This window comes from Eschrichtius robustus, chromosome 8 (assembly GCF_028021215.1).
Source record: "Eschrichtius robustus isolate mEscRob2 chromosome 8, mEscRob2.pri, whole genome shotgun sequence".
Classification (NCBI taxonomy): Eukaryota; Metazoa; Chordata; class Mammalia; order Artiodactyla; family Eschrichtiidae; genus Eschrichtius; species Eschrichtius robustus.
In genome coordinates this window covers 123,414,929-123,475,876 of record NC_090831.1, presented here as the reverse complement: position 1 = coordinate 123,475,876, position 60,948 = coordinate 123,414,929, and the positions used below count along the sequence as shown (strand labels likewise).

At 47.6% G+C, this 60,948-nt stretch overlaps 1 protein-coding gene and 5 non-coding genes across 6 annotated transcripts in view; 4 read left to right on the top strand and 2 right to left on the bottom strand.

The window, feature by feature from the left end:
* Positions 1 to 963: 963 nt before the first annotated feature.
* Positions 964 to 1,035, top strand: TRNAC-GCA (transfer RNA cysteine (anticodon GCA)). Its single transcript has one exon. It is a non-coding gene; the product is annotated as a tRNA-Cys (tRNA).
* Positions 1,036 to 11,750: 10,715 nt separating this feature from the next.
* Positions 11,751 to 11,822, top strand: TRNAC-GCA (transfer RNA cysteine (anticodon GCA)). Its single transcript has one exon. It is a non-coding gene; the product is annotated as a tRNA-Cys (tRNA).
* An 8,872-nt stretch (positions 11,823 to 20,694) lies between these two features.
* TRNAY-AUA (transfer RNA tyrosine (anticodon AUA)) lies at positions 20,695 to 20,766 on the top strand. Its single transcript has one exon. It is a non-coding gene; the product is annotated as a tRNA-Tyr (tRNA).
* A 1,679-nt stretch (positions 20,767 to 22,445) lies between these two features.
* On the top strand, positions 22,446 to 22,517 carry TRNAC-GCA (transfer RNA cysteine (anticodon GCA)). The gene has a single exon. It is a non-coding gene; the product is annotated as a tRNA-Cys (tRNA).
* Positions 22,518 to 40,799: 18,282 nt separating this feature from the next.
* TRNAC-GCA (transfer RNA cysteine (anticodon GCA)) lies at positions 40,800 to 40,871 on the bottom strand. The gene has a single exon. It is a non-coding gene; the product is annotated as a tRNA-Cys (tRNA).
* A 12,819-nt stretch (positions 40,872 to 53,690) lies between these two features.
* Positions 53,691 to 60,948, bottom strand: part of ZNF783 (zinc finger protein 783) — a 15,363-nt gene continuing 8,105 nt past the window's right edge. The window contains exons 5-7 of the mRNA XM_068549628.1: positions 59,852 to 59,980; positions 58,662 to 58,772; positions 53,691 to 56,892 (exon numbers count right to left, since the gene is read on the bottom strand). Of these exons, the coding sequence (XP_068405729.1) occupies positions 56,051 to 56,892; positions 58,662 to 58,772; positions 59,852 to 59,980 (1,082 nt within the window). The 3' untranslated portion in view covers positions 53,691 to 56,050. The remainder of the gene's footprint in view (positions 56,893 to 58,661; positions 58,773 to 59,851; positions 59,981 to 60,948) is intronic.

Genomic DNA, 60,948 nt, shown 5'->3' with positions numbered 1-60,948 from the left:
TGCTACTTTAATTATTTTTCCCAAATGGCCAATTAAACTCTCCTAGCTTGATTTATGTAAATAACTTTTCCTTTCCCGTCTGAATTTGTGACTGCTCTACCTCGGGGCAGTAAAACGCCGTGGTTAAGTGTGTGGTTAAGAAAGCCCCGACAGCTCATTTCGCATCCTGCCCCCTCGGGTTCCTCCGCTGTGCCCCTGGGGTAGCAATCACAGCCCGCTCTCAGAGGTCTGTGCACGTCCTCACTGCTCAGGAGGCACTCGTGATGATCTTTTATTATGTGGGTACATTTACTATGGTGTTTTCCCGGGTCTGGCTGCCTTGCGCTGCTTTAGTAGATGTTCTAATATTTACAATGGAAAAGTCCTCCAGTGTCGCTTCTGTTACTTTCGCAGTTTTCTTAGCTACCGTCACCTATTTCATTTTTGGAAATAAATGGTTCACCTTTTATTTACTAGGCCTGGTCTTCCGTTTACCTCTCAAGGAAGGAGTTTGAAAAGGACACTGCTTGATGTAGCTGGCGGACTAGCCGAGGCCTGGGCGGTTAGGGGAGCAGAGCCCCGAGAGGCATCAGAGCGGTGGGAAGAGGAGAGAGGGGCGGCGAAGATGAGGAGAAGGAGGACGAGACCAAAGGCCAGAAAAGGGCAGAGAGAGCAGACGCAACGAGGCGGCCCGGGCTCAGACCGGAGCTTGGCACGCTGAGAGGTCTCCGGGCCGCCTGGGTTTTCTCCAGGCAACAAGAGGGGCCCTGAACCTCTGCCACCTCCGGCTGTGGGCAGAAGACTGTGACCAAATCAATCGTCCCACCGAACCTGGGGAGGAAAACCGGTTGGAGTTCTGAGCAGGAAGGCCCGTCTGGAGCGACCAGAGGCAGCAAAACCCAAGGCAGAGACTATGAGGCCGGCAGGGCCTGGGTGTGGCTGCATGGCTATAAAGGTGTGAGTTGAGAAGAGTCAGATGTGTCAGGGGGTATAGCTCAGGGGTAGAGCATTTGACTGCAGATCAAGAGGTCCCCGGTTCGAATCCGGGTGCCCCCTGTCCATGTAACATTTTGGAATTTCCAGCCTGAGGCCCACAGTCTTCCTTCCTTGGGTCCCTGTAGTTCCAGCACCCCTCCACACTGAGAACAACACCCGCTGACTCTTTCCCATCTGGAGAGAGATTCCTTCCTGTCTTGGCATTGTTATTTCATCCTCATAGGAGGCCTGCAAGATCAGGATTTTCATTGATTGTCCCCACTCTGGGGACACAGGCAACCCCTCTGCCCCACCAGCCAGGTTGGCCTTGCTAAGGTCAAGGCCTACACCAGCACTGCCCCCAGAAACAGAATGCAAGCTACATGTCTGAATTTACACGTGCTAGTAGCCACATTAAATATTTAAAGTAAAAAGGGGGAGATGGGTGAAGGGGGTCAAAAGGTACAAACTTCCAGGTATAAGATAAATAAGTCCTGGGATGTGGTGTACAGCACGGTGACTCTAGTTAACATTATTTTATTGTATATTTGAAAGTTGCTGAGAGAGTAGAGCTTAAAAGGGGGGAAAGGTAACTATGTGAGGCGATGGATGTTCACTAGCCTTACTGTCGCGATCATTCCTCCACACATACATGTATCAAATCATTATGTTGCACACCTGTGATACAAGATTACATGTCAATTATATCTCATTAAAACTGGAAAAATGTTTTAGTAAAAAGATATCAGTGAAACTAATTTCCATATTTTTAAACCCAGTGTATACAAAACATTTTCATTTCAACATGTGATCAGTATAAAAATTTATAAATGAGATATTTACATTTTGTGGGGTTCGGGGGCTAAGCCTTTGCAATCTGGCTGCAGTTTCCTCTTAAGGCACCTGCCCATCCGGAACAGCCACCTGTGGATCGTGGCGAGGTCCGCAGTGTGGGAAGCCTCACTGGCTTCTTGCAGTTTTCAAGGCAATGGGGGGAGCGGGATGCTGTCAGGGCCCCAGGAGGCTCCTGCCGCTCCCCAGAGCGTGGTAGATGCGAGGAGCCCCAGGGAGGAGTAAGAAGTCGGGGCTCTGGCCCCAGCACCGCCATCACCCCACCTTTCTCATCAGCACAAGGGGTGTCAGCCAGGAGCAATGAGGGCTGCTCCGCATAGGACAGAAGCAAGACTGGGGTTCGCGGACGGCTCTGGGGAGGCGTAGGAGACCCACAGATTCCCAGGTCCCTGGACAACCACTTTCAAGTGACTTTTTCCTGTAGACCAAAATATGCTTAATGAAAATACCTCTGAGCCAGGTGCTAAAGTAACTGGTAAGCTTAAAGTATGCTAATTGAAAGGCATCCTGCGGGACTTCCCTGGTGGTCTAGTGGTTGGGACACTGTAGTTCCCCTGCAGGGGGCGTGGGTTCGATTCCTGATGAAGGGACTAAGATCCTGCATGTTGTGTGGTGTGGCCAGGAAACAAAAGAAAAGGTTTTTTTAAACAACCAAAAAGCATTTTAAAAAAGTATTCTCAGTTGTAATTTTTTTGTATTGCAATATGTAAACATTTTAGCCACAAAATTTTCACATTCTCTTTTTGCTTCCAAAGTACGTTTCTTCCACAAAAATATTTATAAGACAAAGCTCTTGAAATGAGTATGATTCTTTTGAATATTTCACCAAATTTAGATGCTGCAAAATCATAAGCTTTGAAAATTTCATTCCCTTCAGGTACAGAATGTAAATTATCCAATTTAAATGAGGAGCTTCAGCCAAAGACTCCTTAGAGATATTGCAAATGCAATTTTAGAAATTCAGAATTAAATCTTGTACACCACGTGAAATTTCATTGTTTAATTTGTTCAGTTTCTCTCTTGCTTTTGCAAGAATACATTTCAATATCTTCCTGTTTGCAAATTTTGTTTTCATTTATTGCAACTCTCTAAAGTTTTCAAAAGCTGAAGTTTTGGGGCACACCATTTGTTGAAAACTTTGATTAAAGATTTCCAACAGGTTTGTGCAAAACACAGCAAAAATTTTTGGTGCACATTTTTACAAAAAAAAAAGTTTAATACCAATGCCATTGCAGGACACTTAGGTTAATTCACAAAGTAGTTCTTCAAAGGTTCAAACATTTCTAAAATCTTACTGGTATTGGGGACAGATGTGTTTAAGAGACTGATTATATTGGTGGACCTACAAAATAATTCTATTCAGTAGCTATTTGTACTTTCTTATACATACTGCCATCATGAAATATTTTCTTGTATTAAATCAGCTGTGTCACAAAAGTAATTCAGTTTTTTAAAAACTTAAAAAAAAAACCAATTCAACTTTTATATGAATTGGTAGAATAGCACAGCCTGTTTGGATGCACTTGTGAATTATGTGTTCACCACAGTGCCAGCGACATTTCTCCTTAATTTGCTTAGAACTTACTGATGGCTTCCTTGCTAAGAACATTGTTTATATTACAATGCTGTGCTCCAAAAATTGCATTCTTGTATTATTACTGCAAAAACAAAGAGTTCTATCTTCTATTGAAGTCTTAAATGGAGTTTTTAACAGCCTTCGCAATAAGTCAGGTGTTTTCGCCTTGGACAAAATGAACTTCCAAAGCTTCACTTTGATACCATGAACTGGATGCCGGGACAACAGACCTGAAAGCAAGACCATCCCCAGGGACAGACTTATGTGATCCTACCTAACAAGACTTTGTAGCTCCTCAGCTTACCAACAACATGTGTTCCCCGGGATGGGGGTGCTCCTCAGAAAGGCTCCTCTCGCTGGCTGGTGGAGAGGTTGGACAGAGGGGAGGAGAAAATGAAGGGAGGGCGGCTGTGCTCCTGGGGAGGCCTGAGGTTTAGATTCTGGAGCAGAAATCAAAACCTTTGAGGCCTGGTCCTGACCCTTGTGGGCAGCCCGAATGTGCCCAGGCATGAAGGGGACAGCAGATCAGTGCTTCTCAGTGGTTCTTGAGTTTGCCTAGGAATCTATTCATACTTTAATAACAATCTTAAACGTTTAGATCTAGGCACACTGTGGCTGGCTTGCAGGGCCATCTTATAATCCAGAGCCAGTGCTGGCGTGTGCCCGGGTTTATGACCACATTGTCACCACACCGTGCTGTAACACTGTGATGACAGAAGAACAGAGGCAGACTTTGAAAGCAGCTCTTTTGCCCCTTTCCTGTTTGTCCATTTCTGTGCCCCTCCAACCTTGAAAGAACCTAATTATAGGAACGAGATGTCTAGGCAATTTAACCTAACTCCTGACTTGTGCTCTCCTGAGTGCACACCATGCGTTGTGTAGCCTGTTGAGTCTTCTTCTAGATTAAAAGAAGTAAGAAGGAAGTATTAAGTAGTTAAGGAATGACCAGCTCTCTACCCGCAACAGCCCCCTTAGCAATCCTGCAGGCAGATCACACGGGCAAGATAACGTCTGGAGAGAGAGGCAGCCAGCCTGCAAGCAATGGAGAAGGATGCAGAACCTGACCTCCTGCCTCGATGGTTCACTGAAATTCTTCCCCGTTTTTCCCTTTAAAAACTGTCATGGCTGAGCAGAATCTTTAGAGTGGGTCTTGGGCCATGGGTCCACCTTCTCCCCAGAATGCTGGCCTTTCTGATTAAAGCGTTTTTCCTTTCTACTGACACTTGCCTCTTGATTACTGGCTTTTGAGCAGCGAGCAGCCAACCCTGATTTTGGTGACAATTTCAGCCTATGAGAGATGGATCTGGGCCGAGAGAGGCCGTCACTGGGTGTGTTAGCAGAGACGGTTAGCAGAGGAGTTGGGGGACAGCTGGGTCTCCAGGCATGAGCAGCTTCACAAGCACATTGCAAAGAGCCTCTTCCAGCAAAACGATTTCATCTGAATTTCTATTAACTTGAATGTTATTGGGTATGTGATTTTGTTTGCATTGATTTCTAAAATTGCTTTGTCTTAATAGTGTATAAAACTGTAAGTATGAAGCATTTACATCTAGTTTTGTGTACACATTTGTATACAGATATAAGCAGTACAATAAACTAAAATAAAGTTAACCCTGGGGCACTAAGAAAAAAATGTTCCCTTTCAAAGGTGTACACACAACAAGAAGCCAGTAAAATCGTTATGTGGTGGCTGAGAGACCTAGATGGAATGGAGCCTTGCTTTTTCTCCAGTTGCTGTTTCGTACATTTTCAATTCTGTGCCATATGAAAGCGTTACTCGTAAAAAACCTAATTCGTTCAGAAATTTAGGAAACTTCAGTTCAAGCAATCTGACTCCCAGAAGCCTCTGGTGGGTCCTCTCAAGGCACTGGGGTAGGTCCCCTCCCTAACAAACCCATTAGAAAAGGGGGAGAGTTTGCAGGGAGGTTGGGGAGAGGGACTGCTGGGGTCACAGCGTGGGGTGAAGGCTTGGCCCTGAGGCAGCAAGGCCCTGAGACCCACCCTCAAGGGCAGCTGAGTCGAGGCAAGATAAAGTGGTGGTCCTTTAACTCTTGATTCTGTCACTTCGGCTCTGTGATTTAGGGCAATTGGCTTCAATCCCCTGTGTCACTGTCACCCATGATGAGGGTGGTGGTGGACATAGCACTACCACAATAATTTTTAAAATTATATACAGTATATGAAAGTCTTAGAACAGTTTATCTAGCACATTAAAAGTGCTCAATAAACATTAGGTCTTAAAATTATCACAGGTGTCTTTGGTGTGACTACCGAAGTGAGAAGTTCTGAGGAGACATGATATTCCAGTAGGGGGTGTAGCTCAGGGCTAGAGCATTTGACTGCAGACCAAGAGGTTGCTGGTTCAAATCTGGGTGCCCCCTGTAACTATCCCAAGCTTCCCCTTACTGGGAATTATCCCATATTTCCCTTTGCTGGGCCTCCTGGTATTGCAGCCCCTTCTGTGTAACCAGCAAGGATGAGGATGTGGAAACTTTCCCTCGTTATTGCCAGGGAATTATCTAACCGCCTTACTTTTGGGGCTGCATTCCTCATAGGACTGAGGGCTGGTTTAAATCCTATAAAGAGAAATGCTTCCAGGTAAGCAATGCCATTATTTATACAAAATTAAATTAGATGAAAAAAGCAACGTGAAGTAGCATAGGTATGTTATGTTACCATTTGTGTTTATAAATAAAGTCAGGGAGAGATTGTGCATTCCTTACTGACATGTGCAAACTATCTGTGGAAGAGAACATGAGAAACTGGTAACACGGGTTCCCCAGGGATACTAACAGAGAGTCTTGTTAGATGAGAGAGGGAGAATTTTCACTGCGTATTTTTTTCTTCATTTTATTCTGTAAATTTATGTATTTATTCTTAAGATTTTATTTTTTTAGAGTTTCAGGTTCTCAGCAAAATTGAGAGGAAGGTACAGAGATTTCCCATATACCCCCTGCCCCACCTATGCATAACCTCCCCCACCAGAGTGGTACACTGGCTACAATGGATGAACATACAGTGACACATCATAATCACCAAAGTCCGCTGTTTACATTAGGGTTCACTCTTGGTGTTCTACATTCTATGGGTTTGGACAAATGTATCCATCATTATAGTATCATACAGAGTATTTTCACTGCCCTAAAAATCCTCTGTGCTCTGCCTATATATCTCCCTCTGTCCCCCAAACCCCTGGCAACCGCTGATCTTTTTACTCTCTCCATGGTTTTGCCTTTTCCAGAATGTCATACAGTATGTGGCCTTTCACATTGGCGTCTTTTACTTAGTCGTATGCATTTAAGGTTCCTCCATGTCTTTTCTTGGCTTGATAGTTCATTTCTTTTTAGTGTTGAATAATATTCCATTGTCTGATGTACCACGATTCATTTATCCATTCACCTTCTGAAGGACTTCTTGGTTGCTTCCAACTGCATACTTTTTTGTACCTTTTGAACATTGTATCATCTGACTTCTGTGGGTTCTGTATTTATCTTTTTAAAATGCAATTTAAAATTTTAAAAGAATCAGATTAAATGAGGTCTCACCCACCAACACTGGTGGGGAATCCAGCATGGGTAGTTTGAACGTCCTCCCCCTTCTGCTGTGTTTTGCCAACATCCAGCGTCTCGGCAGTCTGCTGCTGGGCACGGAGGCCCACTCCTAGCCAAGGTCTGCTCAGGCCATTTTGAGCAAGCAGCTCCCCCAGGGCCCCACTCCTTCAGGGCCGAGCCCAGAACCTTCACCAGGGCCCTTCCTGGTTCTGCAGGAGTCCTCCCCAAAGACTCTGTGTGCTGTTGCGGGTCAGCCTCCTCCGACTGTCCCTCCCCATCCTGGGAGGCTCCAACCAACCATCCTCCGGCAAGGCCCACCTCCCTGCACTATGTATCAAGTCTTTGACCCCTTCCACCCTGCACGCAATTACAAGTCACTCTCCACAACTGGACTTGACGTCTATTTAAAGGCATCTCCTGGGCAGCCCATTCAGCCTAGCAATTTCATTTTGCTTGTGTGTGCACACACACACACACACACAGGTTCATACCACACCATAAAGAAAACGAGGAAATTCTCAAAGACTACTGGAGCCTGCACTGTCAAATTTAGAGGTTGCTAAGGCATCAATTTATTATTCTGAAAACTTGTAAATAAAAGGAAAGAATCAAGCATTTGTTCTACGTCTTCTATATGAATTATATTCCAAACAGAACCAAATAGTTGAGAAAGAGAAGTCTTCCTTATAAAAGAAGCTCAAGCTAATAAAGGTGGAGAATTTGAATAAAACCATTTGCAACTCCTAACGAGGAAATGGGCATAAGCAAGTATCACCAATGCCTGCCAAGACGATGAGATGAATGAATGTTTGACAGGGGCATTTATAATGAGGTTAATAACACCTCAACACACCAGTTAACCTTAATTTCACAAAAAGAGAGCCAAGCAGACGTGATGAGCAAGCATCCTTATATACAAGGGAGGAACACAGTACTTCTGGTGATGTCTTCTTGCCAAAAAAACAGAACGTGAATCTGATCAAGCCTCTAGATCTAACAAGATCGGGCATGTTGAAAAGTGTTAAATGTGATGGTTAACTTCACATGTCAACTTGACTGGGTCATAGGACGTACAGATACTTCGTTAAACATGATTTTGGGGTGTGTTTGTGAGGGTATTTCCAGATGAGATTAGCATTTGAATCAGTAAAAATCTAAGTAAAGCAGATCCTCCTCCCCAGTGCAGGTGGGCATCATACAACCCACTGAGGGCTGAAGAGAGCAAAAAGCAGAGGGAGGGAAGATTGGCTTTGCCCCACCGCTGAGCTGGAACATTGGTCTTCTCCTGCCTCAGGCTAGAACTTGTACCATCAGCTCTCCACTTTCAGGACTGGACCTACAGCACCAGCTTTCCTGGGTCTGCAGCTTGCAGGTGGCAGATCATGGGACTTCTCAGCCTCCATAATTATGGGAACCAATGCCTTAAAATAAATCTCTCTCTCTTTCTCTCTTTCTATAGGTATAGATATATTATAGATATAATTATATATGTTATATATAATATATATGTGTGTGTGTATATATATATATATATATATATATATATATATATATATATATATATATATTTGGTTCTGTTTCTCTGGAGAACCCTGACCAATACACTGGATGATAAATTGAAAAATACCACTACTATTGTATATGTTTGAGATTTACCATAATAAAAGTTTTTAAAAATTCCTTTTTCATAGGCACATTTTAAAATCTACAACAGAAGGAAACTATGCCCCCCCAAATAAAAAGCACTGTTTTCATTTTCTGGTTCTGATTTGGTTGTGTATTTTACATTAATAAACGGTGTATTGGTGTGTGCAGGGGAAAACTTCCTTTCCTCTTTCCTCTTAGCACCATGGAGATAGGCTGACACTTTTAAAAGGAACTTTGCTAAAAAGCAAGGTGAAATGAAGAAGCACCCTCCCAGAACCGGTCACTATGGTTTCTGGCTCCTTAGCGGCCTCAACGGCATCACCAGCAGCACAGATGAGGTGACAGATGTATGACACCTGGGAGAGCATCCAGCTCTTCTGCTGTTAGGCCAGGTGGGCCCCTGCCTCAGGGGTTGGCTTCATGGCTCATCTTGCCCAGAGATTAGTGGGGGAAATGCTTACCTCCAGCTTCTAGAACGCCCCACTTTTATTTATATTCAGGATGGTGATACCCCTGAAACTTGAAGATAATATCACCCCAGGAAGGGGAAACTAGAGTCAGCAGGCAGTGCGTGGGACCGGCGGTCAGCAGGACTGCCCATGAGAGGCGTGTCTATGAGAAGGGGGTCCAGAGTGACTTCTTCAGACTGGGGTATCACTAAAAGTGAGCTCTGACCTAATCAGTGGGTATCACAACCTAACAGCCCAAAGCAGTGGGTGATGAGCTCCTACCTCCCAAATAGTCTAGAGGGAAATCAAACAGTAAGGAATGACTGATGTTTTATCTAGCACTGCCAGGCAGAGACCCAATTCAATCTGTGTTTTAGAAAGAACTCTTGCAATATGGTCACTGTTTTAGTTCTGGAGTTAGACTATCTGGGTTACTGAATTTCTCTAAGCTTTCGTTTCTGTATTTGTAAATCGGGGATAATAATTATACCTATCCCATAGGGTTAATGTGAAGATGAAACGCAATGATTCATGGAAAGCGTTTAGTACCTTGTCCTAGGAGGAGCCCTGCAAGAGCCATCTTGGAAGGATGGAGAGTAATGGGGTCATTGAGGGGAGACGGAGAGACCAGTTAGGAAGCTGGGTCTTAACACAGCTGGTAACCAAGCTTTCCTGCCCTCGAAGGATGCTCTCCCCCCTCCGCCATCCAGCCGGGGAGGTTTTGTGCCTTTAACAACACAGGGAAGGGATGACCCTGTAGAACGCATATTGTCAGTACTCAGCTTTCCAATTCCAACAGTGTGGGTGCTGGGGGATTCGGGGAGTAAAGATCGGCACCCACTCTGTGCCAGCAGTGGGGTGCGGCATGGGCGTGGCCGGGAGAGCCAGGGAACCCGGGAGGAGACAGAGTGGGCACCAGCGTGGGATCGGAAGGTCACAGTGTGGTCAAGACGACATGGAGCACCAGGTGCCCACCCCACCCCCTAGCACTGTGGTACTCGGAAAGCCCTTTCAGGACTTAGGTGTGACACAGGGTGCGGGGGCGCTGGGGGAGTCCTGAGGTTGACTCATTAAATTTCTGCCACTCAGTAGGATGGGACACAAAATAGAGATCCAGTTGTTTTGTAGAGTTATCTTCTATCCCTCAATCTGTGGATTAAGATCTATCCACACTGAGCAGATCGCAGGGCTGAGAGGCTAGATGGAGGAGAGTTTCGGGCATGTTCAGGAGGCGGGATGACAGGGTGCAGTGATCTAGGAAGGATGCCTGAGGACACACTGCGCCTCCCAGTTCGGTGACTGTGAGTATTCTGGCCTCTAAGGAAGGAACGGGACTTTGCAACAGGAATAATGCATAATAATTTTCCGTGGCCTGAGAAACCCTCGAGAGCATTCAGTTCCCCTTTGCTCTGATTGCAGCCTCGGGAAGCAACCTTCTGATAGCTAATTTGGTTTCCCAGGTAACCTCGAGGGCATTCTGGCTTATTATGCATCCATCTCTCAGAGCCTGATTAGGGAGGTCCTGAGAGCCAGGTCGAACCAGGTTGCATCACAAAGTCAGGGGTCTGGTGCTGCAGGGCTGGGAGCCAGGCTCATACCTGATGGCCTCACTGAGGTGCTGCCAGGTTAGGACTCCAGCGAAGGGCAGGACCATGGGGGTTGGGAAGTGAAGGGCAGAGCGCAGGACCCCGGGGGACCGGTGACTGCTGATGGCGACTGTGAGCCGCAGCACCCAGCCAGCCCCTCGGAGCCTTACATCTTCACTCTTGGGAATCAATCCTAGGGAAATCGTCAGAGAAGTGGGCCAAGATGTATATTCGTGTTCATCCAGGGTTGTTCTATAATCCTGGAAAAAATCGTCCACTTGCCAACACTCTTAACTCTTTTTTTCCCAAGAAAGGCAGACTGTCACATTCAGCGCCTCATTGGATGTGCCTGGAGTCTTGAAAGCTTGATGGGCCTACGTTCTCCTACAAATGCAGAGCTTGTTTGGAGGGTCTAGCAGGGGCACAGCTATTCCCATACCCTTGACCAAAGAACCACCCTCCTCTATCGGGGAAGGGCAATCTCACTTCAGAATAATCTGAATGAAATAGTAGAAAATCGTATCCAATTGTATGGTACTACATAACCAAGAAAGACTCAGACAGAAATGCAATGATGGCTCAATACTACAAAATGTATGACTGTACAGCAGGGGCTGCTTGAGTTCCAGAAGAAGTAAGCCCAAGTCCCATGCCAGGCCCTGTGGCTATGCCGACTTCTGGGCTCACCCCTGCCCACTCTTCCCCTGGAAAGCTGGGGCTGCAGCTTTCTTGGCCAGGCGCCTCTCCTGGGGTAAGCCAAGATGCTGACAGCCTCCCATAGGTCCCAGGCCTTGGTCCCCAGGAAAGGAAACCAAAACAGAGAGTGGGAGATGGAGAAAAAGAAAAAAGAAATGAAGCATCTTAGATATTAAGGGGCTGGGTAGAGTTCCTCCTGTACTCAGTAATAATAATAATAATAATGAGGGAAGGGGGTGAGACGTGCTCTGGGAAGAGGGATGTTCGGGTGGGCATAGGTACGCAGACTCTGAGGGAGGGGAGCAGTTCTGACAGGTGTGCAGGTAGGTGCCCAGAGAAGCAGCTCAGGAAACTCCCCAGGGAGACACAGGATGGTGAGAGCACAGCTTAGGAAAGACTGCAACTATGGAAGTGTCTTGTGAAAAAGACATAGGCAGCTGGGGGTATAGCTCAGGGGAAGAGCATTTGACTGCAGATCAAGAGGTCCCTGGTTCAAATCCAGGTGCCCCCTTTGTCATGATTGTTTTTTCACTCCAGTGGAAGTTATTTATACCTCCTTCTTCTGTGGAGGCCCAGCCTCATGGAATCTAAATTTCCAACAAGGGGTAAAGACTTCAGTACTCCTCCTGTGACATTTCTCATGAGCTACATTTTCACCTCCTCAGCCATATTCATTTCCTGGAGGGGTAGAGGAAGTCTGCCCTAAGCTTTCTCTGTGTTTCCCTTGTGCCTAATTATTACCATCCTTATTTTATTTGTTTATACCAAGCTAGCTTCAAAAAAATAGGATCTGAGGCAGCTTGCAATAAAAGATGCAATAAAATCCACCAATGGAGCAAGTATTAAAAGGTAAGGGCTGGGCTTCCCTGGTAGTGCAGAGGTTCAGAATCCGCCTGCCAACGCAGGGGACATGGGATCGAGCCCTGGTCTGGGAAGATCCCACATGCCGTGAAGCAACTAAGCCTGTGCGCCACAACTACTGAGCCTGCACTCTAGAGCCTGTGAGCCACAACTACTGAAGCCCACGCGCCTAGAGCCCGCTCGCTGCAACTGGAGAGAGCCCGCGTGCAGCAACAAAGACCCAACGCAGCCAAAAATAAATAAATTTATTTTTTAAAAAAAGGCAAGGGCTGACTTACATGAGGTAGTCAAAATCATAGAGACAGAAAGAAGAGTTTCAGTTTGGCAAATGAAAAAGTTCTGGAGATGGATAGTGGTGATCATTGTACAACGCTATGAATGTGCTTAATACCACTGAACCGTATACTTAAACATGGATAAGATGATAAGTTTTATGCTATGTGTATTTCACCACAATTTTAAAATTCAAGGGAAAGAATAAGGCAAGAACTGAACATTTGGGAGAGGATGTAAATTTATTATTCCCGAGAGCCCAGGTTAGGAGAAGCTACTGCTGCTGAATACAAAACATATCTCTGAGTTTCCTGGTAATCAAACAGAAGTGAAAACATACCAATTCATCAACAGAGCAAAATATTGTATTAGCTCTGAAAAACAGCAGGCATTCATATGATAGGTCTTTATAGATGGAAGGTTGGGAAGATGATGATTATTGCCAGGGCAGCCAAGTACAGTCACACAGGTTGTATATTACACAACTCCACCAATCACATAGTCCCTGGAGTTATGCAACATACAGACCCTAGATATTGCCCATATTTTATCCCCTTTACAAAAATAAGCATAAACTGTGCTCCACACACATATGTGTATAAATATATGTGTGTGTGTGTGTGTAGGGGGCAGAGCTCACTAGTTAACTACCCAAAATACATTCTTCCCTCTTGCTTAGTAATAGAACCCTGATTTTATACTGAGCATTTATGTTCCCAACTAAAAGACCACATTTCCTGACCTCTCGTTGGCTAGGGGAGGTAAATGAGTGATAAGAAGCAGTCATCAGAAAAGATTTCTGGGAAAACTTAAAAGAAGGACAAACATGACATGTCCCCTTTTTGGCCTAACTCATGCTTCCTACTTGGAGCATAGATGTGATGGCTGGAGTGCCAGCTGCCAACTTGGACCATGAGTCAACCTTGAGAATGGGACCCACATTTAAGGGAAGGCTGATCAGAGAGATAAAAAGAGCCTGTGTCCCTAAAGACACCCTGGAGTGACCATGCCAGCCCTGGTCTGCTCACCTCCACATACTCTTTTTCAAAAGAAAGATAGACATTTCTAGCTTGTTTATACCTCAGAGAAGACGCAAATCCAGATGATTCTGAGACTCATGCCCTTTCCCCATCAACAACTTTTCAAGCACCTAGCTCAGTAGATCTGAGTTACTCATTTAAAAAAGGCTTCTCTAACAAGGCCATTTCCTACACCAGGAACCTCCCATTGTTACAGTCAATGGGAGGTCCTCTCAGCTCCCCTGTAACAAGGTAAAGCAGTGCAGGAGAAAAGTCTTTCTATGGATGCTAGTTCCATGGTGCGCCCAGCTCTGCCTGGTTCAAGCTCACCTCTCTGCAGGTTAAAGAGAGCCCAGGGGACCGTGTGCATTTCGATTCTTCCTTGCCTGGAAGTTCCCCCAAGAATTTCCTTTCTTTCGCATCAGAAATGCATGGTACACGACAACATATAGACTGGGAGAAAATATTTGCAAGTGATGCAACCAACAAGGGCTTAATTCCCAAAATATACAAACAGCTCATACAATTCAATTAAAAAAAAAACAGTCCAATCAAAAAATGAGCAGAAGACCTAAATAGCCATTTCTCCAAAGAAAATATACAGATGGCCAATAGGCACACGGAAAGATGCTCATCCTTGCCAATTATTAGAGAAATGCAAATCAACACTGCAATGAGGTACCACCTCACACCATCATTAAAAAGTCTACAAATAATGAATGCTGAGAGGGTGTGGGGAAAAGGGAACCCTCAACACTGTTGGTGGGAATGTAAATTGGTGCAGCCACTATGGAAAACAGTATGGCCCTTTCTCAAAAAACTAAAAATAAAGTTGCCATTTGATCCAGCAATCCCACTCCTGGGCATATACCCAGACAAAACTATAATTTGAAAAGATACATGCACCCCTATGTTCATAGCAGCACTGTTCACAATAGCCGAGACATGGAAACAACTTAAATGTCCATCGATAGGTAAATGGATAAAGAAGATGTGGCATATATATATATATATATATATATATATATATATATATATATAATGGACTATTACTCAGCCATTAAAAAGAATGAAATAATGCCATTTGCAGCAACATGGATGGACCTAGAGATTATCATACTAAGCAGAGTAAGTCAGAAAGAGAAAGACAAATACCATATGATATCATTTATAAGTGGAATCTAAAATATGACACAAATGAACATATCTATGAAACAGGACAGGCTCACAGACATAGAGAACAGACTGGCGGTTGCCCGGGGGTGGGGGGAGGGAGGTAGGGAATGATTGAGAGTTTGGGATTAGCAGATGCAAACTATTACATACAGGATGGATAAAACAACGAGATCTTACTGTATAGCACAGGGAACTATATTCAATATCCTCTGATAAACCATAATGGAAAAGAATATATATATATGTATAACTGAGTCACTTTTCTGTACAGCAGAAATTAACACAACATTGCAAATCAACTATACTTCAATAAAATTTAAAAATAAATTAAAAAAAAGAAATGCATGGTACTACGGTGAATGAGTCTGTACCGAGGAGCACAATAGCCACTCTCATTTCTAATTGGTTACCAGCAGCCGAATGCAGTTCCTAACTGGTGGAGTATGATTCTTCTAGCAGCTGGAAAAGGCAGTTCTACAGAGGTCTTGCATAACTAACTTGGCAGAGTGATAAAGTCATCCTTAGATTCCAGAGGAATTTGTAGTCATCATGACCCTTAGACTGGTGCTGCTCAAAGTGTGGTCCAGGAACCAGCCCAAGACCTCTTTGTCGATGCTTAGAAATTCTACAGTCTGACCCTGGCCAGCTCTGGTTGTGGTGGGTCTCAAAGTCCGCAAGTCTGATGTACTAGTATTGAGCTGTGACAGCTTTTTAAGAAACTAAAAATAAAGCTAGTCTTTGACCAAAGATAGTTGGAAACTCACTGCTTGAATTCATGCCCTTGCAGGTATGTTTCTCAGCATCCTTGGGCTGGAGCAGTAAAGCACTTTAGGCTTTAGTCTGCTGTGGCCATCAGGGCCCTTGGGTGCCTGCCACAGAAGGTAGACTAAGCTGTAAACATTTATTAAAAATATATATCTCAAAAAATATATATACATATATATATATATATATATATATATATATATATATATATATATATATATATATATATATATATATACACATATATCACTAGGTAGGAGTAGTGGAAAAAGAGTCTGCAGACTAGTCTTCCAGGAACAATGCCCCAAGCTAAGCTGCAGAACTGGCCTGACGAAGAACCACCACCACTGCACTGGTGCCGCCCAGCTGGAGGTGCCAGTTTCCTTCCCAGAAACCAGCACGTGCACTACATCTGTACCAAACACTCAAGCCCTGAACACTGGACAATGACACCATCCTTGCGAGCAAAACAGACTCTACACCTCCCTCTTCTCTCTTCAAACCTTACACGAGTACCTCTCATTATTGGAGCCTGGACCTATTCCAGAAACTCAAAGGAGCCTGGAGAACAGAGTTTTCTAGCTTCTCTTTTGAGGGTCTTGCAAGGAGAGAAATTCCCCATACACAACAAGGGCATTTGAAATGTTCTGCACAGTCAGAAAACATGAAAGCATCCTTTGCAATCACAGCAGATTTTTGAATACTTAGTACCAAAAATAAGAATGCAAATAATTTCATTATTAATTTTGTGTGTTAATTACATGTTGCAGTGATAATATTTTAGATATTTTGGGTTAAATAAATAGATCTTTAAAATTAACTTTAATAATTATTTTTGCTTTTTAATGTGGCTACTAGAAAATATATAATTACATTTGGGGCTTGCATTATATTTATATTGGAGAGTGTTGCTCTGGATGAAGCATGACCTCAGAATATAAGACCTAGACAATGTTACCAATGTGGAAAGGGTGGACTATATAATAAATGGTGCTGGGATAATTGACTCCTAAAAAAAATCACATAAGATCCCTACTTCACTCCATTACAAACAAATTCCAGATGGATTAAAGACCTAAATATAAACTCAAACTTTTAGAAGAATATACAAAATAAAATTGTCTTAGTCCATTGGGGTGCTATAACCAAATACCATAGACCCAGTGGCTTATAAACAATAGAAATTTATTTCTCACAGTTCTGGAGGCTGGGAAATCCAAGATCAAGGTGCTGGTGCATTTGTGTTCTGTTTCATAGATGGCTGTCTTCTTGCTGTGCCCTCATGTGACAGAAGGGACAAGAGAGCTCTCTTGGATCTCTTTCATAAGGGCAAAATCCCATTCATGAGGGCTCCACCCTCATGACCTGATCACCCCCCAAAGGCCCCACCTCCAAATATCATGACATTAGGGATTAGGTTTCAGTGTATGAATTTGGGTGGGGACACAAACATTGTTTATAAAATATGTATAACTCAGGGAAGGCTTTCTTAAACACAACTCCAAAATCACAAACTATAAAAGATAAATTTGATTATATCAAAATTTAAAGTTTTATATGACAAAAATTCCTTAGCAAGAGACCCTGAATTTTGCAACACATATGGTGGAGAATAGATTTGCACCAGAATATAAGCAAGATGAAAAGTTTCTGCAGATTTGCTGCAAAACATCATGAATATACTTAACACTATTGAACTTTCCACTTAAAAATGGCTAAGATGGTAAATTTTATGTTATGTGCTTTTTACCACAATTAAAATTTTTAATTATTTAAAAATATAAGGGGACTTCCCTGGTGGCACAGTGGTTAAGAATCTGCCTGCCAATGCAGGGGACACGGGTTCGAGCCCTGGTCCGGGAAGATCCCACATGCCGCGGAGCAACTAAGCCCGTGCGCCACAACTACTGAGCCTGCGCTCTAGAGTCCGCGAGCCACAACTACTGAAGCCCGCGCGCCTAGAGCCGGTGCTCCGCAACAAGAGAAGCCACCGCAATGAGAAGCCCACGCGCCGCAACGAAGGCCACAATAGAGAAAGCCCGTGCGCGGCAACGAAGAGCCAACGCAGCCAAAAATAAATAAATAATTTTTTAAAATAAAAAAAACTAAAATATAAGAATTCCTATAGAGCAATCAGAAAAAAAAAAAGTTAACCCAACAGAAAAAATGGACAAAGACAGAATAAGCAATTTACAGAAGAGGTTCTTTTTATGACAAATAAACATATGAAAAGATGCTCAGTTTTGCTAGAAATCAAATAAATGAAAATTAATTAAAACAATAAAGAGGCACTATTTTCACCCCCCTGTCAAAAGTTAAGTTGACATTTAACTAGAAAGTCGGTGAGGGAGAAAATAGTATTTTCATTTGCTAACAATGAGAGTATAATTGGTACACTCACTGTGGAGAAAATCTTGGCAATCAAAATAGTAAAATAAATATTAAAATTATTTAAAACTGTAATTTTAAAATTAAAAGTGCGCATACAATCCAGATATTTCATTTCTGGGTATATTCCCTTGAGAAATCCTAGCATAAATGCATCAGGAGATGTTCGTCACAGCACTACTGTTAATTTGCAAAAAACAGGAAACATTTTTAGTATGTCCATTAATAGTGGAATAGATAAGTAAAACTTCCTGGAGTCTTATAATGTATAAAATAAAGCAATTAAAAGGAAGTTTTAACTGAGTGTCCAAGATAAAATAGGTATCAGGTACCAAAGGCAGGAGTGACATTTGAAAGTCAGGTCTGATAACCAGATGAGTCACCCACCTCGAGGGTATAAGAGGGTCAGGTTGTTGGAGATCAGAGTATGGGTGAGGAATACTTTTCTGGAGAGATGTGTTGTGAGTATCACCCTTAAGTCTAGCAAAGGGGTTTCACGGAGTCCACCGAAAGCCTTGGTCCACGTGCCCTGGAGTTGGGGTTTGCAGTGAGGTGTGTCCAGCACAAAACTCTGCAGGTGGAGAGGAGCCGGCCGCTCTTTGGAACTGGCCTGTGCTACCAGAGTGGGTGGGAATAAAGGGCACATGAGTATTTCCCGCAGGCCACACAGCCATTTTGGAGCAAATCAAACTCTGCGCAAGAGGATGGGTCGTGAACCCCAACAGAGAGAGTTTGTGTGACACAGATCCCGGAAAGCCAGGAGAAAAATGCTTTGCCAGGTCATGGGAGCAGTCGAATGTTCCCGATGGAGACCTCGGAGGAAACCCGAGGAAATGCCTGAGGAGTAATTTCCAACACTTGCCAGGCCCAGGGAAAGCAAACCTACCTTACGACAGTACTGATCAAGGAGGAGCTTTCTTATTCTCCTCATCCTCTCCTCCCTCCCTTCCTCCTCCCCACCCTAAGTGCTGGGAATGAGTGCCCGTGGAGGAGAGAAAGGAAGGACCATGTCCCAACTCTCCAACTTCTAGGGGTGGAGAGAAGTTGAAGTCGATTTCACAGGACTTCCCTGGTGGTCCAGTGGTTAGGGCTCTGCGCTTTCACTGCTGAAGGCCTAGGTCCGATCCCTGGTCGGGGAACTAAGGTCCAGTGCGGTGTGGCCCCCCCCAAAAAAAAGTGAAGTCAATTTCAGAGTATTGATTATTACATGAGACTGGACATTTTAATTACGAATTCAGACTGTTACCTAAGTGTTATTATTAAAGTCACTTGGGCAAGAGAAATATCTCACTGAGAAAATTTAAAGGGACAGTGAAAGGCAAAAATGAAGTTGCTTTTATTATTATCTCTTGGGTCCCACAAGTTCAATGTACCAGATACAAGAACAACATAGATAACTCTCAAAAATATGATGTCATGTGCAAAAGAATTTAAGATGCAAAACTATACATTTGCATTATGCCGTTTGGGTTTTTAAAAGATACACAGAACAATACTAAATACTGTTACTGAATGCGAAAGTATTAAAAATGGGACTTGTATCTAAAATACATAAAGTTGCCAAAATTCAACCAAAAAAACCAATTAGAAAATGGGCACAAAATATGAACAGACATCTCACAGAAAAGGATATACAGATGGTAAATAAGCACTTGAAAAGATGTCAAAATCATTAACCATTAGGGAAATGCACATTAAAACCACAATGGAATGTCACCACACACCTATCAGCACGACTGAAATGAAAAAGGTGATAACACCAGATGCTGGTGAGGATACAGGAAAAATGGATCACTTGTATATTGCAGCTAGGAATGTAAAATGGTACAACCACTCTGCAAAACAGTTTGGTAAGATCTTACAAAACTAATTATATGCTTATACATGTGGTGGTTAATTTTGTGTGTCAACTCGACTGGGCCATGGGGTGCCCAGATACTTGGTCAAACAATACTCTGGGTGGGTCTGTGAGGGTGTTTTGGGATGAGATTGACACTGGGGGAAGCCAGTTGCCATGTCATGAGGATACGTCAAGCAGGGGATAGAGGCCTCCTGCCAACATCTGTGTGAGTGAGCCAGCTTGGAGTGGCTCCTCCCACCCCAGTGGAACCTTTAGATGATGCAGCCCCCGCTGACATCTTATCCACAACCTCATGAGAGATCCTGAACCAGAGCCACCCAGCTAAGCCACCCCCAGATTCCAGAATCTCTGGAACTGCACGATATGATAAAGACTTACTGTTCTAAGCTGCTGAGTTTGGGGGTATGTTGTTATGCACCAACATCTAACTAATGCCGAGTCCTTCTGCCATCAACCTGACACCTGCCCTAGAATCAACCAAGCCTCTGGACCACTTTGGGGAATGACACAAAAGACAGTGATTGGGCGATGAGAGAGAAATCCAAAGAAACAAAAAATTTAGAAAATCGATGTCGTCGTGGATGGCAGGGGATGGCCAAAGGAAAGACAGGAAGAAGTGAGCAGTGTGGGGAAGGATACACGTGAGGCAGAAGGCTAAAGTAACAATGTGAAAGTTCAAGTGCCTTAAACAGATGGGGAATTTGGAGGTGAGCTGGGAGAGATGCTTATCTCCGTCCCACTTTATAGGTTATTTGAAAGTGGTCTCAACTGAAAAGCTGCCGATGAGTCTCTGAGCTTCATCTTCTGCCTGTATATCAAGCCAGGTGCAGACTTTGTTGTCCCAAACAGAACCTTCAGTGACCTTCCAAGCTGGTGCCAAGAAATGATGGTGTTTTTTGGAAACGGAGGATAGTTGTGGCATAAAGGGGTACAGGTACAATTGAGTGGGACTAACAGCTCTCTGCTGAGTCAGAATGGGCAGGCTGTGTGTGAGTGGAAGTGTAAAGAAGTTTGTTAATTACAGACTTCCATTGCAAGCTGGGGGTATAGCTCAGTGGTAGAGCATTTGACTATAGCTCAAGAGGTCCTTGGTTCAAGTTCAGGTGCCCCCTTTGAAAGCTCCTTTTTCCTCCTTGGGCTGAATTGACAATATTGTGTCTTATAGAGACCACCCTCAAAAGGAGAGCCTGGCTGGAGCTTACAGCACGTTAGATGGCCACCCCTTATGATTCAGGGTCCTGTCAGACACTCGGCCCTGCCTTGAAAATGAAGAACAAGACCAAATGCATCCCCAGTACCCTCTTTGAGGGTCTGTTTCCTGGGATCCCAATGGTACCAATTTCTGTATTATTCAGGGTCCAGTCCAGAGACAAAAATTGCACTGGTCATTTTAACAGAAAGCACTTAATATAAATAATTGTTAATCTGTGTGTCAGTTTCTTAGGGCTGCTGTGATAAAGTGCCACAAAATAGATGGCTTAAAGCAACAGACATTTATTGTCTCACAGTTCTGGAGGCTAGAAGTCTGAAATCCGGGTATGGGCAGGGCCAGGCTCCCTCTGAAGGCTCTTGGGGAGGGTCCTTCCTGGCCTCTCCCTAGCTTCTGGTGGTTGCTGGCAATCCTCAGCATCCCTTGGCTTGTAGATGCATCACTCCAATCTCTGCCTCCAAGTTCACAGGGCTGCATTCTCCCTGTGTGTCTCCTCTTCTTATAAGGACTCCATCATATTGGATTAAGGGTCCACCTGACTCCATTGTGATCTCATCTTAACTAATTACATCTTTGATGCCCCTCTCCAAGTAAGGTCACATTCCGAGGCACTGGGGGCCAGGATTCAACACATCTTTTTTGGGGGGTGGGGACACAATTTAACCCACAACAATTGGAAATCACAGGACTGAAAGGGTGAAAGGGAAGATTAAGTATCATGGAGGGAGTACCTGCAAGAAACCGCTCTGACTCCCGGGCTGTGGACACAACTGGAGGAGGATGAACTTATTCAATCTTACAAACCTGGGGAGGGTCTCTGTGGATCCGGGACCCCAACCCCTAAGGAGGTGCTAGTGTCCCTGAGGTGACATGACAAAGCTGGCCCTATGAGCACCAAACTGCAGGTGGCAATCCCCTGGGATGGACTGTCACAGCCAGGTGACACAGCCAGGAACCCAGTAGGCAGGAAGGACAGTGCTTCTTCCTGCTCCTGCCCAACAGTGTCCCCCCAGAGCCCTGCTGGCAGGACCAACCAGGAAGCCACCTGGCAAAGGACAAGAGAGGTTTACAGAGTCCCAGACCCAGCAGCACAGAGCAGAGCACAGAAAGGCGAACTGGGAGCTTAGAGACAATCATTTCTTCAGACAGTTCATCTCACCCAACAGTGAAAGGGTTGACTATATGGAGACTTGGGGCAACGGGAGAGGGGCCAGCCTGCATCCTAGGGTGTGGCATTGTATGCTCTGACCCATATCCGGTCCATGTGTGTCCTATCTTCGAGGTGTTGCATGCTTGGCCAGGCCAGTGGGGACTTTGAGTCTCAGGTGCTCAGCACAAAAACCACAATGGAGATGTCACTATAGACCCTTCCAGCTTTCGGGGAATGCTCCCCAGGTTATACCTCCTCCAGCACTGACAGTAGAGAGGCTGTGAGCTGTGGGAGAAATGAGCTCGTTGCTTCTACTAAGGCAGGGAGATGAGTTAGCAGTAAAGCAGGTCTGGCAACTCAGCCAACCCATTCTGAAGGGGCAACTGGGGCAGCACATGGAATGGTGTTAATTGGACCTTACTGACGTGGCAGGGGGTATAGCTCAGGGGTAGAGCATTTGACTGCAGATCAAGTGGTCCCCAATTCAAATCTGGGTGCCCCCTACCCTTTTAGTCACTAAACGTGGTAAGGGAGTTCCAATTTCCTCTCCTCTTGCTGAATCTGGCTCCTGCAGCAGGTAAAGAGTCAGAGAAGACCCTTCGGACCCAAGCAAGGCAGCTCTGCTCAGATGATGTGTTTGTCCCACTCCTCTGATCTTCCCACTCTCCCCTCCCCTGGTCTACCACGCAATCCAGCGTGTACGTTGATCTCCCGGCTGGGGATGAGGACTTTGTCCTTCGAAGATAGCCAGAGAGAAATCTGAGATCACCTACAGAAGAAGAATAGTTGAACTGCTGGCTGACTTCTCAACAGTTGCAAAGGAAGCCAGAAGCTATTGCAGTAACACAAGCAATATGTTGAGAGGAGATATCAGCCAACTTAGAATTCTACTCCCAGCCAAACCATTCTTCGAGAACAGACACAAGCTGTCGGAGCGTTTATGGCCAATAGATGCTCACTAAAGAAAATTCTAAAATATATACTTCAGAGAAAAGTAAAATGATTCCATATAGGAGGTCTGAGATGCAAGAAGGAATGTTGAACAAAGAAATTGGTAGATACGCAAGTAGATCTAAAAGTCGTTGTCCATATAACACAGTGCTAATGTCTAATTTATAAGGTTTTTTTTATAAAAAGATAGAACTGGGCTTCCCTAGTGGCGCAGTGGTTGAGAATCTGCCTGCCAATGCAGGGGACACGGGTTCGAGCCCTGGTCTGGGAGGATCCCACATGCCGCGGAGCAACTGGGCCCGTGAGCCACACCTACTGAGCCTGAGCGTCTGGAGCCTGTGCTCTGCAACAAGAGAGGCCGCGATATTGAGAGGCCCGCGCACCGCGATGGAGAGTGGCCCCCGTCGCCGCAACTAGAGAAAGCCCTCGCACAGAAACGAATACCCAACATAGCCATTAAAAAAAAAAAAAAAAAAAAAAAGATAGAACTAAAATACTAGCTAACAATAATATTTTAGGAAAGGGCGCAAAAGAATTAAAATGTCTTTATGTAGTTGGGAAAGAAGATGAAGATACTGATTAACTTTAGAGTTTTAAAATTTGCATGCAGAAATTTCTAGTGTATCATTTTAAAAGTTGTAGTTTTGCCGAGAAAAAGGAGGTACGGGAATGGAGGGTACATGCTGATAGTCTTGCTAAACACTCATTAATTCTGATAATTTATTTGTTGATTCTTTTAGATTCCCTACATAGATGACCATGTCATCTAAGAAATTTGAAATTTTTATTTCTTCTTTCTAATCCTTATTTTATCTCTTTTTCTTACCTTATCGTAATGGCTAGAACCACCAGGATCATGTTGAAAAAAGGTGTTGATGGTAGATATCTTGTTTTATTCTGATTTCAAATGAAAAGCTTTCAACATTTCACCATTAAGAACATGCTGTGTGGACTTCCCTGGTGGTGCAGTGGTTAAGAATCCGCCTGCCAAAGCAGGGGACACGGGTTCGAGCCCTTGTCCAGGAAGATCCCACATGCTGCAGAGAAACTAAGCCTGTGCACGACAACTGAGCCTGTGCTCCAGAGCTCGTGAGCCACAACTACTGAGCCCACGTGCTATAACTACAGAAGCGCACGTGCCTAGAGCCTGTGCTCCACAATAAGAGAAGCCACCGCAATGAGAAGCCCATGCACTGCAACGAAGAGTAGCCCCCGCTGGCTGCAACTAGAGAAAGCCCGCACACAGCAAGGAAGACCCAATGCAGCCAAAAATAAATAAATAAAATTAATTTATTTAAAAAAAAAAAACATGTTGTGGGTTACACTTTTTGTAAATGGTCTTTATCAGATTAAGGAATTTTCCTTCTATTTCTAGTTTGCAAAAAAAAATTTTTTTATCATGGATCAACGTAGAATGTTCTCAAAACCACCCCTTTTTTGCATCTATTGAGATAATAATATAATTTTTCTCCTTTAGTCTATTAACATGGTGAATTACACTTAATTGCTTTTTGTAAAATTAAACACACTTTGCATTCCAGATATAAAACTAGCTTGGTCATGAAGCACTATCATTTTCATATATTTGTGGATTCAGTTATATAATAATTTATTTAATTTTTTGTACCTATATTTATGAGTGAGATTGGCCTATACATTTTTTTATACTATCCTTGTTGGGTTTTGGTATCAAGGTTGTGCTAGCTTCACAAATGAAGTTGTACAATGTATACATCTTCTCTATTCTTGGAAAGGTTTTTATGCAAAAATAGAGTTATTTTGCATTAAGTATGTGATAAAACTCACCAGTGAAACCACCTTATCTGAATTTTGGGGGGAAACTTTCAAATAACTGTTTTAATAAAATTACTGTTTAAAACTAGAGGACTATTCATCTTTTCTGTTTCTTCTTGTGTCAGCTTTGGTAAGTTGTAGTGTTTTTAAAGTTCTTGCTAAGGGCTTCCCTGGTGGCGCAGTGGTTGAGAATCCGCCTGCCAATGCAGGGGACACGGGTTCGAGCCCTGGTCTGGGAAGATCCCACATGCCGTGGAGCAACTGGGCCCGTGAGCCACAACTACTGAGCCTGCGCGTCTGGAGCCTGTTTGCAACAACAGAGGCCGCGATAGTGAGAGGCCCGTGCACTGAGATGAAGAGTGGCCCCTGCTCGCTGCAACTAGAGAAAGCCCTCGCACAGAAACGAAGACCCAACACAGCATAAATAAATAAATAAATAAATTTATTAAAAAAAAAAAAAAAGTTCTTGCTAAATTTCCACATAACATAGTCGTAAAGACCTTGGACTCTTAAAACATGATGCATGGATTCAGATTCTAGATCGTAACTGAGTGACCTTCGCAAAGTTGCTTAACTCTCTCAGCCTTAGTTTTGCCATATATAAAATGGGCATGATAATAGAAATGAGCGAAATAATAGTACCTAGTTTGTGGAGTTGTTGTGAGGATAAATAAATTAGTATTTTAAAAGTATATAGAATAGTGCCTGCCACATGGTAAGTTCTTTGTACAGGTTTGTTAAATAGATTTAAATTTTTGTACATTATTTTTCATAATGTTCTATGATTATTATTTTAAAGCCTAAAGACTGAAGCTTTTTTTTTTTTAAAGGAAGAGATGATGGAATGTTTTTTTAATTTTTATTTATTTATTTATTTATTTTTGGCTGAGTTGGGTCTTTGTTGCTGGGCGCGGGCTTTCTCTAGTTGCGGTGAGCAGGGTCTACTCTTCGTTGCGGTGTGTGGGCTTCTCATTGCCGCGGCTTCTCTTGTTGCGGAGCACGGGCTCTAGGCGTGCGGGCTTCAGTCGTTGTGGCTCGTGGGCTTAGTTGCTCCGCGGCATGTAGGATCCTCCCGGACCAGAGCTCGAACCCGTGTCCCCTGCATTGGCAGGCGGACTCCCAACCACTGCGCCACCAGGGAAGCCCTGAAGCTCTTCTTTTTCTTTTAATTTTTTAATTTAAAAAGAAAGTTTTCCGGCCATGCCACGCAGGATGTGGGACCTTAGTTCCCCGACCAGGGATTGAACCCGCACCCTTTGCATTGGAAACATGGAATCTTAACCACTGGACCACCAGGAAAGTCCCAATGCAGCTTTTTTTTTTGAATTTTTGAATTTTATTTTATTTTATTTTTTATACAGCAGATTTTTATACAGCAGGTTCTTATTAGTTATCTATTTTATACATATTAGTGTATATATGCCAATCCCAATCTCCCAAGCAGCTTTTCCTTTTAATTCATGCTTTTGATTATTTTTGTCTGCTTTCTTATTTTTCTTATTATTTTCACCAAAAGTTAATCAAACTTATTTTGATTTTCAACGGCCAACTTTTGGCTTTGTTAGTCATCTCTGTTGTGTGCTTGTTTTCCATTTCATTGATTTCTGCTCTTCCTTGTATTTCCTTTCTTTCTCGTAGTGTTCTTTTTTTTTTAAATAAATTTGTTTATTTATTTATTTTTGGCTGCATTGGGTCTTTGATGCTGCACATGGGCTTTCTCTAGTTGCAGTGTGCGGGGGCTACTCTTCGTTGCGGTGTGAGGGCTTCTCATCGCGGTGGCTTCTCTTGTTCCGGAGCATGGGCTCTAGGCACGCAGGCTTCAGTAGTTGTGGCTCACGGGCTCTAGAGCGCAGGCTCAGTAGTTGTGGAGCCCGGGCTTAGTTGCTTTGCGGCATGTGTGATCTTCCTGGACCAGGGCTCACACCCATGGCCCCTGCACTGGCAGGCAGATTCTTAACCACTGCACCACCAGGGAAGCCCTCGTAGTGTTCTTTTATCCAGTTTTTCTTCCCTAACTTTTGAGATGGATCTTTCGTTTATTTATATTTATTCTTCTTTTCTAGTATATTGCTCAAAGCTATAAGTATTCCTTTAAATGATGATTTAGTATCTGTCAATGGATGAGTGGATAAAGAAAATGTGGTATATATACATATATAAAATGGAATACTATTCAGCCATTAGAAAGAAGAAAATCCTGCCATCTGTGACAACATGGATGGAACTGGAAAAAAAAAAAAGTCAAACTCATAGAAACAGAGAGAGTAGATTGGTGGTTGCCAGGGGCTGGGGGGAGGGGGAAATGGGGAGATGTTGGTCAAAGGATACAAACTTTCAGTTATAATGAAGAAGTTCTGAGAATCTGCTGTACAGCATGCTGACTACAGTTAATAATATTGTATTGTATACTTGAAAGTTGCTATGACAGTATATCTTAAGCACTCTCACGCGTCCCCGAAAAGAAAAGGTAACTATGTGAGGTGATTGTTGTGTTAATTAACTTGATCGCAGTAATCATTTCACAGTATATTTATATCATATCACCACATTGTACACTTCAAATACATTACAGTTTTATTTGTCAATTATACTTCAATAAAGCTGAAGGGAAAAAGAAACTAAACAAAAAATTCTAAATTATTCATGATGCTTTGGTCTGATTCTATTAGTTAGTGAGAAAAGTATGTAAAAATTTCCCACTCTAATTCTAGATTTGTTTTCTTTGTTATCCTGTCAAGTTTTTGCCTGACATATTTTGAAGCTATATTATTAGAAACATAAAAATTAGGAATTCTTATATCTACCTGGTAAATTCAGCCTTTTATCATAAATTCGTGATCTTCTTATCTCTAATAATATCTCAGGTCTTCAAGTCTCTTTGTCTGATAATAATATACACCCACTCTCTTTTTGTTAATGTTCTACAAGTCATATATTTTTTCATTCTTTTACTTTCAATCTTTCTGTATGCCTAAGTTTTAGATGTGTCTTTTGTAAATAAAACATAGTTGGTTGTTTTAACTCAATATGATAATCATTGTCTTTTAATCTGGGGCATTTAATTTCTTTAATTTTAATGTAATTGCTGATGTTTTTGTATTCAAATCTACCACCTTATTTTGTGCTGCAATATGTATCACTTATTTATGTTTTTCTCTCCTTCTTCCTTTTTTTGTTTGATTGATTGAGATTTTTGTAATACCATTATTTCCCCGTTAGTTTGAAAAATATAAATGTTATTTGTTCTATTTTAGTGATTATGCTAGAAACTCAATATGCATAGTTATTTTTCAAAGTCTGTGGTTAACTAATAGCATACCCTCCTCTTAGGTAATACAAACATCTTAGAACAATTTAACTCCACTTAGTTTCCTCCCTTCTTACGTTATTCCATATGTTGTTTTAACCTCATTATTGTTACTGTTTTATACAATGTTCGCTTAGATTTATTCATATACTTACTATTTCTTTGCCTCTTTCTTCCTTCCTACATCTCTATCCTTCCATCCAGATCAGTTCCGAGCTGCTTAGAATATCCCCTTATGAATTGCCTTTAGTGCATGCCTGTTGTTGATGAATTCTTTCAGTTTTGGTTTGTCTGAAATTGTCTTTATTTTACCTTCACTCATGAAGGATATTTTACCTGAGTACAGAATTTTATGTTAACAGTTACAGTATTTTCAGTACAGTCCCTCAGTATCCACAGGGGACTGGTTCCAGGATCTCCCACCCCAGATACTAAAATCCATGGATGTTCAAGTCCCTTATATAAAATGGCATAGTATTTGCATGTAACAGATGCACGTCCTCCCATATACTTTAAATCATCTCTAGATCACTTATAACACCTAATATAATGTAAATGCTATATAAATAGTTGTCAGTGTGAGGCAAATTCAAGTTTTGCTGTGTGGAACTATTTGGAATTTTTTTCCAGATATTTTAATTCTGCACTTGGTTAAATCTGTAGATGCAGAACCCATGGATACTGAGGGCCAACTGTATACACAATTCCACTGCCTTCTGGCTCTCATTGTTGCTCTTGAGAACTCAGTTGTTAATTTAATTGGCACGCCACTGAAAGTAATATGTCTTCTTTTTTATTATATTTTTAAGAGTATCTTGTTATCTTTGATTTTCTGCAATTTTACTACAGTAACTCTAGGTATGGATTTCATCTTGTTTATTATGTTTGAGATTCATTAGGGTTCTTGAATGTAAGAACTGATGTCTTTCATTAGTTGTGAAATAATCTCAATGGCTGTCTCCTCAAATATTGCATCCACTTCATTCTCACTCATTTCTTCCAGGACTCCATTTAAATGGACATTAGACCATCTCATTGTAGCCTCTGTATTTACTACTCTCTATTCTGTGTTTGTCATACTTTTGTCTCTCTATGCTTTATTATGGATATTTTTTCTTCCCAATGTTCCAATTCATTGATTTTCTCTTTAGCTGAATCTATTCACTGGGTAGAACATAGACATATTCACTGAGTGTTTAATTTTAGTTATTGATTTTTAGATATAAAATTTCTAAAAACTCAAAAGAATTTTTCTAGGTTGTTCTCTTTTCAAATCTTCTTAGCCACTTTTTATGCTTTCCAGTTTCCTACTGAAATATTCAAGCTTGGCTTTTCTCTCCTTGAACACAGCAAGCACTGTCATTTTACAGTGTGTTTCTGACAGTTCTAATAAAAAAGTCCCTGTGTTTAGTTATGTGATCTGTTGTTTCTATTGATTTTCACTGATGGCATTTTGCTTCCCTGTGCACATAGTTATCCTTGACTGTGTGTTGAGCATTGTATTCAAAATTTTATTTGTAGAACTAACTCGAGGCTGAGGATAATAATATCTTCCTTCATTTGCTTTTTCCAGGGACCTGAGCAGCTCTAGCAGTCAAGGGACCTCAACATAATGTCAAGGCTTGAGTTTTCTGGGCCTTTCGGATGTCACAAAGACCAGTCACAAATTCTTGCAGTGGCTGTTTTCTTTCAGTTCACCCTTACTCCTCAGGATTCAAGCCCAAAGCCAGAGATAGTTTTACCAGTGTCCCTATTCAGGTGGGCCCAGAATTCTGACTTTTATCCCCCTAGTCCTGAGAGGCTTCCAAAAGTTCCACTTAGCCTCTCAGCTGCCTTTTTTGGACTGAAAAACACACTCAGGGCCAAAACAGCCTGTAGTATGGAGCTTTAACTTTCTGTCTCCCATCCTTTTCAAATCTCCACCTAGTACTTTCTGTCTAAAGTTAGTTCTTTGATTCTTTTAATGAGATGTTTTTAATTCCAGCTTTTTAATTTGTCTTCATAGGAAAGAGTGTTTCAAATCACCTTGTCCATTAAGGAATGTGGAGATTCTTTTGCAGGTTTCTTTTTACCATTTATATCTCTTAACTATTTTATCTGGATTTTTAGATATTATTATATAAAGTAGGGTCTACTTTTAGGCATTCTAACTAAGGAAATACCGACTGAGGTTCAAAAAAGAAAAAGTGGTAGGAGAGAAAAGAGGGAGAAGGGAGAATCAAGTGGTCTGAATCTGTGGTAGAGGCAACACCCTGAGAAATTCCCAGGGGGAGGAAAGAGGTTTTACTTTTGACGTGGTTTTCAAATCTTTACAGTCACTTCTGGAAGTTAGGAAGGAAGATGTATATACACCCTCCATACTTCTCAAGTGGTAGCAGCAAGAGCAAAGAGATAGCCTTCTTTCTGGAGATTACTGTAAGGTTGAGGAAATGAGAAACTGAAGTCTCCACACCAGCCATGAAGGACGAGTCCCCAGGGGGAGGGGGTGGTGGGCTGGGTTAACTTCATCAGCCTCTTCAGAAAAATGTGACCTCAGTACCTCTTGTCTGGGTGACAGTCAAGGGAGGATACTTGGAGCTGGTCCTAGTCTGGACCCTAAATTTTTATAACAAGACATAGCACATTAATTTAAATTTCAAATGTGGAAGGAAGGGCCTGAAATTACAGCCCCTGCTTCAGTAATTGAAAATGTGAGCAAAGCAGGAGGCATGTGGATTTGAACGAGGGACCTCTTGATGTGCAGTCAAATGCTCTACCCCTAAGCCATACCCCCCCCCCCTTATACTGAGCTTTTCATTAGCACCTTTTCACCCATGGTGCTGCTTTCTCCCTGCCTATTCTTCCTTGCTCTTTCCACATGTCCCAGGAGGTGGCAGGTCTTCTCCACTGTAGTCTGCTCTCCCGTCTTCCCCTCTCCAGCCCTCCTCTTCCTCAGGTCGTGGTAATGGCACCTCCCTTTACACCTGGTCATTTGAGTCTATACTACTGCTTCTACTTCAGCCGGCACATAGTTATCAGGACAAGAGCCGTTGGTTCCGGGTCTTTAGTGAACCTCAGACTCAGCGCAGGGAGAGCCTCCTCCACACTCCGAGGCCTCAAGGAGGGTGCTCACTGCTTCGCTCATTCATTCATTCACTCAACAAACACTCATGGAACATGTTCGGTGCCAGGCCCTATCATGCATGTTGAGGACACAGAGACAAACAAAACATTGTCCCTGTTCTTCAGAGTCTTAGTCCAAATAGGAGACGAGCCCATGAACTAAAGGACTTCCAAAGGGTGGCAGAAGCCCAAGCAGAGAGTTCTGGGAGCAGGGAGTCGGAGCTACCCCGCCTGGGAAGTCAGGAGGGGCTTCTGGAGGTGATGGGCAAGGAGTTTGCTGGAAGAAGCAGATGGAGAGGTTTTCCAGCCAAGGCAGGAATAAAATCACAGATAAATAAGTGGGTCAGGTGTGTCTGGAACTCAGTGAGGCTTGAGACTGATGTCACACATAAAGTGTGCTCATCAACCCAGGAGACACTCTGGAAGTCTGGATTCCTGCTGATGAGTAGGACTCACCCACCATGACTGTCATTGGAGGAAGGCTTGTGACACACGGCACAACTAGCCATAACTTCAGTTAATTAAAACCCCAGCTGTCTAACTGTAGACACGAGGAGGTACACAGGTTTGCCCAGGTAACATCAAGAACACCGTGTGTACTAGAACATGGTAATGGAGTGCCCCAGGGCTGTGGGTGACAACTGCCTCCTTCTTATTTGATTTCTTATTTATTTATATTTACTTCTTATCCCAGTTAAAAGTGACCTTAGCAAGGGGACACTCAGATTTGAACCAGGGACCTCTTGATCTGCAGTCAAATGCTCTACCCCTGAGCTACACCCACAAGCCTGCCTCTGCTGTTAATTGCACCTTTTGATCTGGACACCTGACTGCCGTTTCTGGCCTCTTACAGCCCAGCCCTGGGAGCAGGCAGCCTGCCCCGCGACAGCCTGCTCTCACTACCATCACTCACTCACTCGCCCACCTCCAAACACCTACTGAGCAGTTTCTATGTGCCAGACACATCCTTCCTTCTCCTTCCATTTTCCCTGGCTCCGCCTACCTCTGCCACCCCAGTTCCGTCTGCCCTGCAATGGGCCATCATTGGCTTTCCCCACCCAACAGGACCGTGGTCCCCTCCTCCCCTCCTGCACTAAGGCGCCGAGGAGCAGAGAGGGCCCTGCACAGGCTGGGGAGCGGGGACAAGAACCTGGCCAGGACACCACCCCCTGAGACACAGATGACCCCCCCTCCCTTCCCCACGCGCTTCCTTCACTCAACCCCCTTCATCCACTCAACCTGCAAATATTGTGGAGAAATAAGTTGAACCAGCTCCGAATTTCATCTCAAGGAGAAACCTGATTTGGGGAGGGGGTGGAACACCATGATGACTTGCTTGTGAGCCCCCGGGGAATGGAAGACGGCGGGCGGCAAGCTCCACAGCCGTAGCCGAGGGCGGGCAGCCCTGCTTGGGCAGCGGGAAGGGCGAGGCAGGCCGGCAGGAGGCTGTCCTCTCACAAGGAAGGCTGGGCGCTGGTGTGGAACGGAGCCGGAGCGCCCCCTCCCGGCCACTGCGGGAGACGCTAAAGCAGGCTTCGACTCCCCCCCAATCAACCCTTCCTCTCCCCACGGAGGCGGTTTCCAGCACGTCTACGAGGCTCATGCGCTTTGGGGAAGTAGCTATCTCGTCCAGAAATACTGAGGGGAGACCTAGTCCCCATGGGCTGGTTGCTGGCCAGTTTTCCTGGCACCTGAAGGGACCGCACACTTACTGGGCCCTCCTCTTCTCTCGAGGCCGCTGTGACCTGCCTCCCTTCACTGACCCAAGGGGGTGACATTTTCAGTTTCAGCGACCACGGGGGAAGAGGGTGGCAACCAGCCCCCCGGCACAGCTGATGGAGCTGGAACTGGTCCCTGACCAGGTCGGTGTCCTGGGGCACAACACCTGCCTATATGGACCCTCTCCCTCACCAGGCGAGCCCAGCTCGGCCCAGCCTGGTGGGCACCTTCCCTGGCAGAGACCCGGCAGGATTCCACCGGCGGCTCCTGCTTCATATCGGACCCCCGGCCCGCAGTCTCCACCCCATGACACCGGCTGCCACTCCAGGCCCCCCTGGGAAGAGGACTTGTTTGAGCAGCTGTGCTAGGAAACAGGCCCGAGGGGCTGAAGTAGCCAAGGGCGTGCGCTCCGGGCTCGCAGGGACAGGCCCTTGGGAGGTGGGGCAAAAGGAAGACCGCGAGAGAAGACACACTGAGGACAGCCTGTGGGAGAGACCGACCCACGGAGACACTGGGGATGGGGAAGGCACAGCTCGTCCACGTTGTTTTAGTTCATTGTCGTTACCAAGAAAGAAGCCATAACTAAGCATAGTCAAGTTTTTCAGTGACTCACGAAAGCAAGAAACCAGGGCTTTTCAGCCGGGCGAAGAGAGTTCTCGCTGGGCAGCAATCACAGGAACTGCTCCAGTGGTGGGAGAGGTAGGAGAGAGGACCAGCCGGAGGGCCCTCTACCCATTTGTTGCACAAAATGTTCAAAGGATGCTCTTAGTGCTGCTTTATGTTGAGGAAAAACTGGCAATTTTTACATTGTCACACCATGAAACAGAAATATTCTGACTTTTACATAGCAAATTTCATAAAATGTTTAATTGTTAGGTCATATTTTCAACAGTTAAAGAAAAGTGGTTTCTTTCTGAGATGGAGGGCTGGTGGTGTGGCTTTCAGTTAGGCAAGAATTTCTCAGATATGATGCCAAAAGCTCAGCTGATAGATTGGACGTCATCAAAAGTAAGAACTTTCGCTCTTTGAAAGACACTGTTAAGAGAGTGAAAAGACAAGTCACGGTCTGGGAGAAAGTATTTGCAAAAGCCATAGCTGATACGGGCCTTGCACCATAATATATAAAGAATGCTCACAGCTCAATCATAAGAAAACAAACCACCCAGAAGATATATGATGGCAATAAGCACCTAAAAGTGCGCTCAGCGTCATTAGTAATTGGACAAATGCACGTTAAAACCACAACGAGATCCTACTATGTTACATTAGAATGCACATCAGAAAGACTGACCGTAACAAGTGCTGGTGAGGACGTGGGCAACTGGAACATTCATACACTGCCGTGCAAACGTAAAATGGTGCAGCCACTTTGGAAAACAGTTTGGCAAGCTTCTTAAAATTGAAACACACTCCTAGCATATGATCCAGCTGTGCCACTCCTAAGCATTTAGTGAAGAGAAATGGAAGCATCTACCCACACACTTGGGCACGAATGTCACAGTAACGTTTTTGTTAAAGCCCAGAACTGAAACAACTCCAACGTTCATCAACAGGCAAGGGAATACACAAATTGTGGTGTATGCATAAAATGGAATACTTTTCATCAATAACAATGAATGAACTACCAATACAATAAGCATAGATCTCAAATAATTATCTTGAGTGAAGGAAACCAGACCAGAAAAGAGAAAGAAAACACACACACACACACAGAGTATGGATGGTTCGATTCCGTTTATATGAAATTCTAGAAAATCTGAAAAAAAATCAAACGAATCTGTGGAGAGATCGGTAGTTGCCTGGGGTGTTGGCAATAGTCTAAGGAACTAGTATTTTACCTGGAGAGAAAAAGCAGAGGGGTGGGAGGTTCTGGACTCCACTTTGGACACAGAGGCCAGTTCATCTCTCTCCCACTGCCCCCCCTTCCCCTAAGCTCTGCGGCCTCCCACCCCCTTGCCCTCCATCAGCAGCTGCCAGCACCAGGTAGAGCATTTGCTTTCATACCTAGAAGGGGCGTTGGCTGCTCCTGGTCAACTCATCTTATGAGGAAAACAAAAGAAAGCAGGAGAGATTCAGTCAAGCCCTTGGAGTCATTGGCGGTCTGGGACGCACAGACCCCGCTCTGGGCATCCGGTGACTCACCCCTTCTCATCCCCTGAGCCTCTCTGGGAGGCCGTCCCAGCTCCCCGAGGCCAGCTGAGCAGTGGACATCAGCCTCCCTCTCTTCTGACTGCCTGTCAAGCTATTTGCCAGTCTTCACTACCCCTCACTCCCAAGACATGGTCCCCACCCGCTCAACTCCTTCTGGCTGCCGCGCTGTCTTTCAAGAACTTCTTTTCGAAAGTTCACGCTTCCCGCTGGCACGACCCACTTCCTAGCCCCATTGCTGTTGCTGTGAGACCCCCAGAGGCTCCCTCGCCAGCTTGGATGACGTGGGCCTCTGCTGCTCCATTCTCCTGCTCTAGGCCTGGGTTGTGCTGGGTGACCTCTGCCTCCGTGTTGATGAGCCCCCCCCCATCCCTGGTTCCTCAGTGCCTTGACCTCAGCCCCTCATTGACCAGAGGACACAGCTAGGACTGGTCACTGCTAGAAACGGCCGCCCCTCCCAAACTGTGAGCTCTGACGGTCCCCACCTCACTACAGTCTCTGCCCCCTCCCTCCGCCCCCACCCCCTGCTCCTCCCTCTGACCTTGTCTTTCCCGCAGGTGCTCCGCTCTTCCTGGCTTCCTTTCAGATGCCAAGGTCGGTCACCCCCCCTCCAGCCCCTGTGCAGTCGCTCAGTCTGGTCACCTGCTGATCACGACAGTCACACCCAGGACTCCTGCCTTCCCTCAGCATTCCTGAACCTCCAAAATGGGCGCCCTGGGTGTAAAACAGAGCCCCCTCCTTACAGAGCCCAATACCTCCCTGGCGGGACCTCGGCCCACAAGTCATCAGGCTCCCTGCCTTCCTTCTAGGGGTGAGGCACCCCCAGGGCCAGTCACTGGTAACCCCTCTTCTGGGGCCCAGCTTCACGGGAGCCTGCTCTAGAACCAGAGACCTTGCCCTGCACTGAGGTCTGCACCCCAATGTCCAGATCTCATGGGGTGCCTTTGTCCTTGGGAGGCACCCCACAGGGACCTCACCCGCTGGCCAGCGCCTCTCACCAAACCTCCCTCTGCTGATCTTTGGTCAGGTCTCTGCCCTCTCAGCCCACCTCTGTCATCCTGTTTGGGGAAGGGCGCCCGGGGCAGTGGGGAGCAGGGTGGGAATGAAGCTGCTGTGGCTTCTGCTCTCCGGGGGACCTGAGTTATCCTGTGAAAACAAAATGGACTCCTAGCAAGGGAACAAAGTGAGCGGGTTGTAATAGTAACAACAACAACAGCAGCCGCAGTGCCTAGGGCCCTGGAGTCCGAGAGAACTGGGGTTGACTCCAGACATGAGTTTCAATAGCAGTTTTACCACTTACTAGCAGTGGGATCACATTTAAGTCATTTAACCTCTTTGAGCTTCTATTTCCATATCTTTGAAGTGGGGAAAACAGTAGTACCTGTTCCTGTGGTTGTGTGGATATTAAATGAAAGAGGTCACTTAGAAGTACCTGGAACAAAGTACACATTCAATAAACATTAGCTCTCAGGACTATTAAAAAAATGTTACAAAATTAAAAAACAAACACAGCATCAATAGCAAAGATTCTTCGACAAACTCCCTGTTCATCACAACGCTCCTTAAAATGTTAAAAATTGGAAACAACCTAAATATCCAAACTTAGGGGAACAGTGCAAGTCCAGGTATGTCAAAGCACAACAAAGCCCCTCTCTGTCTTCCTGGCCCACCTCTACGACCCTGGCCTGGCGGCACTGTTCCACACTCTACCCCCAGACTCGGCAAACCAGGTGCTTCTGCACCGAAGCTACTGGTTGATTGAGCCGAGCTCACGTATCGCTGCATCTTTAGAGACCCCCGAGCCCACCGCCTCCTGCTCTGGCTCCCCTGGGGCCTCGTGCAAACCTTCGTCATCGCACACGTCTCTATACTCCTGATGGCTGACTGCGTGCTGGGAAGTAAGGCAGGGCCCAGGACAACTAGCATGTGTCACGGCAAACAACGTCTCAGCGCAGTCACACTTGGGCCTTAGCCTTGGAGGACCTGGTGGTTCGTGGAGGAGCGTCCGAGCCCTCTGGAGCCGCACGTGCAGGATGCAGCCCAGCCTGCTGCGTGCAATCTGCTCCCGGTGGTGACTGCCTGAGCTGGAGGTGGAGGAGAGGCAGGCGGTAAAGTGCCCTGGGCATCTGCAGCTCTGCTCTAGGAAAGAAGGGATGTCCCCGGGATACCTGGGTGGGAAGGGGTGGGTGACAGTGCAGTTTAACCAGGAGACCCCTCAGATGGCTGCTCGCCCTGCAGCATGCCAGGTGTGCTGTCAAGCTCTTCGTGTCAAATTCCTCTTTCAGTCTGTGTGAGGGGAAGCCGTTGGAGCTTTGGAGCAGGAGAGGAACATGATAAGATCCACATTTTTAGAATCTCACTCTGGCTGCTGCGGGGAGAATTGATTAGAGGGGAGAAGAGTGCAACCCAGGAGATCACGTTGGAGATTGTTGGTGAATTGTGGAGCTGATGAGAAATGGTCAGGAGCAAGAAGCGTTTTAAAGGTGGAGCAGATCAGAGTTACTGACAGGCTGGGTGTGAAACGTGAGGAGGAGCGGCAGGAGCCACGCTCGGCTCTTGGCCTGAGCAGCTGGGTGGGTGGTGGCCCTTTGCTGCGCTGGAGTAGCATTAGGAAGGAGCAGATTCGGGTGAGGGCGGGAAATCAGTAGTTCTGTGTTGGATAAATTAAGACAGAGATTCCCATTAGGTATCTAAGGGGAGGTAGATATTCAAGTCTGGAGGGTAAGGGGTGGTCCAGGCTAGGGATGTGAGTCTGGCAGTCATGAGCATGTAACAGGAATTTGAAGCCACAGGACTAAGAGTTAGACATGAGAAGCGAGGCCAGGACACCACCCTGGGTGCACTAACATTTCGAGGCTGGTGGAAGAGGAGTACCAGACAAGAAGGCTGAGAAATAGCATCCCGTGGGGTAGGATGGAAGCAAGGTGTGATGTCTACAAAGCTTAGTCTTCACGAGTTTTAAGGAAGGAGTGGTCATCCTTGCAAAAGCGTGAGTGGCCAAGTACAGAGAGGGGAGAGAGTTGGCCTCTGGCATCAGCAAAATATTGACCAAATATAGGTCACTGATGACCCTGACCAAGGCTGTTTCTAGGGACCAAGTACAACAAAAGCTGGATTGGAGTGGGATGAAAGGAAGTGGAGTCAGTGGGTACAGACAACTCTTCTGAGCCGTCTTCTGGAAAATGGGAGTAGAGAAACCGGGCAGGAACTAGAGGGGTCATGGGACCAAGAGAGGCTTTTTAAAAGGTGAGTGATATTAAGGCATGTTGTGCGCCAATGACAATAACCCCGTGGAGAGGAAGAAAACGTTGATGCAGGAGAAAGAAAAGAACTGCAGTGGGGTCCTTGAGGAGGCAAGAAGCAAATTTAATTCACAAGTGATAGATTGGCCTTGATAGATGAGAACGAAAACATTTCTTCCTAACAGAGGGGAAGGCAGCTGATATGAATACACATGGAGACTGGTTGCTTGGAATTGGAAGAAAGGTGGAGATGGTGCTCATCTGATTGTATCCGTTTTCTGAATAGTTAAGATACTCAGCTACAATAGAGATGGGGAGGGAGGGTTGAGGATTTGAAGAGAGCATAGAGGGACTTCCCTGGTGGTCCAGTGGTTAGGACTCCGCGCTTCCACTGCAGGGAGCATGGGTTCGATCCCTGGTCAGGGAACTAGGATCCCGCATACCATGTGGCGTGGCCAAAGAAAAAAAGTTAAGAAAAATTCTTTTTAGAAAAGAGCATAGGGCTTCCTTGGTGGCGCAGTGGTTAAGAATCCGCCTGCCAAGGCAGGGGACACGGGTTCGAGCCCTGGTCTGGGAAGATCCCACATGCCGCAGAGCAACTAGGCCCGTGAGCCACAACTACTGAGCCTGCACGTCTGGAGCCTGTGCCCCACAACAAGAGAGGCCGCGACAGTAAGAGGCCTGCGCACCGCGATGAAGAGTGGCCCCTGCTCGCCGCAACTAGAGAAAGCCCTCGCACAGAAACGAAGACCCAACACAGCCAAAAATTAATTAATTAATTAATTTTTTTAAAAAAGCATAGAAGAGGTGAAGTAGCCGTCTCAGAAAGTGAGAAAGCAAAGGTATACAAGACTGCCTAGCTACGTTCAATGCTGACTTGAGATTTTGGTCACAGGTGAAGTTCGTCAGCACAGTTGTATGATTCTCCCCAGCAATGTTAGGCTGCTCAAATGTGGGCATGGAATAAGCGAATACCTGCGTTGTGATTTTGCCAGGTGCGTACAATACAGGGAGAGAGGGCCAAACAGGTAAGAGATTTGCAAGAGAGTGGCTGATGCGCTGGGTCATGGAATCCAAGCTGTGTGGGCAGGAGGAGAGAACACGAGGGGGAGGTGGGTGATGAAAAGCCTACGGGAACAGGAAAGAGGACCTGACAAGGTCAGAAGATAGAGGTGATGGTCAGATACTGTGCTTGAAATCAAGACCTCAAAGGTGGAAGTATCACTGATGATCACAAGATGTGCATCTCAAATGCCGACTTTCTACACTACAGTGCTGAGCTTAGGGCCACCTACCACCCACTGGTCTATGTGTCCCTTGAGAACAGGGATCCTGCCTCACTTTTCTCAATGATGCTCAGCCCTGAGCCTGAATCTAGTACATAGTAAGTGTTTAATACATATTTGTTGAATGAAAGAAAGGGAAATAAATCCTGTATGAACAGCTGTGCTAAGTGTCCCTACCTCCTCAAAGAGGGAAATGAGTTCCTCTGAGTTTAGGGCAGAACAAAGGACAGAACTCAGGCCAGGTGCCTGAACCACAAGCAAAAAATTCCAGGTACCTCCTTAAAAGTTAAATGTTTTTCTACAAGCTTTTATTCCTTAGAGCCTAGTGCTGACACACAGGACTGTCTCCATGTGCCCACCCTCTCCCTGAGCTGCTTCAATAAGGGCTTCCTTCTCACATCTGCACCTGGGGAAGGTTGGGGCAGGGGGCCGTAGGGAGAAGAGAGAGGATGTGTAAGGGCCTGTGGAGGTCAGACACACAGGAGGGGAGAGTGGGGGAGGAGCCCAGGGCTAGTTCATGCCTTCAACAGACATTTCCTGAGTCCCTACCATGTTCCCATCTGTGCCTGGTGCTGGGGACCCCTGGCTGATTAAGACCTCAATCTTGGGACTTCCCTGGCAGTCCAGTGGTTGGGAATCCGCGCTCCAAATGCAGGGGGCGTGGGTTCGATCCCTGGATGGGGAACTAGGATCCCTCATGCCACACGGTGCGGCCAAAGAAAAAGACTTCATCTTGGCGCCAAGGAGCTCATGGTCCAGAGAACTGTCCCCACTGCAGATATATCTGCCAAGGGACAACGTGGTCATCGTCCTGGTTTCAGGACGCCAGGGTTAGTCTCTGCACCCAAGGCCAAGGGGCCTCTGTGGCTTGAGCTGCATGTGCAGACCAACAAAGAGAAATGATTGTCTTGTAAATGCCCTTGTGCACAGCAAGAGGGAGGGAAAGAGAAGGCAGCAAGGGCTGGGGGACTAGGAGAGGGAGCGGGCGTCAGGCAACAGTCTACTGTCCCTCCTCCCTGTCTTGTCCTCCTTCCAACCCAAAGAGTGCAGGGCCAGGCAAGGTTTTGTTGTTTCAGGTTTCAATCCGATCACTCCCTCTAGTGGACATCTGTTGAGTCTGTTTACCCAGCATCCATCTCTCCAGCTCTTTATTAATCCCCCATTTCTCACCTTTTCCCCCAAATACTCTCTCCTGAGAGATGAGCTCTAAGGTTGGTCATGTGAGTGAAGAAAACAAGGGGGCACCCGGACTTGAACCAGGGACCTCTTGATCTGCAGTCAAGTGCTCTACCCCTGAGCTATACCCCCAGTTACAACTGTCTTGCTAATATCATTTCATGTCCAGAATCATGTTGCATTAACACTGACAGTCAGTGGCAGAGATTAAATTTCAACTGATAAAAAAAAATTTTTAAGGAATTTAGATCAGAGAAGAAACTAACTTCCAGAAATTCAAAAGTTATCAGGACTCTCCCTTTTCTTTGCTTCCTTCTCAAATCAGCTTTAATCTCTCAAACCAATCTCTCCATGCAGCTGAGATCCCACCTCCAGCACCTCTAGGCTCACATCTCCACACCTTGGTTGCCAGAGAGAAAAGGGCTTAACTCTGAAAAATCCTAGAGAAGGCCTGGCCTGGCTGGGTTCTAGTGCAACCAGGGGACAGGGTAGTTGAGTGGTATAACCATTTCAGGAGTGACGTCACCTAAGAATGTATCTGCTCCCACTCAGAATGCACGTCCATAGTACAGGGAGGGAGGGTGAGCCCCCAAAAGAAGTCAGGGGGAGCCAAGACATGGCCCCAAGGGGCCCCCTCTGCAGCTCTGGGCCTCGCTGGTCGCGTCTCCCATACTAAGCAGGAGAGCAACCTATTGCCTCTGCTGCCCGGAGTCCTCAGAAGCCCTCCACAGCCACAGATTCCTTGATGGTTTTCACCCGTTTATCCAGCAAGTACTTCGTAGGTGGCCACTGTGTGCCTGACCCTAACAACCGCACAGTTCCTGGCCTCAGGAGCGGACAGCCTAAAGGAGATGCCTGACACGGCAACAAGTGATACGAACGTGGTGAGAACCGGATGCTATGGGAACACAGAGAGGGAGAGAGCATTCATTATTAGAAGCCTGACCAGAGGCGGGGGTCATGACATGCTCCCCATTTGAAATGGGTTGTGCACTCTGAGGGGCTTATTTAATAAACCTCTGAGGAGGTAGGGAAGGAATTCTGGGTGAAAATGGCACTAAGGACTAAGGAATCAGGTGAAGCTCTTGACCAGGTTCAAGAACGGCTGGTGCACACAGCTGGTGTTGGGTGAGGTGGGAGGGGGTCCTGGAGAGGAGATGGCACAGTCTGTGGGCAGCAGGACCTCCACGGGAACTGATGAGCCACGTGGGCCCTGGGTGTAACTCCAGGGAGAGAGAAGGGATAGTCAGACCCACCAATGTGTTGAGGCTGGAGTTCAGAGCACTGACGGCAGGGCAAGAAGCTGGGGTTCAAGTCCTGATGCCATCTCCATGTTCTGAACGGCCTCTCTTATCCACATCACAGCCCACTTGGCAGACAAGACCTTTGACCTTTCTATGCCCCTGTTTCCTCATCTGTTAAGTGGGGATTATAAAAGGCCCTACAACTGTGCGGATTAAATGAGATCCTTTAGAGCAGGGGTCAGCAAACTATAGCCCACAGCCAGGGTACAGCCCCAGGAGCAAAGAATGGTTTTGATATTTTCAAATGGCTGGAGGGTGGAAATGGTACACAGTAAGTGCTTAATAAACATTAGCTGTTATTTCTAATAATAATAATATATTGTGACCTGTGAAAATTATATGAAATGCAAATTTCAGAGTCCATCAAGTTTTATCAGAGCACAGCCGCTCTCACCCATCTGCAGCTGCTTTCCTCTACTAGGGCAGAGTTGAGTGGTTGCAACAGGGACCAAATGCCCATAAAACTAAAAATATGTACTCTCTGGCCCTTTTCAGAATAAAATGTGCTGACTCCTGACTTCGAGTCTTTATAGAGTTCTGCCGGATGCAGAGCAAATACTTAATAAAAAGTAGCTATTGCTGGTATTCTTATAGCCGTGGGCAAACACCGTTCACTGGGGAGTCCGGAGTCTCTGATTCCCTCACTTTGGGGCATCATAAGCTCCAGCTCCCTCCTCTCCCCAGGTCTACTTAGAGCTGACCAACTGCTCCTCGCTGGGGCGGCGTGAACGGGCAGGAACAGGGGTGGGCACGCGTCCTCGAAGAGCACGCGCTGATTACACTGGTGGCAGGTATCTGGCCATGACTCTCGAAATGACGAAAGCACATAACTCTGACCCAGAAACGAGACTTCTAGAAACTTAAAGACATATGCACATGTTTGTGGAATGATGTTTGTGCAAGGCTATTCCACTGCACCATTATTTGTAATTCCAAAGCGCTGGAAACAACCCAATTGTCCCTCATCCGAGGACTGGTTAAATAAGTCACAGAACATCCTAGAGTCGAACACTAATAGACAGCCATAAAAAATGGTGATGCTCTTCTCTTTATGCACTGATATGGAAAGACGGACCGAGAAGAAACAAAACAGCAAGCTGCAGAACAATGTATGTACACACCATATGAGCGCCACCATCAATGAGGAACAAAGGAAGGGAGAAAATATATTTGCTTCCATATGCATAAAAATTCTCTAGAAAGATATACGGCCAACATTAGATGCCTGCAGGGAGGGGAAGTGGGGGGGCAGAGGTTAGATGGAATATTCCTGCACACCCTTTCCTACTGTTTGAATGTTGAACCATGCAAATGCATTCTTTATTTCAGTATTTCATTACCCATCTAAGAAAGAAAGAAAGTGTAACAAGAACAGAAACACAATGTAGCCCAAGTGTCACCATTCCTGTGATGCTCTCCCTCACCTCCACCCCCTCCCACTGGGCATCTATCCTCCACATAAACATGTACATTTTTTCGTACAAAAAATAAATGTAAAAGTTATTAAAACATTCACAATAAAGATACTAGGAGTGATACAGTTCCCAAACCCAGTTGTTTGTGTAAATTATAATAAAATGCAAATAAAAAAGGATGCATACTTGCAATTTCTAGCACCTTAACTTCACAGACCACTGGCTCTAGCACTAGTGATAATCTGTTTATTTACAGGCATCCCCACTAGACTGAGCTGCTTGAGAACAACCACTATGTTATACTTGCCTCTGAAGCCCCATCGTCGAACGCAGTACCTGGTACGTAACTCAGGTTGAGAGAACCTTTCTGCGCTGACAAAGGCCAATCCTGACAGAGCGCCTTCTCCAGCTCAGCAGCAGGGGGAGGTGAGCACCTCCGGCACCTGCAGCATATGCAGATCCTGGTGCCACATCCACAGAGAGAGGAGGTCTGGGGGCCATGCCTGCAGCCTCAGCCTGCCAGCCTCAGCTCATTCCTCCATCCACTAAGCCGTCCACCCTCTGCACGGCCACCAGCAATTTACCAGCTGCCCTAGTCTGCTTGGGCTGCCATCACAAAGTACAACAGACTGGGGGCTTAAACAACAGAAGTCGATTTTCACACAGTTCTGAAGGCTGCAAGTCCAAGATCTAGGTGTCAGCAGGGTTGGTTTCTTCTGAGACCCCTCTCCTCGGCTTACGGATGACCACCTTCTCACTATGTCCCCACAGGTTGTTTCCTCTGTGCATGTGCCTCACTAGTGTCTCTTCCTCTTATAAGGACACCAGTCCTACTGGATCAGGACCCACCCTAATGGCCTCATTTAACCTAATCACCTCTTTAAAGGCTTTATCTCCAAACATGACTACATTCTGAGGTATTGGGGGTTGGGACTTGAACCTACGAATTTTGGTGGGGGACACAATTCAGCCCATAACATCTACAAAATTAATCTGGTCACATCATTGCCTTCCAAAAACGTCTCCTGATCGGTAACATTTTGTTGTAGTTTTTGGTTTTTTGTTTGTTAGTTTGTTATCTAGCACTGACATTCTAAGATGGCAAGGCTGGTGGAATGGGTGACCTCACCAATTGGCGCCAATTTCTAAAACCCATCTTAAGAATAAGGAATAATTACTGCTCCTTTTCCCTGCCTGGGTTTGACACAGGGTAAGCACTTTTTTTTTTTTTTTAACGTCTTTATTGGAGTATAATTGCTTTACAATGCTGTGTTAGTTTCTGCTTTATATCAAAGTGAATCAGCTATACATATACATATATCCCCATATCTCCCCCCTCTTGCGTCTGCCTCCCACCCTCCCTATCCCACCCCTCTAGGTGGTCACAAAGCACTGAGCCAATCTCCCTGAAGCACACTTCTTGTTAAATGAATGAATGTAGGACATTCCAGACCACCAATATCTAATGGCTGCCCACATCTCACAACACCATGCCAGATTTTGTCCCCAGGACTACAGGCTGCAGCTCTTCTGTTTCTGTGGTGCATGCAGGCAAATCTGACACCATCGTGCTCGGGGACAGCCAGCCTAGACACTTGCTCCTGGCTGCCACAGTCTTTTTAAAATTGGAGTATAGTTGATTTACAATGTTGTGTTAGTTTCAGGTGTATGGCAAAGTGATCCAGTTATACACACACACACACACATATATATATGCTTTTTCAGATTCTTTTCCCTTATAGGTTATTACATAATATTGAGCACAGTTCCCTGTGCTATACAGTAGATCCTTGTTGGTTATCAATTTTATATATAGTAGTGTGTATACCCCAAACTCCGAATTTATCCCTCCCCACCCCTTCCCCATTTGGTAACCGTAAGTTTGTTTACTATTTCTGCGGGTCTATTTCTATTTTGTAAATAAGTTCATTTGCATCTTTTTAGATTCCATATGTAAGTGATATCATATGATATTTGTCTTTGTCTGGCTTACTTCACTTAGTATGATAATCTCTAGGTCCATCCATGTTGCTGCAAATGACATTATTTCATTCTTTTCTATGGCTGAGTACTATTCCATGGTGTGTGTATATAATATATACATGTATATATATGTGTGTGTGTGTATATATATACATACCATTCATCTGTCAATGGACATTTAGGCTGCTTCCATGTCTTGCCTATTGTAAATAGTGCTGCAATGAACACTGGGTGCATGTATCTTTTTGAATTAGAGTTTTCTCAGGATATATGCTCAGGAGTGGGATTGCAGGATCATATGGTAACTCTATTTTTAGTTTTTTAAGGAACCTCCATACCATTTTCTATAGTGGCTGCACCAATTTACATTCCCACCAGCAGTGTAGGAGGGTTCCTTTTTCTCCATTCCCTCTCTAGCCATTTATTATTTGTAGGCTTTTTGATGATGGCCATTCTGACCAGTGTGAGGTGATACCTCATTGTAGTTTTGATTTGCATTTCTCTAATAATTAGCGATGTTGAGCATCCTTTCAGGTGTTTGTTGGCCATCTGTATGTCTTCTTTGGAGAAATGTCTGTTTAGATCTTCTGCCTATTTTTTGATTGGGTTGTTTGTTTTTTGATATTGAGCTGTATGAGTTGTTTGTATATTTTGGGAATTAATCCCTTGTTGGTTGCATCATTTGCAAATATCTTCTCCCATTCTGTAGGTTGTCTTTTTTGTTTTTTTTATGGTTTCCTTTGCTGTGAAAAAGCTTTTAAGTTTAATTAGGTTCCATTTGTTCACTTTTGTTTTTATTTCCATTACTTTAGGAGACAGATCCAAAAAGATATTGCTGCGATTTATGTCAAGGAGTGTTCTGCCTATGTTTTCCTCTAGGAGTCTTATAGTATCCAGTCTTACATTTAGGTCTTTAATCCATTTTGAGTTTATTTTTGTTCTAGTTCTGTGAAAAATGCCATTGGCAATTTGATAGGGATTGCACTGAATCTGTAGATTGCCTTGGGTAGTATAGTCATTTTAACAATATTGATTCTTCCAATCCAAGAACATGGTATATTTCTCCATCTGTTCGTGCCATCTTCAAATTCTTTCATCACTGTCTTATAGTTTTCAGAATACAGGTCTTTTGCCTTCTTAGGTAGGTATATTCCTAGGTATTTTATTCTTTTCAACACGGTGGTAAATGGGATTGTTAATTTCTCTTTCTGATCTTTCATTGTTAAGTATATAGAAATCATCAGATTTCTGTGTATTAATTTTATATCCTGCAACTTTACTGAAATCATTGATGAGCTCTAGTAGTTTTCTGTTACTGGCTGCCACATTTAGTCAGGGCTCTGGAAACCAAGTTCCTATCATGCAGCAGAGTCCAGGCTCTCAGAGTGCAGCTGATCAAAATGTGCCAAGGGGAAAAGGTCCCTAAGACATACTCCTCAGTGAAAACAGCAAACTGCAGAATGATACACACAGTATGGTACGCGTGGTTTTTAACCCCTTTTAAACCCTTTCCGCACTACCTACATGTATGAAAATGCATAAGGAAGGAGGCTGAAAGGCTACACACCAGAATGACAATAGTGGGGACCCCGGGGAGAGGGCTGGGGATGGAGGGTGGCCAGCACAGAGAGCCCTTCAGCTTCATGTGCATACATTTTCTTGGTGAGAATGTATTCTTGTAAGAACACGTTTGCAGAGTCAAAAAGCAAACACTTTCAAAGGTTAGAGGCTGGTTAGTCTGTTCAGAGGGATCTCCAACCTTGGTCCTCCAACGTGGACCTGCCTCCGAATCCCCTGAGGAACATGTTGGAACTTCAATGCCCAGACCTCCTGAAGGAGAACGCAGAATACACCTTTCCTAGAAGTCCAGTAAGAGGAGCCTGCCCCTGGCAACACGAGTAAATAAAGCAATCTGCACACACTCTGTCAGCCCGCAGGTTTGAGCCAGAGTGTGTGGAAACAGCTCCCAGGAGCAGGGCCTGTCCTGGGGGGGTAGACAGGAAGCAGAGCTCTCTCCTGATGAATCTGGAAAAGCTTACAGAGAGGGTGGAATGCAAGGAAGTAACTGCTGAAACATCAGGAACCTCCCAGACCACAGGGTGGACCCCGAGTCCCCCGAAGACCTCATTCCTCCGCCTCCTGATGCTCGCTCGAGCCCCACTCAAGAGCAAACCCCCGCTCCATGGCAGAGCTGAGCCAGGGCTGGGGGCTTCTGGCCCCGGGGCGCCTCGACCAGGCCCTGCATGCTCTGGGTCTCCCTAGGACCTTCTGAACAGCCCAGTCCTGACACGTCTGCCGTAGGGGCCCAGCCCCGGTGGCTACAGGCTGACTGCAGGGCTGGGCCCGGCTCACTCCCTGCCCCACAGAGGAGGAAGCAACTCCCAGGTTCCTGCAGTAACGGCATTCACAGAGACAGGTCAGAAACCACAAGAGCCACCCTGCCTGCCAGCCTCTCACTCGCTGCTTCTTTTGTCCTGCTGTCGTGCCCCGTCCCGGCGCGAGTCTGAAAATGCCACTTTTAGCACCAGTCTTACATGCCAGCCACTCAATACCCTGGTCAATACCTACCTTCTTCCCAGCTCTGAGCTCATGGTAACTTAATTTACTTACTCGAAGGACCTGCTTCAAAGTCAAGGCTTTCTCCCCAAATAAAATGTCAGAGTCTACAGTCTAGAAAGCAAGGAACAGGTGTCTTGGCATGATCCCTTATGTCCTGAGAGAACAGGGCTCCTGGGTTCCTGTCCCCTGCTTCAACCAGGGTGGTCCCACTTTGCCCTGTGTTGTTTCTAGCTGTCATTTAAATAAAGGGTTCCTCGCCTTTAAAAAGGCTTGAAAACTGCATATCAGATCCAGTGCTATTATTTGAAAGACAAAGAAAACTGAGCTCCTGTTTGGTTCATCATTCATTTAATAATCACTCATTATTTGTTATTTACACACGTGCCAGGCACTGTGTTAGGTGCTGGGGACATTCCAGAAAGACTCAGTGCCTTCCCACAAGGAGACTGAAGCCAAGGAGAAGACAGAAGGAAGCAGGAGCTGGAGAGCAGAGTGAGGGGCACCTGAGAGCAGGTGCTGAGAGACGTGGGGGCAGATACTGGTCAGAGAAGGTCTCAGAAGGAGGCCACCCTCCCGCCCACGTCTGCCTTCAGGACTCTCCCTGTTCTACGACAACTTTCTCAGTCTCAGGACTGGGTGTCTGGCCTGCCCTCTGCCACTCCCCCAAGCTCCCAGGGCATCTCAGGCCGCAGTGACATGCGTGCAGGAGGTGGCACAGGCGCTCCCTGGGCACAAGAACGCCTGGGCTGCCCTACCCGTCAGCTGTGCGACATCGTGCTTGCAGCTCATCCCACTCTCCTCTCCCTGTTTGTCCAGAAACATGGACCCCTGACACCAGGCTGCCCTCAGCAGGCACGGGTGGGCGGCCAGGCTCCGAGGGCCTCCCCTCCCATCTCCGCAGCTCAGGCTTGGTGGCGGCACAGTCTATGAGAGAGGAAAACAGGCCCGTTTGCCATAAGCGAGGTGACGGGGCTCAGCTCTGCAAGCCTGGGAGGGAGCGGGCACCCCAGCCAGGGGTCTGGAGAGGGATCTGCCCCTCTTCCTGATGTGCGGGGGGAAAGCGCCACGTCTGAGGCAGAGCAGAAGTGCTCCCGGGCTCCCCGGGCCCGCAGTGCAGGTAACGAGGCTGGGAGGCATATCCTGCTGCCCTCACAAGGGAAGAAGCGGAATCCAAGAGAGACAGGAGGAGCCCAAAGTCACAGCCTAGCCACCTCATTCGACAGACGGGGAAACAGGTCCGGGAGGGGGAGTCAGGCAGGCCTGGAAGTCAGCTCTCAGCTGGGTGCACCGTCCACTCTGCAGGCCTCCCGCCGTCCTCCCTTCCGCATCCTCCCCGCCTCCCCTGAGGCCACATCCTCCCCCTCCCCATGGCCTCACAGCATGCTGGACGCCCTTCTGGAAGAGGAACCTTGGCGGCCAGGTGAAGGCAAGTAAGTCATTTGTTCTGGGCCTCAGCCCCCTTAGGAGGGGAGAGTGGACAAAAGCCAGCTGCTTACCTGCTCAAAGCAGTGGGAGAATCCGGGTGTGCAAGCTGGGACGGAATGGGGGCGGGCTAGCTTCAAAAACTTAGATCTAATTGTGTCTTACACAAGCATGCGTGCTCATGCACACTTATTCTTAATCCACAGCCTGAAGAACTTAATATTCCAGGGCTGAACCTCCTTTTTTGGGCCTGGGGCCCACGAAGAATCCTTCATTCAGGAGTTGTTCTGGAGTACTCACAGGGTGCAGAGTACAGCCCGGTGAGCCCGAGGGCTGCAAATACAGATAACGAGAGGCCCTAGCTCGCCAGCAAGTGAGAAGATGCGTGTGTAAGAGCTGCCTCTGGTGCTACCCGAAGGGCAGAACAGTGAGGAGCAGAGGCCAGTTCATATTTAGTCTCCGTGAGACCTCGGGCAAGACAGCTAACCTCCCTGCGTTTCATTTCATAAAACCTAAAAACGAGAATCAAGGATACCTTCTACCTGCCTGAAGACAGAGGGCCAGTCACATTATCTCAAAGTGCTTCCAGCTCTCAGATCCTAGAGGCTCATTTGATTCAATAAAGGATTTTATTCCAAGGACTTCAGGCTTGGAAGTCGCCCGGGCTGGCCCCTTACCCGGGCTCACCTTCATGACGTGCTTGCAGAGCTCCTCTGCCTGTCTCCCAGGCTGCCCCACTCCGACTCTAAGAAGCTCGTGGCCCCATCTTCTGCAGTCGCCCACACCTGGAAGTACAGGTCACCTGCACCAATGTGAGTCACCGGCCATTTCAGAGAACAGCTAAAACCAGCTCCAGTCTCCTCTCTTCTCGCCCCAAACCACAGGGCATCACTGGCCAAACCACTGGGCAACTGCAAAAGCATCTCCATCATGTTTACTTCAGATAAAAGGGCAGAGGCCAGTGGCTAAAAGGACTCAAGACCAGGGCTCCTAGGTTCTCATCCCCTCTCCTAAGTGCACGCACATGTCCTGTGAGTTCCCCTACTTGAGTTCATGCTCAGAGGTCTTTCTGGAGTAGCAGGCACGCCACTGCTGCACAGCCACGCCCTCCCCAACCAACTCCACGCCACCCGCCACAGCAGACATCTCTGCTGTGTCACACCTTCCTCCTGACGTTTTTCAAGCCCTTTTAAGTCAACTGGTGACTAGCATTAGGCACCAAGAGGTCAGGCTTTGGCAGCCACCGGGCTTCCCTCCACTATGAGTCTGAGGACCCCACCGAGTCCAAGCAGGCCCTCTCCACCCACACCCAATTCCTGTACCTTGCGGGGCTCCCCTTGCTGCCTGTTCCTCAGAGACCCTCCATGTTCTCCAGGCACCTCTGCAGCAGCCCGTGCTCCTGCAGCAGGGCCCCAACTTGCCCTCCAGCTGGTTCTTTATCTCCACAGCCATCTTCTCACAGTCGGCCAGCTTCTTCCCGGCTGTCTCTGTTCACCTCTCCAGGCTCTGAAGTCGGATGGCCCGGCGTTCCACCTTCCCCACAGTCTGAATGGCAGCCAAGATGGCCAGAAGGGAAATCTCTGCAGACTGGATCTGGGCCTCTCGTTGGAGGTCAGTCCCCATGTGCCATTCCTACAACTAGACACAGGGAGGTGCATCAGCCACCAGGAAAGGGGCCCAGAGCCATTCCCAGCTACGGAAAGGTCAGGATCCCCTGGAATAGGGGGAAACTTCTTCCAGGTGCTAGAAGGCCTCACTGGTCAGACCTCCAAACAGACCCCACCCGGCAGACTGTCAAAGACAGCAGACACTGACCCCACAGAGCTCCTGTGGGAAGAATCTTGAACCAAAACCCAGGGGTAATGGTAAACGGTATGACAAAGCATTACTATCATAAATGGAAAGTCAGTATAAGGAATTTGAATCCCAGCCCTACCACATAATAGTGGTATAAGCTTAGTCAATTATTTAACCAACCACTTCTTCACCCAAGAACACAGCCCAGCAGGAGAAAGTAAGTGAGTGAGACCCAGAAAACTTCTCAGGGGACCAATGTACACACAGATTGCTATTTCAGTTCCTGGGTGTTCTAGAGCAAACCTACTGCCCGCATTCCTGGGCACAGAGGTGAGCGAGGCCCTGTTGTTCTGGCCTTGGTGATTTCTATGGCACTTCCACCCTGACATTTACTAGCACGTGACCTCCTAACCTGCCTGAGATATCAGGTCCCCGTGACCCAGGTGCCTTGTCAACCAGCTTCAGGGTTGTCTCCACACTAGGAGGCCAGGTCCTAGCTGCCAGGAGATGGAGCCAGAGAAAGTCAAAAGCCAGCATTTAAGAGTAGTCAGAAGAAAGAAATATTTCAAAGAATATCCTGCCACGGGAGGTGGAAAATGTACCATGTATTACTAGAAGTAATAAAATAAGAAATTCATGAATGCCTCAGTGGGGACAGCTGACATTTAATGGAAACATTCCTGGAAATGGAACTGTGCTAGAACTTGACTCAACACCTATCCTGCCACTTGAATCCTGTGCATTTTGCGAGGATGAAATGCACTGTAGGTACGGGAAAGCACTCAGGAAGCATTATATTGGCACGTATTACATCACTAAAACAAATATAAAGGCTGTGGACCAAGGACCATAATGTTTATAAACCAAAGACTGTGATTAATCCAATTCTGTGCACCTGAGGTCCCCCCAACACCTCCTCCATAAAAGCACTTAGCCAAGTGTCCCACACGTGCTAGGGACTGGTCACCACACTCTTGTCCCTTCCTTCCTTCACAGCATAACTGTGCCACCTCTGAGTCTGGTCTCTGACCGGTATAAGGTGTAGCCTAGAGGAGGCAGACCCCACTTCCACAGATTAGGGACAAAACAGCTTATCTCCCCACAGTGCCCTGTCACAAATCTGGCATCCAGGAATGTATCTAAAACCATCTCAAAGTTATGTCCACCAGGAGATGACTCCTCTGCCTTCAGAGACATAGAAAAATCTCATCTTGATAGTTCTTCTCACACAGGCCAGGGATGGCCTCAAACTTGAGCCTGAGACACTAACCAGAAGTCCTCTATGACGCAGACCCCCTCTTAGCAGCAATAGGAGGGACACCCTGGGGAATTTCAGAAAAGAGTGAGCAGGTACCCAAATACATTCTGATAGGAATCAGAGTTCAGACCTAGAAGAGCTTTACACGACCCTCACAGCCAGAGGCAAGACTGATGACAGGAGGAAGCCAAGGGTCTAGACTGGAGTGGAAATAAGGTCACGAGACAATAGCACTGATCTTAGCTTGGGAAAGGGATGAGAATGGGGTCATGGTCTCCCTGAGATGATCATTTCAGGGGATGGGGGCTGGAAGACAGGTCCAGGAGGGGGGCCCTGGAGTGTCTCTGGAGTGAGGATGGTCACGGTCCATCCGCCCCACACACCCACCCTGAGCCCCTGAGCCGGGTCACAGAACGTCAGGCTGGCGGAAACCTCGGAAACATTGTGGTTTAGTCTATAGGCGAGCAAACCGGGGCCAAGAAAGGAGAAGGGATTTTATCGTGTGACCTCAGACAGCTCCCCTCAGGCCCTTCGGCCTCAAGCGTCTTTTTTCCTAGACCCTCTACCCAGGTTGAGCCTCCCCAATTCCAGGAGGGGCGGGGTGAGGGCAGGACATCCTCTCTGAGCGTCGCCCTCACCTGAGACGGGCCGCCTCGGCCATGGCCCGGCACTGTCCGGCCGGGCCGGGGAGTCGCCGCCGCCGCCGCCGGGCGGCCCACGCAGGCCAGCCCCCGGCTTCTCTGCAAGCTCTCCCGTGCTCTCGCGGCCGTCGGGCCGGGTTGCTCCAGACGCGCGGGAACTAAAGGACCCGGACGAGCAGCAGCAACGGAACCACGCGGGCGCGGGGCACGCTGCCTCAGGCCACGAGCTGGGCCCCACCCCTCCACCCGGAGGCGGCTCCCCATTGGCCAGACCGGGAAGCTCCGCCTCCGCCCCTTGCGCGGGCGACCCCGGCAGCCCGGAGCCTGCCCCCCATTGGCCGGCCCGGAGACCCCGCCCCCGCGGCGAGCGCCAGGGCTCTGTGGGCGCGGGGCACGGGTGGGCGCCAGTTGCGTGGGAGCGCCCGGCGCGAGGGCCGCTTTCAAGCGCGAATGCGGACTCGAGCTCGTGCCGAGCAGCCCACCCACGTGGTGGGCGGGGACTTTCCGCACCGCCGCGGATTCCCAGAGAGCAGGAACCAGGTCACGTGCACGTATAGAGTACAACATATTTATTGAGCACTGATGGGGCCACCAAGGTTCCACCACCCTCACAGTTCTTAAGGGCCTTTAACACCAGAACCCCAACTTTGCTTTACAAATGAGGAACCCGAAACCCAGAGCTGGGAGTGAGTCTGGGGTCAAACCAGGCTCCATCCTCCCAGGTCACGCAGCCTCCGTTGACTCATTTTAGTGTAAAGAATGTGCTTTGAACACCTACTGAGTGCCAGGCAAACTCACAGGGCCTAGCCGGGAGCCTGGCACATTGAATGCTTTGGAAGAAGAGGGGCACCACTGCACAGTGATTGCTGCTTCTGTTAGAGTTTGTGTATTTACACAGGGCATTAAGCATTAGAAAAGCCTGGAAACTCTGAGCCCTGAGGCCTTCCAAGGAAACACCTGAGACTAGCTCTTGCAGCGGAGGGCTAAGTTCTCAGCAACTTCACTAGCACATCCTGTCTGAGCACTTGCTGACAGCCCAGCCCTGACTGTGGGGCCCTGGCAAGGGCTGGGGGATACCAGAGCAGACAAACACAATCTATGGCAGGGAAGGGTGGCACCTCTCCCAAGCCCAGAGGAGCTTGGCTGAGCGGTCAGTGACGTGTATACTCTTGCCCCAGAGATGACAGCAATGTTTCCATCTGTGCCCAACCCTGTTCAGGACTTCAGGAGAGGTACGAGGGTCAGAGGGGGGCAAGATGAAGTGGCACAGCCAGGGACCCAGGCACCTGGAAGCAGGCCTGAACACTGGACACTTCACATAGTGCCAGATAAATAAGACAACAATCAGAAGTGCTGAGGACCCATCACTCCAGCTTCAAAATCACCCAGACCAAGGGCTGGTCTATAGGGAGCACCCAAAGTGGTGTGATTTAAGAGGCACAAGAAGCTAGCTGCCATCAAGACTTCTCCATGGGGCCCAATGCTATTGCCCGAACCTCCACAGTTTGAACCTCGTTGCTTTGGTGAGAATTTGTTCCACTGAGGTACAAAAGGCTCCTGGGGGATATAGCCCAAAGGGAAAGTCTTACCTCACTCTGCACCCATGGGACCTTCCACTCACTCCAGAAAATAAAGGTCCTTCTTGAGTGATTCTGACTGGGAAGAGATCTGGGCTGGAGTGATTCTGACTGGGCTGGAGATCAACATGAAAGAGAAAGGGGGCCCTGAACTTGAAAGGAAGGTCGAAATCAGGCTTCCTATTTGTCCGGCTGCCTCTAAATCTATTATGACCCTGACAACTCTAAGGTGAGGTAGGATGCACTGGGGTCATTACCACCTTCGACAGACAAGTAACACGAGGATGGAGGTGGTTAAAAGATTCACCTAGATCTCCTGGCCTAACTCTGCCATGAGCCCCAAGTTCTAGAAGACAACCCTCTCCTTTAATGTGACAAATCAGGCCTGGCAACCCCACAGTCCATGTGGGCTGACCAGCCTCACTCAGACCAGGATCTTCCTCTCGGGAGGAACTTCCTGGGCCCGCTCTGCACCTGACCTCCCCCACGCCCCCAGGTGTCGGGGTGGGGTCCAGTCCATGGAGCGTGCACACCCATGAACACTGAGACCCTGGGGGAAATGTCATCCACTCCAGGCTGCAGTTCCCCGCTCTCAGCTGATTACCAAAGTCAATCATGGATGTGAACACGCACTGGGGAAAGGACCAGGAATACTGGGAATCAGTCTAGGCCAAGGAACACACACCTGGGAAGACACCTGGTTTCCAGGGCAGCAGCCAAGGCATCCCCATCAACAGGCATTCCCAGGCTGGTCTGGACAGTCCCTCTGCCATCCCCACACATAAGGAGGTGGCAGAATAATCCCTGCCCCTCAGGAGTTCTTGGTCCCCTTTACAACCACACACAATACTTACAGAAGCACTTAGAAAATCTCCATAAAAAAAAGTTTCAAAATAACAGTAGAAAACTCAAATTTCCAGTGCCTATTCTTCAGGCTGTCCACTCTGCTGTTTCTCGTGTTGACAGAAGGCCAAGACCTCTGTGTATAAAGTCAAACCCCAGGCTCTCCGTGTCTCGAACACCACCTACTAGAAAGGCCATGGCCTCTGGTCCTGTTGCCTGTCCATGGTACCCGTCAAAGGCCCCCACCAAAGCTTGGCATCCCCTAAGCCTTAGTGGCTCCTGTATAAGTCAGGAATGTAGAAAAGGCAGCAGAGTGACAAACTTAGGAAACTGAGGCATCTGGCACGCATACACTCTGTCATCAAAAAGGCCACTGCTTCCCATTTGAATGAAGGGAAAAAAGATCTCTCCAAAGCCATCCCAGAAGGAGGAACCAGCATCAGGCACAAGTGGAAAGGCTCCGCCGGTGGAGAGGTGGTCCTGCAGGAGGTGCCCCGCAGGCTGCTGCCCGGTCAGCCCTCCTCGGAGTGGCTGGGCCGTGCCAGCAGCGGGCTGCCCAGGCGGGCGGGGGTGACCGGAACGTGCGGGCCGCCCTGGCCGCGCGCGTGCGTCTGCATGTGGACCGCCAGGTGGTGGTTGCGGTTGAAGGCGCGGCCGCACTCCGGGCACGGGTAGGGCCGCTCGCCCGTGTGGATGCGCTGGTGCCGGAAGAGGTCCGAGGGCCGGCGGAAGGCCTTGCCGCAGTAGGGGCAGGCGGGCCAGCCCTGGCTGTCGCCTGTGTGCAGGCGCTGGTGCAGCAGCAGGCTCTTCCGCTGCTGGAAGAAGCGCAGGCACTCGCTGCAGTGGTACACCTTGGCGGCCGCCGGCCTCCGCCCCACGAAGCAGCGGCGGCCCTCGGGCCCCTCTGGGAGCCAGCGGATGACGGGGCCGGGCACCACCACCTCCCCCGGCTCCAGCGCGGGGTGGGCACGTGCCCCGGCCCCGGAGGCCGAGCCGCCCCGGGCCTCGCCGCGCTGCTGCTCCTCCTCCGCGTGGGTCCGCTGGTGAATGGTCAGGTTGATCTTCAAGCGGAAGCTCTGTCCGCAGTCAGGGCAGGGGAAGGCCCGCTCTCGCCGGCGGGGGAGGATGCGAGGCGGCTCGCCCCCCGGCCCCGATGCCCCCGGTGGCAGAGGGTCCCCTGCCCGCGCCCTGGGCACTGCCCCCGAGTGAGGCCGGCCGGAAGCCCCGGTCCTGCTCCTGGGCCCTTTGGGGAGTCTACACTCTGGCTGGCTCGGGGACTCCCCCAGGTAGAGCTGCTCAGGCATCATCTCGTCCTCAGATTGTGCTTCCGTCTTGATGACCATGCCGCCACCACCTGGCAAATGGAGTCTGCGTTGATTTCAAGCGGGCCACACCGGCCCGGCCCCCACCCGGGCCACAGACCCAGTCCTGGCCTCCCTGCGCGGCTCCAGCCACACCAGCCCCGCCCGCCCCCGCCTTCCCTGGGCCCCTCCTCCCCCCAGTGCTCCCGGCCAGAGCAGGGAAACACTGCTGCAAAACCAGGACTGGGGTCAGGCGTCAGACCGGGGAGGCAGATGGGGGGGAAAATGAAAGGCAGGCAAAGGGAGGCCTATGTCCTGGGCCCTGAGGCATGCTGACCATGCGGGAGCCCCGAAGTTCTGACGACTTTAGTTCTGATCTATGGATGACGATGAGCCCTGAGGGCCATGACTGCCCCCAGACTAGTAAGAGGCTTCGGGCCTGGAGGTGGTGGGTGACTTAGCCCCCCTCAGAGCTATGCAGCCAAGTAACAAATCCACACCGAGCGTCCACCACCTGCCCGGCACCATGCTCTCAGGTGACGGAAAGCAGGCACGAGTCCTGGGCTTCCCGGCTGGGCCTCAGTGTGGGTCACACTTGACTCTGAGGCGGGGCTGAGGCAGCGACAGGTGGTCTCAGCAGCAGCTCCGGGGGTCCCTGTCGCTGAGGAGGCCGGTCCTGGCCTCAGAGCCCTGCCTGGAACCCAGCATTCTCCCACACCCTCCAGCTGCCGCTCACCTCTGGTTTCCTCTGGAGCCAGCCCCCCACCAGCGCCCACCATCCCCCAGGATCCGGCAGCCTCACAGTCACACAGTCTGCTCAACGGTGACAGAGAACCTTGCCCGCTGCCTATTAGAATGAAAACCTTCAGCCCTCATTAGGCAACTTCCAAGGTCCAAGACAAGAGTGATTTCTATTCTTGCTGAAGCCTGAGCTTAAACCGCAAGCCGGGAGGCCACTGAGGAAGAGAGCCCTTAACTGGTGAACCTCCAGGGCAGCACCCGACAGCAAGACCTTGGGTTCTCTGCTCACCGCTCACCCAGTAATCCTCGCAAATTAACTCATGGCAGAACTTTATTTCTATGTCAGAAATGACCCACTGTTTTTAATTTAGTCCTCCAGCTACAGAATCGTTAAGAGTCTAAGAATCATGTAAACTTTGAGGTAAAACCTTGTTGCACTGAAGGGGCCCCCATGGTGGTCCTGGGCTTAGAAATTAGTGAGGGTCTCAGGCCCTCTCCTCTGTGAAGGCCAAGGCTCCCAGATCTCTCCATCTGCAGCCCATCTGCAGCCACACCACAACCCCAAGGCGGGCCCGGATCTCATGCTTGCCTCCCACCGAAGCAGGTACCAGGATGGAATGGGAGGAGAGCTGGATCCCTTTCTATTGGGCCAAAATAGGCAATAATCGCTTTCTTTTTTCCTGCTTATCAGGATGTAAGCCCGGTTTATAGAAAACACACAGACTCTAAGCAGGAAGAGCTAAATTTAAATCACAGGCCTCCACACTCCAGCTGCAAGACGTGAGAGGCTGTGAGGCTGGGCCACTTCACAGGGTGGCTGTGAGGAGGCCACGCCTGGTGGCACACAGCTTGTTTTAAGCAGCACCTTTCTAGCCAGACCAGACCACGATGGGGGGAGAACAGGACCATAGGTGATCTGGGTCCCCAGAGCCCCAGGGAAGTAATACTTGGGGGTGAGGGAGGGAGCCCTCAGGAGGAAACCCCTCACCAGGTCCATCATGCAACCCCTACCCACTCCCAAAGGGCCCCCGAGTTCCTCTGGGGCTCTGCTGTGGCCACGGGGCCTCTTCCCTTCACTCACCTGGCCCCATGCCGGGCAGGATGTCCCTGGGAGGGGAGGTGGGTGACTCCCCATCTGAAGATTCTTCCTCCCGTTTAACCGAGGACAAAACGCTAGTGCTGGCTAGCGGTCCTGTGAGAGAGAGTCCCATGAGGGCCTTTCCCAACAGCAGGCTCCCACAGGGAGACCCAGCCATTCCCTAGCAGGCCCAGGACACGCTCAAGCGCCTGCGGCCCAGGAAGAGGGAGCGCCGGGTTCTGTCCCAAGGGTGGCAGGTGCCCCACCCCGCAGCCTCTGCTCAGAGGTGGGTGGAGACCGGGGAAGGCCACACCCCCAATTCCCATGCAGGTGGTGCTAACAACTGGCCCCTCTGCATCTGGGGGTCACCCTGATGGGCCTCAAAAGGACAGAGAGTTTGGGGAGGCCCCAGGGCACAGCACCAGGTTTGCAACAGAGCAAGGACAATGAGAAGGTCCTAGTCCTCTCACACACCGGCTGGGAAGGATGGACACAGGGAGGCGGGGATGGGGGTGTCACCTCCAACTGCAGGGGCCCATATTCAGTGGGGAAGATGCACAGAAGTAACTGGATAGAAAGCAACCCAGAGACTGAACAGTCGGGCCGGCAGGAGGGGGACACCACGCCAGCACAGAGCAGTCTGGAGACAGAAAACAAGGCTCTGGGTTACCTGCTAAGTGCTATGCTAAATGCCCCCTGAATATACTCCGTTTTTGTGACAGGATGGGCAAGAATTTCCTTGAAACAAAAGCAGAGAACACTGGAAGCGGTGACTGGAGCTTCACCGGTCTTCAGAAGAGGACACTCACCGAGGAACACACATGCTGGCACTCTGCTAGGCATACAACACGTACTGCCCCATTAACGGGATTGTCTTAAGAACCCTGAAGAGACCCAATGTCCCCCTCCTGTGCCCTTCCCCTCACTCCAGCCCGATCAGTGTACCTGGCCCCCAACATACTTAAGTAACCCATACCTTTGGCTTAGACTGTTTTCTCCTGCTGAAGATACCCTATGCTCCCAGCAAAATCTACCTCTAAGGCCTGTCTCAGGGGCCCCTTTTCCAGGAAGCCTGTCCAGCCTGGCCCGGCCCGGCCCAGCCCCCAGCCATCTCTCCCCGCCTCGAGCTGCAGCACTTATGCTCAGTACCACCTGTCTGGTCCTGTCCACACGGCTGCCCAGGGCTCACTCACCGGTGCTCGTTTCAGGTGGGGTTACTCTTGTTTCTGAGTCTTGCTGGTGCCTGGAGGCCTGACCTTCTTTTGGCTCCTTCTGGGCAGGGCTGACTGGGCTGGAGATGTGCTCTGGGTATGGAGGAAGGCCTGGGGAATGCAAATCAGTGACACTACGGACAACGCAGAGGTCTCCCAGGAGCCTCTGGGGAGTGGCTAAATGCAGTCACCTGGAGCATCAGGTCAAACACAGGGTATGATAATTAAGTGAACTTTACTGACCGTCTAGTAACTAGATTCTAGACTAAAGCCTCCATGTCTGAGAAAAGGAAATGGTATATGTAGCCTGTTAAGTTATCCGATAGTACCACACAGGTCATGACACAGCAGGACCAAAGATCTGGCTTTTTAAGGACTCCTGGCTCAGAACATTTCAACGGTAGTTCCCAATCCCAAGTCCTCCACCAGGCTGGTATATAAAGATCCCCTGGGAAGCACCCCCAAGATTCTTATCAGTTAGTTCGGGATGGGCCTAGGAAGTATGCATTTTTAAAAAGCTTCCTAGGGGAGGGGGCTTCCCTGGTGGTGCAGTGGTTGAGAGTCCGCCTACCAATGCAGGGGACGCGGATTCGAGGATTCAAGCCCTGGTCCGGGAGGATCCCACATGCCGCGGAGCAACTGGGCCCGTGCGCCACAACTACTGAGCCTGCACTCCAGAGCCCACATGCCAAGAGCCCGTGCTTGGCAACGAGAGAAGCCACTGCGATGAGAGGCCTGCACACCACAACGAAGAGTAGCCCACTCGCCGCAACTGGAGAAGGCCCGCATACAGCAACGAAGACCCAACGCAGCCAAAAATAAATAAATAAAATAAATAAATGTATTAAAAATAAAAGCTTCCTACGGGAAAAGACATGAATATTGCACAGAATAAAAAATTAAAATGGCCATAAACAAAGCTACACTGTTACCATGGCCAGACAGACACTACAAGAAAACTACAGACCAATATCCCAATATGAACAAAATGCTAGCAAACCGAATTCACCAGCATATTAAAAGGATTAAATATCATAACCAAGTGGAGTTTATTCCTGGAATGCAAGGATGGTTCTACA